This window comes from Somniosus microcephalus, chromosome 27, assembly GCF_052327205.1.
Source record: "Somniosus microcephalus isolate GS21.2 chromosome 27, FLI_Smic_1.0, whole genome shotgun sequence".
Classification (NCBI taxonomy): Eukaryota; Metazoa; Chordata; class Chondrichthyes; order Squaliformes; family Somniosidae; genus Somniosus; species Somniosus microcephalus.
This window is the reverse complement of record NC_141013.1, coordinates 6411087-6483175: the sequence shown is the minus strand read 5'-3', so window position 1 is coordinate 6483175 and position 72089 is coordinate 6411087.

Below are 72089 nucleotides of genomic sequence, written 5' to 3'. Positions count from 1 at the left end.
GCACGATGGTGACTGTGCTGCAGTGCCCACAGGAGGGGAGGGAGGGAGGGAGGGGGGTGCCAGACGCTTCAGCCCAAATGGGGCAGGCGTGAGCAGGCTATTTAGCCAAGGAGAGCATCACATTTGAGTCGGAGATGATCTTAGGCAGTCCCTCGGAACCGAACACTAGTTCGGGTTTTGACCCGAAACGTTGATTCTAATTTCTCTCCACGGATGTTGCCTGGCCTGCTGAGTTTTTCCAGCATTTTCTGTTGTTCCCTCGGAACCGAGGATGACTTGCTTCCACATTAAAAATGAGTTCTCAGGTGACTGATGAGTCCAATGTGAGACCTACAGTCTCTGTCACAGGTGGGGCAGACGGCGGGTGGGTGGGATGCTCGGGTTGACGTGCACTCCTTGCGCTTGGCTTCCTCTTGCTTCCGGCGAAGAGACTCGAGGTGTTCGGCGCCTTCCCGGATGCTTCGTCTCCACTTTGTGCGGTCTTGGGCCAGGGATTCCAGGTGTCGGTGGAGATGTTGCACTTTTTCAAGGAGGCTTTGAGGGTGTCCTTGAAGCGTTTCCTCTGCCCACCTGGGGCTCTCTTGCCATGTTGGAGCTCCGAGTAGAGCGCTTGTTTTGGGAGTCTCGTATCGGGCATGCGGACAATGTGACCTGTCCATCTGAGCTGATCGAGCGTGGTCAAAGCTTCGATGCTGGGGATGTTGGCCTGAGCAAGAACACTGACGCCTATCCTGCCAATGGATTTGCAGGATCTTGCGGAAGCAGCATTGGTGGTACCGCTCCAGTGCTTTGAGTGAGGTACCTGCTGTACATGGTTCATGTCTCTGAGGCATATAGCAGGGCGGGTATCACTGCTGCTCTGTAGACCATGAGCTTAGTGCCGGGTTTGATGTCTGCACGCACACACTTCATAACATCGTAGAACGATACAGCGCAGAAGGAGGCCATTCGGCCCATCGTGCCTGTGCCGGCTCTTTGAAAGACCTCTCCAATTGGTCCCACTCCCTCGCTCTATCCCCATAGCTGTGTAAATTTTTCCTTTTCAAGTATTTATCCAATTCCCTTTTGAAAGTTACTATTGAATCTGCTTCCACCGCCCTTTCAGGCAGCGAGTTCCAGATCGCAACAACTCACTGCGTAAAAACATTCTCCTCATCTCCCCCTCTGGTTCTTTTGCCAATTACTTTAACTCTGTGTCCTCTGGTTACCGACCCTCCTGTCAGTGGAAACAGTTTCCCCTTATTTCCTCTATCAAAACCCCTCATGATTTTGAACCCCTCTATCAAATCTCCCCTTAACCTTCTCTGCTCTAAGGAGAACAACCCCAGCTTCTGCAGTCTCTCCACGCAACTGAAGTCCCTCATCTCTGGTATCGTTCTAGTAAATCTCTTCTGCACCCTATCCGAGGCCTCGACAACACTTTACTGCAGTGATCACTCGGGAGCAGACATGCTGGCTGACTGTTTTTCCCACCCTATCTCAGAGGCACCGAGTACCCCGACCGAGACCAGCTGCAGCCCAGGAATTGACCCTGACATCTCCTGGCTGAATAGCTCAGTAGTCGGCAAGGCGGTGCCGGCAAACACTAGTCCACTAAAAGGCACTTACTAATGTTACAATTTATAAAATCCATCAAAACGTCTGGTCCCAAGTCAATTAAACATGGGAAACAGTAACAGATCTGACATGTGGCAAATATTTGTCTATTACTTGCCCAGAACACGAGGGAGGAACAAGAGATTAAAAGAGCTTAATTTGAAGCCTCATATCAACAGCTTATGAAAGGCTGACAGAGATTTTAATTTTGCATTTTCCATTCACCATTTCGAAAGATTGATTCAACCTACGACTCCTGCCTCCCATTGACTAACATACTTTTACCCACATGCCATAGAAAAAAAAGACTAAAGCAAATATTCCTTGACTCACTTTAGTCGAACTTTCAACATCTGTTCAGAGTGTCAGCCGTGGCTCGGTGAGCAGCACTCTCACCCTCTGAATCAGAAGGTTGTGGGTTCAAGTCCCACTCCAGACATGTGAGCACAAAAATCTAGGCTGACTCTCCCACTGCCGATACTGAACTGCACTGTCGGAGGAGGCGTTAAACTGAGGCCCCGTCTGTCCGCTCCGGTGGACATAAAAGATCCCGCGGCACTATTTCGAAGAAGAGCAAGGGAGTTCTCCCCGGTGTCCTGGGCCAATGTTTATCCCTTAACCAACATCACTAAAAACAGATTATCTGGTCATTGTCACATTGCTGTTTGTGGGATCTTGCTGTGCGCAAATTGGCTGGTTGTGAAGTGTAGTCACTGTTGTAATGTAGGAGAGCAAACTCCCACAAACAGCAATGTGATAATGACCACATCATCTGTTTTAGTGATGGTTGGTTGAGGGATAAATATTGTCCAGGACATTGGGGAGAACCTCCCCTCTTCTTCTTTGAAATAGTGATCATGGGATCTATTACATCCACCTGAGAGAGCAGACGGGGCCTCGTAATCTTTTTTAAAAAAGCTCAACTTTTTTCACAAAGATTCTATCAATAGGACAACTGGTTTAACGTCTCATCTGAAAGACGGCACCTCTGACAGTGCAGCACTCCCTCAGCACTGCACTGGGAGCGTCAGCCTGGATTTTGTGCTCAAGTCTCTGGAGTGGGGCTTGAACCCATGACCTGACTGAGAGGCGGGAGAGAGCCAAAGGTCACACAGCCTAAAATAGTGTGACTCTAGTCCAGGGGGCGCTGACGTCAACTGCAGGAGCTCAAATGCTGTCCTGGTGAGCTCAGTGCAGACCAAGAACTGAACCGGCGATGTTCTAGGCTCTCATAGACAGGCATCGCCTTTATCCACCAGGCCATCAGGGCAAGCTATTCATTCAAATGCAAAGTTAGATAGATTTCTTTCAGAAAATAATGGCCCAGAAATTCGGGTCTCCACGGGTGAGTACGCACGGGGTACTCACGCGTGGACCCGATGGAAGCGCCAGTTTCTTGCATGCACTGCGCGTGCGTGGGAAACCGGCACTTCCGTTCCTCTGAACGAAGGGGTTCAGAGGTCGAACGCGTGCGCGCGGGAGTCTGCGCGTGCTCTTTGAACTTACCTTTTTTTTTACAGGTTTTTCCGTGAGGGTAAGTCTTTAGATTTTAGAAATGTAAAAACCAGGCGTAAGGCCTGCATTTTAAAAGGTAAGTGGTCAATTAATTAAAATTAAAAAAAAATTTCCACAGGTTTATTATTTTTAAATACTTTAAAGCAAGGTAAGTTTATTTTTAGCCCCGTTTTTTTATAAAATTATTTTTTTCAAAAATTTAAATTATTGTTTAAAATAGTTATTTAATGTAATTTATAGTTTATTTAAAAAGTGTGATTTAAAAAAAAAATGTATTTGAAGGTTTACTGTTATTTTGGGGCCCGTATATTCATAAGTTTAGACAGGTCTTCCTGTCAATCTTATGAATGGGCTTTTCCCTCCTCTGATTGGCTGCCCATGGCTCACGTGATCCCAGGGGACGCATCGCACTAACTACGCCCCTGGGACACGCAAGCACAGCGCGCCGGGAGTTGGAGCAGGCCCCGGAGCGGAATTCCACGGGAGCCCAGAGCTCAACTGCCGGCGCGCAAGGTAAGTGCAGGTCGGGGGCTTGCACCCGCGGGAAGCCCCCGACCCGAATTTCTGGGCCAATATTTTGGGATTCAGTCTACGAGTAATTTGAGACGTGACGTGTGGGGAGTGTAGCGTGCTCGGGAGGAACAGGTGACTCTGGACCTCTGGTTCCCAAAGCTCTCCACCACTGGGGGTTTTCCTCACCTCATGTCTGGGTCTGTTGTCGACTCATTGATCGAGATTGATCGCTGTGATTGGTCAACAACTCCATTATCGTATCATGGGACTCCCAGGAGGGTAGAAGGCGAACTCGATGGACTTCTTTCGTCCAGCAATTTGAATGTTCTTTTTGTTCCTAAGGCAATGAATCATGCTGGGGGTGAGGGGGTGGATTTGTACGGTGCTAGCCCACCCTCCGAAACCTTAACCATTCTTTGAGCTGCCATATCTGTGGGACCATGAGAAAGAGGGAGAATATTGAGCGTGACACAATTCCTTCAGGATTAGGGGACAAAATCTTGACAATCTGTCAGAAGTAAGTTTTCTGGCCCCTCAGACTCCTCCTGAAAGGGGATTTCCACACTGGATTTCCTGTTGCCCATCCCTATAGCATATAATTCATTCAATTCACATCAAAGATTCGGCAAACAATAACATTTCATTTCTGCCGTGCAATGCAGTCGCTATAGCTGATTGACCAGCACAGATTGTGAAGTCTAGATAACCCTAACTAAAGGCTGAGAGAAAAAGAGCAGAACTTGGTGAAAATACTGTAAAGCAAACCATAAAAATAAAACCTCCGGCCTCTTCCTGGCCCATTGTAACCAATTGCGTAGAGGAAAGGAATTTCTAAACGTCTTTATCTCACTCAGACTACAGGCTGAAACTTGTCAGGGAGGGGAATAAAATACCGAGATGAATAAAACAAACACAATGTCCTTGGCTGACAGACAAACATTAGTGAGCGAGGTGAGGAGCGAGCAGGCTGCAGGGAGCTTTACTGGGCCCGGTAGTGATTGCCGCAGCAGCATTAATCTGGCCGAGGGGGGGTTACGGAAGTGAGAGTGTCAGATTTTCTTTCCTCACGGTCAACGTTTGTACAGGTGAGTGAAGGGGGTCCGCCGAGCGAGTAATCACACATTGGCCAATAGCTGTGTTTGTTAAGCGACAATCGAGCTACATCTCTCGGGGAAAACAAACAAGAAGAAGAAACGCCTCAAAGTTTAAAAATTCTCATCTTCGTGTTCAAATCCCTCCATGGCCTCGCCCCCTCCCTATCTCTGTGACCTCCTTCAGCCCTACAAGCCCTCCGTGATCTCTGCATTCCTCCAATTCTGCCCTCTTGTGCATCCCCGATTTTATTCGCTCCACCAAGGCGCTTCACAGGAGCGATTATCAAACAAAATTTTGACATGAGATATTAGGGCAGATGAACGAGGTAGGTTTTAAGGAGCATCTTAAAGGAGGAAAGAGAGGTAAAGAGGCGGAGAGGTTTAGGGAGGGAATTCCAGAGCTTAGGGCCGAGGCAGCTGAAAGCACGGCCGCCAATGGTGGAGTGATGAAAATAGGGGATGCGCAAGAGGCCAGAATTGGAAGAACACAGAGATCTTGGAGGGTTGTGGGGCTGGAGGAGGTTACAGAGATAGGGAGGGAGAGAGGCCATGGAGGGATTTGAAAACAAGGATGAGAATTTAAAAATCGATGCGTTTCCAGAGCAGGAGCCAGTGTAGGTCAGCGAGCACAGGGGGTGAGGGGTGAACGGGATGCAGTGTGAGTTAGGACACGGGTCAGCGAGCAGTGGGGGTGAGGGGTGAACGGGACTGGGTGTGAGTTAGGACACGGGGCAGTGAGCATAGGGGGCGATGGGTGAACGGGACTCGGTGAGAGTTAGGACACGGGGCAGTGAGCACAGGGGGTGAGGGGTGAACGGGACGCGGTGTGAGTTAGGACACGGGGGCAGCGAGCACGGGGTGAGGGATGAACGGGATGCGGTGTGAGTTAGGACACGGGTCAGCGAGCAGTGGGGGTGAGGGGTGAACGGGACGCGGTGTGAGTTAGGACACGGGGGCAGCGAGCAGTGGGGGTGAGGGGTGAACGGGACTCGGTGTGAGTTAGGACACGGCAGTGGGGGTGAGGGGTGAACGGGACTCGGTGAGAGTTAGGACACGGGGCAGTGAGCACAGGGGGTGAGGGGTGAACGGGACGCGGTGTGAGTTAGGACACGGGTCAGCGAGCACAGGGGGTGAGGGGTGAACGGGACGCGGTGTGAGTTAGGACACGGGGGCAGCGAGCACGGGGTGAGGGATGAACGGGATGCGGTGTGAGTTAGGACACGGGGGCAGCGAGCAGTGGGGGTGAGGGGTGAACGGGACTCGGTGTGAGTTAGGACACGGCAGCGAGCAGTGGGGGTGAGGGGTGAATGGGACGCGGTGTGAGTTAGGACACGGGGGCAGCGAGCAGTGGGGGTGAGGGGTGAACGGGACTCGGTGTGAGTTAGGACACGGGGGCAGTAGAGTTTTGGATGAGCTCAAGTTTACGGAGGACTGACCAGGAATCGAACCTATCACCTCAGGGAGCCACGTGGCTGAGCTGCATACTACAACCATGGTTGCTACCATTTCGCAACCCCCCCCCCCCCCACTCTCAAACCTTTCTGCGAGATCAGCTACTGCACCGAGCAAACAGCACAACATTTTCATTCAGAGATCGCAGCCAGATAAAGTAAGCTGCTTCAATAGAAACTTTCAATAACAAAAGCCAAGCAAACAATTTTCATTCTGAGTGCTGTGTCCATCAGTAGAGCACATAGACACTTAGCTACACAAATAGCAACCCTCTCGCCCCGCCCCCCACCCCACCACCCCCCTCCTCCCCTCTCTCCTGTGCTGTTTGCAGGGCTAATATTGACATGTTCTCTTACTGCACAATCATGGTTTGGTTATTCACAATGTTGTTTAACCAGCATTAGAACAACATTTGGAGATATCAGGCCGTGTAACAGCAGCCATTCAGCTTTAGTGTTTTTTATGACCATCACTCCATCTCTGCATTTACTCTGTTCCGCACAGTGCTTCTAAAGGACACTCCCGCCCAAATTAAATAGTAATCTATCACTGTGTGATTACAAGCCGGTATATTGCCTCTGTATCTTACGTACACACTCATTACCCTTTACAAAAGCTAGTTACCTAAACACAGGAAATCTTCTGATAAACATTGCCTTGCAAATAATGCTAAGCAACTAGGAGTGAAAATCTCCTGTACATAAATCTTTGGTCATTAGTCTGGGCCCTGCCGGACTGAGTGTCTCCAAGCAGGCAACAGGTGCTCTCAATGCCTTTGTGTGCTGCGGTGGTTGGGGAAACCGACAGGCCCACCGGGCAGGAGACCATCCGAAGCTTGGATTTGACTTGCCAACCCTCCAGGATTGGCCCTGGAGTCTCCAGGAATTGAAGATTAATCTCCAGGGCACTGCCGGGAGCGAAAACCCAGGAGAAAAATCACAGGGGGCATTAAATAAATGGTAAGAAAGACTTGCATTTTTATAGCGTCTTTCACGACCACTAGATGTCTCAAAGCGCTTTACAGCCAATTAAGTACTTTTTTTGAAGTGCAGTCACTGTTGTAATGCAGGAAACGCAGCAGCCAATTTGCACACAGCAAGCTCCCACAAGCAGCAATGTGACAATGACCAGATAATCTGTTTTTGTTATGTTGGTTGAGGGATAAATATTGGCCCCAGGACACCGGGGAGAACTCCCCTGCTCTTCGAAATAGTGCCATGGGATCTTTTACATCCACCTGAGAGAGCAGACGGGGCCTCAGTTTAACGTCTCATCCGAAAGACGGCACCTCCGACAGTGCGGCACTCCCTCAGCACTGCGCTGTGAGTGTCAGCCTAGATTTTGTGCTGAAGTCTGGAGTGGGACTTGAACCCACAACCTTCTGACGCAGAGACAAGTGTGCTACCCACTGAGCCACAGCTGACACTTTTTTCATTTTCGATGAACACTTTTTTGTTTATTAGTTGTAGAAATATTGAGGTTGCCGGGGGTCGGGGTCGCGGGGAAGGCCAGCTAAGAATCATCCAATCAGGTAATGAAGAGCAAGGCCTTCCGATTGGCCACGGGAAGGCAGGGCGCAGCGACGATGGACGAGTCGGGTGACCAATGGTGGGAGCGGGGCTGGTTGGAGGTCACGTGATAAAATCTTCCGGGATACGTCCAACCAGAGTTGGCGACCTGAACCGAAGCGCATCGTGGTCCCGCGGCTATTACTGGTCGGCCAGTGGACGGTGCGTAGACCAGCCGCGGGCGTGACCCTGCGCGCTCACAACCGCCCGCGGCTGTTTGGCCCGCGCACGCCCCGGAGAAACGGACAATGTGACGGGACTTCAGACAGTTGTGACGCCACGGGCTGAATCCGAACGCCATTTTTATTGGAGCTCCACACAGCCCAGGTGTAACCGGCCGGCAGCCTTAGTCAGCCCGGTAAATTTATTTTGCCTTTGACACTGGGTGAGTCTCACACAAACTGGCCAACAAACGCAGATCATCTGGTCATTAACATAGAAACATAGAAGATAGGAGCAGGAGTAGGCCATTCGGCCCCTCGAGCCTGCTCCGCCACTTAATGAGATCATGGCTGATCATCCAAATTCAGTACCCTGTCCCTGCCTTCTCCCCATATCCCTTGATCCCTTTAGCCTTAAGAAATATATCTAACTCCTTCTTGAATATATTTGATGAATATACCACAGAAGGCAGTGAAGGCCAGTTCATTAAATATATTCAAGAAGGAGTTGGATATATTTCTTAAGGCTAAAGGGATCAAGGGGTCTGGGGAGAAAGCAGGGACCGGGTACTGAATTTGGATGATCAGCCATGATCTCATTGAATGGCGGAGCAGGCTCGAGGGGCCGAATGGCCTACTCCTGCTCCTATCTTCTATGTTTCTATGTTAATTGGCCTCAACTGCCTTCTGTGGTAGAGAATTCCACAGGTTCACCACTCTCTGGGTGAAGAAATTCCTCCTCATCTCTGTCCTAAATGGCTTACCCCTTATCCTTAGACTATGACCCCTGGTTCTGGACTCCCCCGCCATCGGGAACATGCTTCCTGCATCTAGTCTGTCTAGTCCTGTTAGAATTTTATAAGCTTCAATGAGATCCCCTCTCATTCTTCTAAACTCCAGCGAGTATAAGCCCAATCGACCCAATCATACGTCATTCCTGCCATCCCAGGTATCAGTCTGGTGAATCTTCGCTGCACTCCCTCCATGGCAAGAACATCCTTCCTCAGATAAGGCGACCAAAACTGCACACAATACTCAAGATGTGGTCTCACCAAGGCCCTGTACAACTGCAGCAAGACATCCTTGTTCCTGTACTCGAATCCTCTTGCTACGAAGGCCAACATACCATTTGCCTTAACCGCCTGCTGCACCTGCATGCTTACCTTCAGCGACTGGTGCACAAGGACACCCAGGTCTCGTTGCACTTCCCCTTCTCCCAATCTATTGCCGTTCAGATAATCTGCCTTCCTGTTTTTGCCACCAAAGTGGATAACCTCGCATTTATCCACATTATAATACATCTGCCCAATCACCCAACCTGTCCAAATCATATTGGAGTTTCTCTGCATCCTCCTCACAGCACACACGCCCACCCAGCTTTGTGTCATCTGCAAACTTGGAGATATTACATATAGTTCCCTCGTCTAGATCATTAATATATATTGTGAATAGCTGGGGTCCTAGCACCGATCCCTGCGGTACCCCACTAGTCACTGCCTGCCACTCAGAAAAAGAGGCGTTTATTCCAACTCTTTGCTTCCTGTCTGCCAGCCAGTTCTCTATCCAAGTCAATACCTGTCCCCAATCCCATGTGCTGTTTGTGGGAGCTTGCTGTGTGTGAATTGGCTGCCGTGTTTCCCACATTACAGCAGCGATTACACTTCAAAAGTACTTCATGGGCTGTAAGGCGCTTTTGGGACATCCTGATGTCGTGAAAGGCGCTATCGAAATGGAAGTTGTTCTTGTGGGAGCTCTGCGAGTCCGAACAAAGAGGCATTTTGGATGGAACGTTCCAGAAAGCATGGACTAAACTCGATCGCATATTCAATAGTATTCCCAAGGCCTTTCTTTCTCGAATGTGTCTGGAATGTAAAATGGAATCCCGTGGAGCCTGTCAGAAAATGATATTTTCAAATGTTGAGCACAGGGGAAATCTTTAAAAAAAATTTTGCTGGAAATTGAAAACCCAGCCATGAAATTACCTCTCAGCAATCATCTGCATCACTGTGAAGTTATCACATCAATTTTAATTGCACTTAGAAAAGCCTCTAGCATTTGGTTGCACACGAGTGTTATTCTTCAATATATTTTTTTTAACTTTTCATTCCCAATATTTACTGGTGTCGATCCCTCCTCCTGCATGAAGTTCATCCAGCCAGCTGCTTCCTTTGTGGGAGAGATCAAGTTGAGTCAGTATCGCAGAATCTTACAGCACAGAAGGAGACCATTCAGACCACCGTGCCTGTGCCGGCTCTTTGAAAGAGCTCTCCAATTACAGGAAACTCTTTTTTATCCGGGACCGGCGTGGTGCCGGTTTATCAAAAAGTCCGGATTACCGAGAGCTATAGTTAAAAGGTACGAGAGCTGAGAGCTCCGTATACAGCAACAAACCCAGGCTTCCCTGTTGCTTAGCAACAGGTACAGGAACAATGGCCACAAGATCCAAGCATCCCTGTTGCTTAGCACCAGCTGCAGCCACACCCGATTGCACAGCCACAGATCGAGGAACGGCCAGTAATATGAAGTAAAACTTACCTGAAACATTAACCGGTTTATTTCCTCTTTAGATACCGTGCACTTCAAACAAGTTTCTGTTTTCACAACCGTAAAACCATCAACATCCTGGTGGTCACCATTGACCAGAACCTGAACTCAAACAGCGACATAAATGCCATGGCTACAAGAGCAGGTGATGGGCTGTGTATTCTGCGGCGAGTGTCTCACCTTCCGACTCCCCAAACCCTTTCCACCATCTACAAGGCACAAGTCAGAAGTTTGATGGAATACTCTCCACTTGCCTGGATGAGTGCAGCTCCAACAACACTCAAGAAGCTCGACACCATCCAGGACAAAGCAGCCCGCTTTATCGGCACCCCATCCACCACCTTAAACATTCACTCCCTCTACCACCGGCGCAACGTGGCTGCAGTGTGTACCATCTACAAGATGCACCGCAGCAACTCACCAAGGTTTCTTCAGCAGCACCTCCCAAACCTGCGACCTCCACCATGGGAACACCACCACCTCCAAGTTCCCCTCCAAGTCACACACCATCCTGACTTGGAAATATATCGCCGTTCCTTCATGGTCGCTGGGTCAAAATCCAGGAACACCCTCCCTAACAGCACTGTGGGAGCTCCTTCACCACACGGACTGCAGCGGTTCAAGAAGATGGCTCACCACCACCACCTTCTCGGAGGCAATTAGGGATGGGCAATAAATGATCTTCACCGCACGTCAATTACAAGAGAAATGCAGGGAACAGCACCAACCACTGTACATGGCCTTTGATCTCACAAAGGCCTTCGACACTGTCAACCGTGAGGGATTATGGAGTGTCCTCCTCAAATTCGGCTGCCCTCAAAAGTTTGTCACCATCCCCCGCCTGCTTCACGATGACATGCAAGCCGTGATCCTGACCAACGGTTCCACCACAGACCCAATTCAATACAAACCGGGGTCAAGCAAGGTTGTGTCATCGCACCAACGCTCTTCTCGATCTTCCTTGCTGCAATGCTCCATCTCGCCCTCAGTAAGCTCCCCGCTGGAGTGGAGCTAATTTACAGAACAAACGGGAAACTGTTCAACCTCCGTCGCCTCCAGTCCTGATCCAAGGTCGTTCCATCCTCTGTCGTCGAATTACAGTATGCAGACGACGCTTGCGCCTGCGCTCACTCGGAGGTGGAACTCCAAACCATCGTCAACACCTTCACCAAAGCGTACGAGAGCATGGGCCTTACACTAAACATCCGTAAAACAAAGGTCCTCTACCAACCTGCCCCCGCCACACAGTACTGCCCCCCCGATTATCAAAATCCACGACAAGGCCTTGGACAACGTGGACCACTTTCCATACCTCGGGAGCCTACTGTCAACAAGGGCAGACGTCGACGACGAGGTCCAACACCGCCTTCAGTGTGCCAGTGCAGACTTCGGTCGCCTGAGGAAGAGAGTGTTTGAAGACCAGGACCTCAAACCCGGCACTAAGCTCGTGGTCTACAGGGCAGCAGTGATACCTGCCCTGCTGTATGCCTCAGAGACATGGACCATGTACAGCAGGCACCTCAAAGCACTGGAGAGGTACCACCAACGCTGCCTCCGCAAGATCCTGCAAATCCATTGGCAGGATAGGCGCACCAACGTCAGTGTTCTTGCTCAGGCCAACATCCCCAGCATCGAAGCTTTGACCACGCTCGATCAGCTCCGATGGGCGGGTCACATTGTCTGCATGCCTGATACGAGACTCCCAAAACAAGCGCTCTACTCGGAGCTCCGGCACGGCAAGAGAGCCCCAGGTGGGCAGAGGAAACGCTTCAAGGACACCCTCAAAGCCTTGAAAAAGTGTAACATCCCCACCGACACCTGGGAATCCCTGGCCCAAGACCGCACAAAGTGGAGGAGAAGCATCCGGGAAGGCGCCGAACACCTCGAGTCTCTTCGCCAGGAGCAAGCGGAAGCCAAGCGCAAACAGCGGAAGGAGCGCACGTCAACCCAAGCACCCCACCCACCCGCCCCTTCAACCACTGTCTGCCCCACCTGTGACAGAGACTGTAGGTCCCGCATTGGACTCATCAGTCACCTGCGAACTCATTTTTAATGTGGAAGCAAGTCATCCTTGGTTCCGAGGGACTGCCTAAGAAGGAGAAGAGGCAATTAGGGATGGGCGATAAATGCCGGCCTTGCCAGCGATGCCCACATCCTGAGAATTAATTAAAAAGCACATTATGCTCAAAATGTCTGATGGAAATGAAAGCTTAAATTTTACACATGAGATTCCTCTTTCCACTATTTAATATTTAAAATTAATGAATTAATGCCTCTGTTAAAGGACCAATGCCATTAAATGTTCATTATTATTGTCAGTAATTTCTTGCCTACATCGCTCTTCTGATCCTGCTAAATGCGTTTAAAATCATTACGCTGTAATCATTATAAAGATCTAGAGTGCGCGGAAATATGGTTTGTAGGACAGGCACAGGGGGAGCTGCACTTTGTGCTGCCTGATGGTTTATAATCTGTTATATACTTACTGATTAATAACGTTACTCCACGCATTTCCCCACGGTAGTATAGGCGAGCTCCCTGGGTACTGCATGGTCATGAAGGAACCTTTATCGTGAACGTCCAAACGAACTCAAAACAGCTTTCAAGATTACAAAGCGGAACTGTGGGCTGAATCTAACTGCCTCTTGAACGGTTGGTGGGTTCCAGTACAACATTCCCCAGCCCTGCCACCTCTACTATCCACAGGATGCACTGCGGCAACTCGCCAAGGCTTCTTCGGCCCCAGCTCCCAAACCCGCGACCTCTACCACCTAGAAGGACAAGGGCAGCTGGAGCAATGGGAACACCACCACCTCCAAGTTCCCCTTTCAAGGCACATGTGCCATCCCGATTGGACGTATATCACTCGCCGTTCCTTCGCCACCCCTGACTCAATATCCGGGAATTCTCTCTCTGCCAGGAAAGTGCTCGAGCACCCTTTTCACCCAGTGGGGAGTTTGCCACCAACTGATTCAAGAAGATGCAGGTGAAGCCTCTGGCTGTAACCAGGAAGAAGACCCCACCCTATAGAGAGAAACTTTTTCCGCTTGCTGGGGGAGTCTAGGAAAAGGGGGACGTAACCTTAAAATCAGAGCCAGGTCATTCAGGAGAGAAGTTAGGAAACACCTCTTCACACAAAGTGTGGAACTCTCTTCCACAAACAGTAGATGCCGGCTCAATGAATAATTTTAAATCTGAGATCGATTGATTTTTGCTAGACAAGGGTATGAAAGGTTATGGAACCATGGCCAGTGGATGGAGTTAAGATGCAGATCAGCCATGATCTCATTGAAGGATGGAACAGGCTCGAGGGGCTGAATGGCCTCCTCCTGTTCCTATGTTCCTCCCCATGCAGCTTAGCTCCAGGTTTGCTTTCGCTTTCCAATGAAATTTGGTTGTTCCAAAGACAGAATTGCACGTGGCAGTGCTGAAACAGCAAGGGCAATGGGAACACCATCGGAACAAATTCTTAGTGCTGATCCCTTAGCCACCACACGGGCTGGGATCGATGGGAAAGCGAGGAAACTGATGTGATAGTGCTGACTCGCGCCAATCATAGTCAAGGCTGCTTGCTAATTAGACATCTCGGCTTGCAAGTCGGAAAAGAGATGAGACAGGTCTTTAAGTGCTGTCGAGCAGAGTACACAGGGGGTTTGTTTAATTGTAAGAATGATTTACCTTCAAGAACTACCTACAACCTGCACTATTATATTGATAATATGTACAAGCTTTGAGGAGTAATTGGTCTAGTGGGTATATTTAGCTGGCTTTGAGCTAATTGGCGTAAATTGTTAATGCTTTTTGTGCTGTCGGTGTTGTTTGGATAGACTGTATTTGCATTTTCCTCACAACTATTACCTCAGACTTGCTTAGTTGAGATTTTAAACTTATTTACATAAAATGTACGGCCCAGAAACAGGTCACTCGGTCGCATATTTCATGTTTTTGATCTGTGGCTTCTGCTCACAGGACGATGTAAACTGGGCAGCTTCGCTAGACTAGAGGAGCCAATGAAGAAAAAGAGGAAAGACTTTCATTTCTATAGTGCCTTTCACTGCCTCAGGACGTCCCAAAGCGCTTCACAGCCGATGAAGCACTTTTTGAAGTGTAGTCACTGTTGTAATGTAGGAAACGCAGCAGCAAATTTGCGCACAGCAAGCTCCCACAAACAGCAATCAGATCTTCTGTTTTAGTGATGTTGATTGAGGGATAAATATTGACCCCGGGCATCAGGGAGAACTCCCCCCTCCCCCCCCCGCAACCCCCACTCTTCTTCGAACTAGTGCCGTGGGATCTTTTTGAAGCTCAAAATCTTTTCAGGAAGCCAAACAGATCTTAATACAAGAAATCACATGAAAACACAGCACAAGCTGTGTTTTTCAATTTGGTAATGGTTGAGGCAATCACCGCGGAAGTTGCACCTACAGAGTTTGACGTAAGAAAACTACTAGACACTTGGTCTGAGTATTAAACAAGGCTTTAATCAACTGTTTTTCAACATGGAGATCTAGTTGTGTCCTTCACTAGTTCCTGTTAAAGAATGTCCTGAGCAAGCTGGGCCCATGCCCAAGTATTTATACTCTCCCTGGACAGTGCCACCAGCAGGCCGCCCAGTATTATTTCATAAGTCATTTCCACATGAATGGCAAGATTCATGTCAGAGTGGTTTTCTCAACCGCTGCCAAGTAAACATGGGTGTATCCAGGCTGCCGGATCTGATTAACCCCCTGCCCCACCCCCCCCCCACACCCCTCTCCAACTTTTCTTTTGGCGCCAATGAGTTTGTTGAGGCCTTGGGCACCATGGCAACCTCCCCAGAATTGCGTTTACCCCCGCTCCTCTGTGCGCAAGCAACAACAACGAAAAAAAACACATTCTCTAATTTTTTGTTTGTCGTGTTGCCTGCTGTAGTTGGCCAAAAAAGAAGAGAAATTGAGCAATTAAAGACATTAGGTTATAAATTACCTAAAGCTGGCAAGCCTTGAAAGGGTTGCAGAGACTACGATAATAGTGGGATGAAAGACTGTGATTAGGATTAGTTCAATCATACCATCGCTCATGCCATACATTTAATGATGGAAAACACTGATTGAGTTGGCTCAGTGGCATATTATGTCCTTATCTGTCTTGCATTCCACTTTCAGCCCGAAGGCATTTTTTACCTTTCTCTGGGCTTATCTAGGAAGGATCTAGCAATGCTACAGTGAATATATATTGACCTTATTATAGCAACTGACTGTCTCTGCTGAAGGCACTCGGGCATATTTTGGTACAAATTAAAGTCGTTGCCATGAAGTTTAAGGTTCGTTGGCAATCGGGAGCAGCATCTTCAACAGAACTGCCCGGGTTTGGGAAGAAGGAGGAGGAGGCAGACAAGATACATTCACAGATAAAATACCACGCCAATGATGTGTTCAAAAAGGAAAGAAAATTGTGGAGAATTAGCTTCAGGCACAGCTCCATGAGCCGTACTTGAACATAAAACAGAACAAAGTGAGCACTGCTCATTTCACTTTGGTGAATACTTGAGAGGTCGCGCTAGGGTTTTCAGATGCTTTGATAATGAGCGAAACAAGCAGAATATTTTGAGAGCTCTCGGGAGAGGCTGATATCTGTACAGATGTAATAGTTGATGTCAGCCGTCGCTCCATGGTTAGCACTCTCGCCTCTGAGTCAGAAGGTCAGAAGGCCACTCCAGAGACTTGAGCACATCATCTAGGCTGACACGCTCAGTGCCAGTACTGAGGGAGCGCTTCAACTGTCAGAGGTGGCGTCTTTCGGATGAGACGTTAAACCGAGGCCCCGTCTGCCCTCTCGGGTGGACGTAAAAGGTCCCATGGCCACTATTTCGAAGAAGAGCAGGGGAGTTCTGACCAATATTTATCTCTCAACCAACAGTACTAAAAACAGATTATCTTCTAGAATCATTAAATCATAGAAGTTTGCGGCACAGAAGGAGGCCATTATCTGGTCATTATCACATTGCTGTGTGTGGGAGCTTGCTGTGCGCAATTTGGTTGCTGCATTTCCTACATTACAACAGCGACAACACTTCATAAGAAATAGGAGCAGGAGTCGGCCATTTGGCCGTTCGAGCCTGCTCCACCATTCAATAAGATCATGGCTGATCTTCTACCTCATCAAAAGTACTTCTTTGGAGGTAAAGCACTTTGGGACGTCCTGAGGTTGTGAAAGGAGCTATAGAAATACAAGTCTCTCTTTATAAGGTTGTGAAGTCAAGCCACACTAAACGGACACGACAGCGCCGTACCAAGGGGCATTGTGTTGTCAGCAATGTCGTCCTTTGGATGAGATATTTAGACCGAGGGTTCAGTCTGTCTGTTTAGGGAAGATGTTAAAGATCCCATGATACTATTTGAAGAAGAGCAGGGGGTTCTCCTGCACAATGCTCCTCCCGCTACCAAAAGACAGATTGGCTGAACGATTCTCTCATTGCTGTTTGCGGAATGCCCCATGTACAAAATGGCTGCTGTGTTGCTTACATTAACACTAGTCACTGCCCTTCAAAGCCATTCATTGTGTTTAAATAATTTCTGAGACGTAACAAGATGACTACATAAATACATGTTCTTGGTTATTGGATAGCAGTGACATAAATAACAATAACAACTTGCATTTCTATAGCGCCTTCAACATAGTAAAATGTCCAGAAACGTCAGAAAAATTAACACTGAGACAAAGGAGATATTAGGACAGGTGACCAAAAGCTTTTTTCTTATTCATTCACAGGATGTGGGCATCACTGACAAGGCCGGCATTTATTGCCCATCCCTAATGGCCCGTGAGAATGCGGCGGTGAGCCTTCTTGAACCACTGCAGTCCGTGTGGTGAAGGTGCATCCACAGTGACTTTGTCATAGCGGTTTGGTACAACTGAGTGTCTCGCTAGGCCATTTCAGAGGGTAGTTAAGAGTCAACCACATTGCTGTGAGTCACATGTAGGGTAAGGACGGCAGATTTTGGTAGTTTCATGGGCACCATTACTGACAGTAGCTTTTATATTCCAGACTTCCTTAATTAACTGAATTTAAATTATCCAGCTGCTAGTGGTGGGATTATGAACTCATGTCTCCGGATCATTAGTCCAGGCATCTGGATTACTAGTCCAGTAACATAACAACTATGCTACCGTTCCCATATGTTTGGTTAAAGAGTTAGGGGGAAAAATTTGGTTGCTTTGCGCTAACGGGGTGCAATAGCAGCTAGCACTCGGGCGAGGCGCCAGCAACACCTCACGTGAAATTCAGCGGGAGGTTAGCGGCGGTGGTAACCGGTAGCGCCCCGCGGAGCTGCGCCGCCAGCGATGACATCATCGCCGTGCACAGTACCCCGCTCGTGCCCCAGCCACGATTTTCAGGAGTGCCCCCGACTTACCGCCGGACACTATGTCCGACGGGGTCAGGGGGGCCTACCTGCGGCCGGGGAGGCGCTATATAAAGGCGAGGTGCAGGGCGGCCATTTTCGTTGCTGGCTGCCTGCCAGCACCTGCCTCTGCTCCTGCCCCCCGCGGAGTGCCGGCTGCGCTCCATGAGCCTGGCACTTCTCTTGAGTGCCGGGCTCTTTTGCCGGCACTCCTGATCCCTGGGGGCCCAGCTGGGCCCTGGGTCGTGCTGCACAAGGCCCCTCCCCTTTAAGAAGGGGAGGAAGGCCTGCAATACCGTATGGCACTGCGATATTCCCTCGCAGCACCCCAAGAGGGAGGCGGGGTGCTTCTAGTAGCTACCACTCAATTTCCGTCGCGGGGGCGCTAATTTTTCCAGGGCGCTAAAAGTAGCGCCTCGGTGAAGTTAGCGCCCCAAAGGGGGCGCAACTCAATTTTTAGCCCTTAGTTTTAAGGAGCGTTTTAAAGGAAGGGCGAACAGTAGCGAGGTCTAGGGAGGAAATTCCAGAGCTTAGGGCCTAGATAGCTGAAGGCACGGCCACCAAGGGTGGGGCTAAGGAAGTTGGGAATGCGCAAGAGGCCAGAGTCGGAGGAGTGCAGAGATCTCGGAGGGTTGCAGGGCTAGAGGAGATTACAGAGATGGGGAGGATTTTCCTGTAGTGGCCAGACTCATTCGCATGATAGTGGTAAGCTCGCTGCAGTATTGGTGCCGTTGCCAAGTGACCATCTCAGGTGGGAGGGGGAGACAGAATTCATTTATTTAAAAGGTTTAATTTCATTTGAAACCTCCTGCCTTGCCTGTCACTCTGTGCTTGATGGCGTGAGGCAAGGTGGTGGCTTAACTTTTCAACATGCCTTGTGTGTTGTTCCTGATGCCCGGCGCTAAATTGTTAATGTCGGACAATCCATCAGAGGGCATTTTCCCATCGTTGGCCTCTAGATCGGATACCCCTGCCCAAATAAGGACGGACATATTCAACAGTAGTCACTGTCATTTCTGGCGGGGAATGCCGGAAGTGATGCCAGGCAGCCAGTGTAGCAACTCTTGTGATAGCGAGAGTTTGTGTCCAGTCCAAAGCTTTCCTATAAGGTTTGAGCTTGTACGCAGTATTGGCCGTAATCACAGCCATTAGTTAATGGTGACTGAATGAGTCGAATTCTGTTTTTTATTCCATGAAATATTGGGATTTCTACGTAATCTCCTTAGTTATAATGGCCATTCTTGACTCCTGACTGCTCGCTCTTTGGCTGTTGCTGCTTTCACTATATTCTCTCCCTCTCTTTTTTGGGGTCACCATCTCTGGTTAGACGTATTCCTGGAGGTTGCATCATGTGACCTCCCATCGCAAACCGCCCCGCCCCCACACTCCCGCCATTGGTCCATCCTCTGGGCGCCCCGCCCCCCCACACTCCCGCCATTGGTCCATCCTCTGGGCGCCCCGCCCCCTCCCCCACCCTCCCGCCATTGGTCCATCCTCTGGGCGCCCCGCCCCCACCCTCCCGCCATTGGTCCATCCTCTGGGCGCCCCCCCCCCCACACTCCCGCCATTGGTCCATCCTCTGGGCGCCCCGCCCCCCCACACTCCCGCCATTGGTCCATCCTCTGGGCGCCCCACCCTCCCGCCATTGGTCCATCCTCTGGGCGCCCCGCCCCCACACTCCCGCCATTGGTCCATCCTCTGGGCGCCCCGTCCCCCACCCTCCCGCCATTGGTCCATCCTCTGGGCGCCCCGTCCCCCACCCTCCCGCCATTGGTCCATCCTCTGGGCGCCCCGCCCCCCCACACTCCCGCCATTGGTCCATCCTCTGGGCGCCCCGTCCCCCACACTCCCGCCATTGGTCCATCCTCTGGGCGCCCCGCCCCCCCACACTCCCGCCATTGGTCCATCCTCTGGGCGCCCCGTCCCCCACCCTCCCACCATTGGTCCATCCTCTGGGCCCCCCCCCCCCACACTCCCGCCATTGGTCCATCCTCTGGGCGCCCCGCCCCCCCCCCCACACTCCCGCCATTGGTCCATCCTCTGGGCGTCCCGCCTTCCTGTGGCCAATTGGAAAGTGAACAGACTCTTTGATACCCAATTGGATTCAACTTGACTGTTTGTGAAACAGCCTTTTTTTGCCCAATTTCCAATATTTTCATCATTAATAAATGTTCCATGAAAATGAAAAAAAAATCCACAATTTTTGTTGAATGCTCCTGTGATTTTTCTCCTGGGTTTTTGCTGCCAGCAGTGTCCTGGAGATTAATCTTCAATTCATGGAGACTCCCGGGCAATCCTGAAGGGTTGGCGAACGTACTCTTTTTCCTGAATAACAACAGAAAACGCTGGAAAAACTCAGCAGGCCAGGGCAGCATCTGTGGAGAGAGAAATAGAGTCAACGTTTCAGGTCGATGACCTTTCGTCAGAACTGGAAAAAAGCAGGAAATGGGAAGCAGGTTTAGGAGCTGGGAAAAGGGGGAGGGGAATGAAAGAACAAAAGGGAAGGTCAGTGATAGGATAGAAAGCAGGAGAGATTAAGAGACATTGAGAGATATTCAAGACGAGAGGAGGTGGTAATGGGACAGGTTAAGGAACAAAGGGTGGCTCTAGATGGGGTGGGAATTGCGCTGGGAGAATGAAGGACAGCTGCCACGTGGGGGGTAGAAAAAAAAAGAAAATATATATATGTGATAGGGGCCGAGGTTATGATCTGAAATTGTTGAAATCTATGTTGAGTCCAGAGGGCTGTACTCTTTTTCCTTCCCATCTCCTGCCAGCTCTCGTCCAATCTTCCTTCTCGCTCGCTCTCTCCCAGCTCTTCTCCTTTGCTGTCTGCGTTTCCTTCCCTTGCTCTGCTGCCTCTTTTGGCCTTCTTCCCCAGGCTCAGTAATCGATCAGTTCTGCACTGTCTCACATCCTTCCTCCCCGGCTGTGGATCAATCAGCCGACACGTTCTTCTGCACAGTCAACACAGCGTTTCCAGACAATCACTGGGGCTGTCTCTGGAACACACGCCTCATTAGAGCACACTGCACGGCTCCTCGGCAGTGTATCGAAGGCCTGTTATGTTGGGATGTGGTTAGCTGCCTTATTCCTCATTGCTACTGTACGATAAACAACAGGATTGTGCGGCAAATATAATTTGCTGGCTGCAGGACCCTTGAAGTATTTAACTTTATGAGATTCAAATTTTCTTTTGTCTTGAAGGTAGGGTTGCCAACCCTGCAGGATTGGCCTGGAGTCTCCAGAAATTGGAAATTAATCTCCTGAACATTGCTGGGAGCAAAATCCCGGGAGAAAAATTCATGGGGCGATAAGAATAATTATGTGTTTTTTTTTCCTTTTATTTGATCACTTTTGTTTATTAGTTAGAGAAATATTGGAAATGGGGGGGAAGAGGTTGTATCTCTGTAACCTCCTCCAGCCCCACAACCCTCTGAGATCTCTGCACTGCTCCAATTCTGGCCTCTTGCACCTCCCTGATTTCTCTCACTCCATCATTGTGCCTTCAGCTGCCTGGGCCCTAAGCTCTGGAATTCCCTCCCTGAACCTCTCCGCCTCCCTCTCCCCCTTTAAGGCGCTCCTTAAAACCTACCTCTTTGACCAAGCTTTTGGTCACCTGTCCTCATATCTCCTTATGTGGCTCGGTGTCAAATTCTGTTTGATAATCGCTCCTGTGAAGCGCCTTGGGACGTTTAACTACGTTATAGGCACTGTATAAATACAAGTTGTTGTTTGACTGTGCAGAGCTGTTGGAGGTGGGAGGTCATGTGACGAAACCCCCAGGAAATGCCCAATTGGAGTTGGCAGCCCCTACATGAAGGGATGGGGTAGTGCACAAGCCCAGTGTATGCCTCAGGCTTTAGTGATAGAGACCCAAACTGACGTGCTGCCTCCAGCCAATATTCACCATGTGGACTGACTCTGTTTAGCACATTTACATTTAATAATGAGATAATCAGTGGTAGCATTTCATGTTTTGAGCCACAGTTTCTGTGCCTTCAATGGACAGAATGTCTGCTGACACCACTGTGTCAGCCAGTTAGTTGGAGGCAGGGATGGGACTTAGGGCAGGACTCACAGCAATCAGTCTATTTTACAACAGAGTCTGTTTAAACAGTGCCCTACAGCAAACAGTCTACAGAGTCTATTTAAAAAGAGTCTCTACGAAGTACAACAAACAAAACTCTTGACCGAAACTACAGCAACTTCTCCCGATAAAAGCAGGATTATTTCTCCAGCAAAATGCAATGAGTGGAGGATAGTTACATAATACAAATGATGTGTTTAAAATCAATCCCAGCCACTCACAGCGGGTGGGGGAATTACCCAATCATCTCCATTCTGGCCGGGAATAGTGGCGTTACTGCACGCTGCCTTTGATGCATTAAAACCTCTTGAGGTATTTTGTAGAGGTCGTCGTCGTACGTGTCTTCATACTGTTCCCTTTGGGGAACTGTATGAAGTGGTGGAAGGATTTCTGGCCGCGATTAACGCTCCTTCCGTGACCGTAACCATCTTTGTACCAGCCATTAGGGTGGTTAGTCCTATGGCGGGAGGGTTTTACGGGCTCCCACAACCCATACTAGGGGGGGGGTGCCCACCCACACACGCAAGTATCCCGCTGGATGTCAACCCAGAATTTAGAGCCGGAGCTCCGACTCCACTTGCTGGGACTGTCTGGAGCGGGGTTCGAAACCCTACGCCTTCTGGCCCAGCGGCGGGGATGCTACCGCTACGCCAAAGGCCCACTCCTTTGTAGAGGTGATAATGCCACAGTGTGGGGGAAAGCTCTGGAATTCCCTCCCTAAACCTCTCCGCCTCTCCACCTCTCTCTCCTCCTTTAAGACACTCCTTAAAACCTACCTCTTTGACCTGTCCTAATATCTCCTTATGTGGCTCAGTGTCAAATTTTGTTTGCTAACACACCTGTGACGCAGTCGTGGGGTATTTTACTGCGTTACAAGCACTATATAAATGCAAGTTGTCGTTGTGCCCCTGCCAAGGTTGAATTTCACTCCTAAAGATTGGACAACCTGTCCTAGACTTTTCTTAGGTTCTTATGTTTGGATGAGGGATTCTCCGAGGTCTGTACAATTTTCTCAGACTTCTGAAGACAGGTTTCAAGACACAAAACCAAACTGGTTATTTCTCAATAGTCAAGGGATGAGGAAAATTATTTCTACTATTGGTGTAGATGCGAACAGTCATCTTTTCCAGCCAGCTGGTGGCAGAGACGACATGAGGAACTATTTCTTTACGCAGCGAGTTGTGATCTGGAACGCACTGCCTGAAAGGGCGGTGGAAGCAGGTTCATTAATAACTTCCAAAAGGGAATTGAAAGAAAGAAAGACTTGCATTTCTATAGCGCCTTTCACGACCACCGGACATCCCAAAGCGCTTCACAGCCAATGAAGCACTTTTTGAAGTGTAGTCACTGTTGTAATGTAGGGAATTGGATAAATATTTGGAAGGGAAATAATTTGCAGGGCTCTGGGGAAAGGGCAGGGGGGAGTGGGACTAATCGGAGAGCTCTGCCACAGAACCAGCACGGGCATGATGGGCCGAATGGCCTCCTAATCGGTGTCATTCGATGATTCACACAATGGGAGCGAACGGAAGGTGGAGTGTTTGGGTGGAATTTTATACTCAGCAGCCACTCTGGTGTCAGGAGTGTGCTTGTCTGGACTCAGTTATACTCAGCTTTAGTGCGTTTGGACAATTGAAAACGAATAAAGTGTCAGCTGCCACATTTCAGACGGACAGTGTAATGGGAAACAGTGAAGTTCGGTTAATGGTCTAATTGCAAATGGAAAGGAAATATAATCCCATGTCACTTCAAGTAACCTCATCTTGTTCAATTATTAAACTCCCTCATAGGTCACAGCTCAAATAGAAGGGATCGGGGTTACACGTCACTCCAAAAGAACTGCTAAATGAAAACGAAATCCCCATCTTTAACCCTTAATGGAGATGCTAGCTTTTTTTGTTTTGCGAATTTCGTGCCAGATGTTTTCTGTTCCTACTAGTGGCTCGCCCCCCAGGGATTGCTCACATTTGGGGGTCTGGGTCACAGCTTTGATATTTAACTCCCTCCCTAACAGCACTGTGGGAGGACCTTCACCACACGGACTGCAGTGCTTCAAGAAGGCGGCCCACCACCTTCTCAAGGGAAACTAGGGATGGACAATCAATGTCGGCCTTGCCAGCGACACCCACATCATAGGAACATTAGGAGGAGGCCATGCAGCCCCTCAAGCCTGCTCCACCTTTCAGTTAGACGATGGCTGATCTGCACCTCAACTCCATTTACCCGCCTTTGCTCCGTATCCCTTGCCTTATGAAAATCTATTGACCTCAGTCTTGAAAGCTTGACCTCCAGCATTCCACAGCCTTTTGGGGAGGAGAGTTCCAGATTTCCACTAGCCTTTGTGTGAAAAAGTGCTTCCTGATTTCGCTCCTGATCGACCTGGCTTTAATTTTAAGATTGTGTCCCCTTGTTCTTGATTCCCCCACCAGAGGAAATAGTTTCTGCATATCTATCCTTTTAACATCCCAAGACTGAATCCTTTTCACATCCTAAGAATGAATTAAGATGAACTTGGCCTGACCCTTTAAGGCCACTGTTCAGGGACCTCCCATGGACTAGTGGGGGTTGAATTCCCATGCATGTTGTCCTGATCTCCTGCCGTAACTTTGGCGGATGATCAGAGGAAGCCTCTGGAGAAAACATAAAGGACAACATCACTAAAACAGATTGTCTGGTCACTATCACATGTGGGAGCTTGCTGTGCGCAATTTGGCGGCCGCGTTTCCTACACTACAAGAGTGACGGCACTTCAAAGGTACTTCATTGGCTGTAAAGCGTTTTGGGAAGTCCTGAGAGCATGAAAGACGGGATAGAAAGGCAAGCTCTTTCAATCCCAGAGGGATAGCACACGGCACAAGATACGAACAAGACGTAAAGGAAAGGAAAATAAAAATGTCACAAAAGCCACATCATTTGCCGGCTGCCTCTTAGTCAGGCCAGGTAACGTTAAGGGCATTCAGATTACGTTTCGGTCGCGATCCAAGAGCACAATTTATTTTTGTCCTGTTCTATTTCACCTCTTCAGCATTGAAATCGAATCCCCGCAGGTCAAGGGAGTTGAGGACAATGTTTTCACCCGCAGAGAGCAGGAAGATGGATGAAGTGCAAAACTACCCGTAGTGCAATACCTGGAGTAACACTCACCTCGAGCTGAGCGCAGCAAACCTCTGAGTGTTTTACGTCATGTTTAGCTCTTCACAGAATAGTACTTTAGGTTAAACGTAAGCTACTCATTGACGCTTTAGACATTTTACTACCTTTAAAGGTGCTATATAAATGCAAGTTGTTGCTGTTGTCCGTCCTCCATTGTTGATGAGACTGCCATGGTTTGGAGAGATGAGGAGAGGACAAAAAAGGAAGTTAGGGGAGCACAGAGTAATTGAAAAAGTCAATTGGACACAATTGGGTCATCGTGTTATTTGAATCTGCTCCCCTGATAAGACTGACCCAGCAGTAAGGTCAGATTGAGTGGGAGAGCCAGACCTTAATACTGCTACTGCGTGGTGAATTCTAAACACCCGGGAGCGATTAGAAGGCGAGCCATAAAGGGGGGGGGGGGGGGGGGGGGGCAGCCAATAATCCTGCGGTTGCCACAGAAACCTTTCCTTAGTAACGATGGCCTCTTTAAACAGGCCCCGTGACATCTGCTTCAGGCCCTGTTTATCCGAATGGAAAACACAGCCAGGCCAAGCGTACTGCTGGTCTCGGACTTGGCTTAGCAACCGTGCTGCCGTTTTGATGCCACTGTAATTATGCAAGAAATATAATTTCACTGAAACACAGCAGTGAGCTCTTTATTGGAGTCCATTCAAAATGATATTTTACCGTGAAATTCCAGAGGGCTCAATCTACCTGTCATCTATGCTAGGTATAATTAAACGTGCTGCTATTAGAGCTGTTAGGGCATGACATGTGGCCACACTCATCTGTTTTCCTACTCGCACATTTCTGACACTTGGTATAAGTGCCCAGTTTGGGAGACGGTGACGGGGGGTTTGGGGGCGAGCGGGGCTGGGGGCAGGGTAAGGAGAGAGACTCTATAACCCCTCCCCCCAATCCCTCTCCTCTGTGTCTTTATTACACTCTGATAACACCCTGTAATCTGTCTGCCAACTTGTGTTCTTGCTTTATACAAAATTATTCCAACTCCCAGCACTTCGAAATAAATTTGAGTGATCTAAATAAAGGCGATCAAAGTGGAAGTTTAGAGCTTAAAGAAATTGGAATTATCAGACCATTGGAGTGAAGCGACTTTAAATGACTGTATGGGGTATTATATAATATTATGCTATAATATTGTAACTTTTGCCAATGGCCACCAGAGAAGGGGAAATTAGGTGGGCTGTATAATGGACAGGGTACTGAATTTGGATGATCAGCCATGATCTCGTTGAATGGCGGAGCAGGCTCGAGGGGCCGAATGGCCTACTCCTATCTTCTATGTATCTATGATCCAATATTGCCCGTTTTACATTAACGGCAAAAGTTAAAATGACCCACCCCATTTGTGAATCTATTGTTATAGGGCCCTGGTAAGATCACACCTGGAGTACTGTGTAGAGTTTTGGTCTCCTTACCTAAGGAAGGATATACTTGCCATAGAGGGAGTGCAACAAAGGTTCACCAGACTGGTTCCTGGGATGGGGGGATTGTCCTATGAGGACAGATTGAGTAGACTAGGCCTATATTCTCTGGAGTTTAGAAGAGTGAGAGGTGATCTCATTGAAACATACAAAATTCTTACAGGGCTTGACAGGGTAGATGCAGGGAGGATGTTTCCCCTGGCTGGGGAGTCTAGAACCAGGGGTCACAGTCTCAGAATAAGGGGGTTGGCCATTTAGGACTGAGATGAGGAGAAATTTCTTCACTCAGAGGGTGGTGAATCTTTGGAATTCTCTACCCCAGAGGGCTGTGGAGGCTCAGTCGTTGAGTATATTCAAGACAGAGATCGATAGATTTTTGAATATTAAGGGAATCAAGGGATATGGGGATAGTGCAGGAAAGTCGAGATGAGGTAGAAGATCAGCCATGATCTTATTAAATGGCGGAGCAGGCTCGAGGGGCTGAATGGCCTCCTTTTGTTCCAAATGTTCGTAATATTATCGGGTCATTACTAAAAGAGTAGAGCATCATTCTTTCTGTTGGAATTTCTTCCCTCTGGTCTCTTCATCTCTGAGCCCCGACACTGTGTGTTGGCCATTCAACTGTTGGGGCTTTAACAGCTAAAACAGCAAGAAAAGGAAAGAAAGAACTTGCATTTCTATAGCGCCTTTCACAACCTTAGGACTTCCTAAAGTGCTTTACAGTTAATGAAGTACTTTTGAAGTGCAGTTACTATTCTATTGTAGGCAATGCGGCAGCTAATTTGCGTACAGCAAGCTCCCACAAACAGCAATGTGATAATGACCAGATGATCTGTTTTAGTGATGTTGATTGAGGGATAAATATTGGCCCAGGACACCAGGGAGAACTCCCCCGCTCTTCTCCGAAATAGTGCCATTTACATCCACCCGAGAGGGCAGACAGGGCCTCGGTTTAACGTCTCATCCAAAAGATGGCAGCTCCGACAGTGTGGCACTCCCTCAGCACTGCACTGGAAGTGTCGGCCTGGATTTATGTGCTCAAGTTTCATGGAGTGGGGACTTGAACCCACAACCTTCTGACTCCGAGGCGAGAGCACTAGGTGACAGTGTCAGTTGGTAGCACACTTGATGATGTCCCTACAAATACATTTAGGGACATTTGGCAACACACAGAGGATATTGGTGTACATATTTAAACCTTGACATTAGATCTTGCTGTGTTAATGTCAGGCTAAGCAGAGCCGTGTGTTTACCCATGCAAATTTATTTTCCAATTTCACGTCAGCTTGGCTCAGTTGGTATTACTCTCACCCCATGAGTCTGTAATTTGTAGCTTTTAGGCTCACTTCAGAACTTGAGCACATGTCTGAACTGACTCTCCCAGTGTGGTATTGGGGGAATGCTGCACTGTCGGAGGTGCCAGTCTTTGGATGAGATGTTAAACCCAGGCCAAGTCTGCTCTCTCGTGGATGCTAAAGATCCCATGGCATTATTTTGAAGAAGAGCAGGGGGAGCTTTCCCCAGTGTCCTGGGGCCAATATTTATCCCTCAGCCAAACATTACTAAAACAGATTGGGGCAGAAGTTCCTCCCCAAACGCGTGAGTACGGAAGGGGGACTCACACGTCTGGCCGGAGGAAATGCCGGTTTTCAGCATGCACAGCGCATGCGCTGAAAACCGTCATTTCCTCTTCTCTAACCCAAGAGTTGAAGAGGCTAGCGCGTGCGTCTTGGATTTCCTCTGTTTTGGGGGATTTGCGCATGTCTAAAGGCCTCCGGTCTTTACGCTTGTAAAAAGCACACTTAAGTATTTATTTTTACAGGTAAGTGGTGTTTTAGTGCAATTTAGAAAAAAAATTTCCACAGGTTTATTATTTTAAAGAATCTACAATAAGGTAAGTTTAGTTTTAGACCCTTTTTATTAAAAATTTATTTTTTTCAACAAAAAAAAATTGTTTAAATTATTTTTTTAAACTTATTTATACTTAATTTAATGATTGGGATGTTTTTTTAAATTTTATTTAAAGTTTAAGTAGTGTTTTGGGGTGCAGTACTTCTCATGAGTTTGACAGTTCTTACTCTCAAACTTATGAATGAAGTTTCCCCTCCTCTGATTGGCTGAACAGTGCTCACCTGATCCCAGCCGGCACATCGCACTAACTACGCCGCTGGGTCAGGTTAGCACAGCGCGCCGACATCAGAACCTGGCCACTGAAAGGAAATCCACTGCGGGCCAGGTTTCAGATGTCGGCGCACAGGGTGAGCGCATATCGGGGGCTTGCACGCGCGGCAAGCCCCCGACACCAAGTTCTGGGCCATTATCTGGCCACTGTCACATTGCTGTTTGTGGGAACTTGCTGTGCACAAATTGGTTGACTCGTTTCCTACATTACAACAGTGACGACATTTCAAAAAGTGCTTCATTGGCTGTAAAGCGCTTTGGGACGACTTGCGGTTGTGAAAGGCGCTATAGAAATGCAGGTCTTTCTTTTCTTTGCAAACTCAAATCCCTCTGCTCTTCCACATCACCCAATCTTCCTCCATTCAAAGCAATACTTTTATCCTTTCATTACCAAAATTTATCACCTCACACTTCCTTGCACATTTGGATTCATCCAATCTTCTCAGCCATGATGATGTCATCAAAAATGGATGGATACAGTGCAAATCCTAAAAACCCCAATCAAGCTGACGGCAAAAAGTTGAGCGGAAACCAGAGCCCAACACCCAGCTGACACGGACCATACTCACAGCACATATTCCAACACAGACAGATCATTTAACCAGTACAGAGGAACAGGAGGAGGCCATGCAGCCTCTCCAGCCTGTCCCGCCATTCCATTAGATTATGGCTGATCTATATGTTAACTCCATCTACCCGCCTTGGTTCCGTAACCTTTAGTACCCTCGCCTAACAAAAATCTATCAATCTCACTTTTGAAATTTTCAATTGACCCCCAGCCTTGACAGCTTTTTGGGGGGGAGAGTTCCAGATTTCCACCACCCTTTGTGTGAAGAAGTGCTTCCTGACATCACCCCTGAACGGCCTGGCTCTAAGTTTAAGGTTATGCCCCCTTGTTATGGACTCCCCCCACCAGAGGAAATAGCCTCTCTCTCTCTATCCGACCATAACCATCGCACTACTGTACTCTGTATAGTAAATGTGTCATCTGATTCAGTGTGAACTAATTGACACTCCCAACAAGATGGCTGTACAGTGGAGGTGTCACGCCATGAGCTGGGAGCGGCTATGGTATTGTTACTGATTGATGAATGCCTGGGACTGGTTACGAGGGAGCGATCGAATTAAAAGCTTCAGATAACATGGAGTCGATGGAAGGGATACCGTTGGCCTCAGTGCCGCTGGTTGAGCCGGGACTCCCACCACTGAGCATGACTCAGTTGCCCTTACTGGAAAGCGCTGGGGAGGGGGGGGGGGTCGACATTTGGCATGAACGGGATCGAGCTTGATGGTAGTGCCCCGTTGAGTTGAATAGCCTGCCAATGCTTAGCGCCAAGACTCATGGGTTAAAAATGGCTGCTTGAGTGGAAAGAAACACACACCGGCCTCAATGCCACCCATGGAACCCAGGGAGAAGGAAAAAGTACAAAGACATTTCCAACGGTTTATTTATAGAACAGCAGATATCCAAGAGCAAGCACACTGCGGTATTCTGATCGAGGGCTCAACTGACGGTATAAACTAGGATATCTTCACAGTTTGAAACTAACAGCTGAAGCTGAGTTGCCATTACAGCTTTGAAAAGAATTCTGTGACATCTCTTCAATGATATTTATACATTTATTTACCAAAGGAGAGTTTTACACAGACACCTATGGCTGGAGTTCTTGGCATCATGCATTATTTTTTAATTCATGTGGGCGTCGCTGTCAAGGCCAGCATTTATTGCCCATCCCTAATTGCCCTTGAGAAGGTGGTGGTGAGCCGCCACCTTGAACCGCTGCAGTCCGTGTGGTGAAGGTGCTCCCACTGTGCTGGTAGGGAGGGAGTTCCAGGATTTTGACCCAGTGACGATGAAGGAACGGCCGATATATCTCCAAGTCAGGATGGTGTGTGACTTGGAGGGGAGCTTGGAGGTGGTGGTGTTCCCATGCGCCTGCTGTCCTTGTCCTTCTAGGTGGAAGTGGCCATGGGTTTGGGAGGTACTGCCGAAGAAGCCTTGGCGAGTTGCTGCAGTCCATCTTGTAGATGGTACACACTGCAGCCACGGTACGCCGGTGGTGGAGGGAGTGAATGTTTAAGGTGGTGGATGGGGTGCCAATCAAACGGGCTGCTTTGTCCTGGATGGTGTCGAGCTTCTTGAGTGTTGTTGGAGCTGCACTCATCCAGGCAAGTGGAGAGTGTTCCATCACACTCCTGACTTGTGCCTTGTAGATGGTGGGAAAGCTTTGGGGAGCCAGGAGGTGAGCCACTCCTAACCCAGCGACGAGGAAGGAATGGCTCCTCCAATTTCAGGATGTTGTGTGTGACTTCGAAGGGAACTTGGAGGTGATCAGCCATGACCTCATTGAATGGCGGAGCAGGCTCGAGGGGCCGAATGGCCGACTCCTGCTCCTGTCTTCTATGTTTCTATGTGATGGTGTTACCATGCACCTGCTGCCCTTGACCTGCTAGGTGCTGGGGATTGTGGGTTTGGGAGGTGCTGCCAAAGAAGCCTTGGCTTCATCATTTCCCCCCAGCTTTCTCTTCTCTTTTGAAGGTGCTGACTCATAGAATCTTGCAGAAGAGAAGGCCATTCGGCCCATCGTGTCTGTGCCAGCTCTTTGAAAGAGCTATCCAATTAATCCCACTCCCCCGCTCTTTCCCTATAGCCCTGCAAACATTTCCTTTTCAAGTATATCTGCAGTTCCCCTTATGACTCATAAAGGGGAACATATCACAACTCTCAGAATTCCTTTATCATCTCCGATAAGTAGCCATTTTTCAAGTGTGAACCTAGACTTTGAGGGTCGGCAAGCTATTGGACTGTGGCAGGCATCATAGCTAGGTCGGATCTTGTCCTTGCCTGATGTCCACATGGGCAGCACGGGATCCTAAGCAGCAGAAGGAACGCAAGCTGACAGCTGAGGTCCTCCTCTATTAGATCAGCTAACTCGAGCTAAGCGGAGGCATCAAACCTGGGATGCACCGGGCCTGGATGGCTCGGTACCAAGTCAAAGCAATAAGCCACTGGAGGAGATCAGTTCCACATTTTTAACGTAAAATTGATGCTACTCCATTCCTTGTAATTAGTAAAGGAAAAGGAAAGGACTTGCATTTCTATAGCGCCTTTCACAACCTCAGGACGTCCCAAAGCGCTTTACAGCCAATTAAGCACTTTTTGAAGTGTAGTCGCTGTTGTAATGTAGGAAACGCGGCCGCCAATTTGCGCACAGCAAGCTCCCACAAACAGCAATGTGATAATGATCAGATCATCTGTTTTTAGTGAAGTTGGTTGAGGGATAAATATTGGCCCCAGGACACCAGGGATAACTCCCCTGTTCCTCTTCAAAATAGTGGCCATGGGACCTTTTACGTCTACCCGAGAGCAGACGGGGCCACGGTTTAATGTCTCATCTGAAAGACGGCACCCCCAGCAGTGCAGCACTCCCGCAGTACTGACACTGGGAGTGTCAGCTGTGATTACGTGCTCAAGTCTCTGGAGTGGGGCTTGAATCCACGACCTTTGACTCAGAGGTGAGAGTGCTCCCACTGAACCAAGGCTGACACACTTAGACTGTATCACCTTAAAATCGACACGAAACTATACTATAGTAGAAAACTAACACATTTTGTTTCAATGTTCTGGAAACTTATAAAGCAGTGCATCCTCTAATTTGCTGTGAACAGTGCAACATCAATAACAACTTGCATTTATATAGCGCCTTTATTGTAGTAAAATATCCCAAGGGGCTTCACAGGAAAGTTATCAAACAAAATTTAACACTTAGCCATATAAGGAGATATTAGTGACGGGTGACCAAATTCTTGGTCAAAGAGGAAGGTTTTAAGGAGCGTCTTAAAGGAGGAGAGAGAGGCGGAGAGGTTTAGGGAGGAAATTCCAGAGCTTAGGGCCCAGGCAGCTGAAGGCACAGCCACCAATGGTGGAGCGATTAAAATCGGGGATGCGCAAGAAGCCAGAATTGGAGGAGCGCAGAGATCTCGGAAGGTTGTGGGGCTGGAGGGGATTACAGAGATAGGGAGGGGCAAGGCCAGCAAGGGATTTGAAAACAAGGATGAGAATTTTAAAATCGAGGCGTTGCCGGACCGGGAGCCAATGTAGGTCAGCGAGCACAGGGGTGATGGGTGAACGGGACTTGGTGCGAGTTAGGATACGCATATTTCTATCAACGTTGATCTGCAGGGAGTAGAGCAGGTTACAGGGATAGAAAGCAGGCGAGGCTGTGGAGGGATTGAAAACCAGGATGAGAAGTTTAAAACCACAGGAGGTTTGCCAGTATGTGTAGTATTGAGTGCGTAAACTTGAGGTAATTCAAAACGCGGTTTCCAGTGTCTTAACTCGCACCAAGTCACCTACCACCCCTGTGCTCGCTGACCTACATTGGCTCCCGGTTAAGCAGCACCTCGATTTCAAGATTCTTATCCTTCTTTTCAAATCCCTCCATGGCCTCGCCCCTCCCTATCTCTGTAATCTCCTCCAGCCCCACAACCCCCCGAGATATCTGCGCTCCTCTAATTCTGCCCTCTTGAGCATCCCTGATTAGAATTGCTCAACCATTGGTGGCCGTGTTTTCTGTTGCCTGGGCCCTAAGCTCTGGAATTCCCTCCCTAAACCTCTCCGCCTCTCTCCTCCTTTAAGACGCTCCCCTCCTTTAAGACGCTCCTTAAAACCTATCTCTTTGATCAAGCTTTTGGTCACCTGTCCTAATTTCTCCATATGTGGCTCAGTGTCAAATCTTTTGTCTTATAATACTCCTGTGAAGCGCCATGGGACATTTTACTATGTTAAAGGCGCTATATAAATACCAGTGGTTGTTATTATTTGGCGATTATATATACACATTATGTCATGTTTTCTGAATTAATAAATATGCATACAGAAATAAATTGCCAATGTACCAAACCCTTTCCTTATTGATTCATGGTTAGTAATCATTTAATTACACAGGAACACATATTGATGTGTAGTAAGGAAAGAAAAAACACATATTTAGTGTCTATAAAAATCTACGCCTTTTTCCACAAGCATTCAATTTGCTTCTCAGTTTACTAACGACCACACTGTGAAACGTTAGATTGCCGGCGACAGCTGCATAGCCCATCTTACCACTCAGGACATAGTTCAGTGTACTTTTCCATCTTAAACACATGCCCCGTTCAGTAATGGTCTCCTGTTAATTCTCTTGCCGGCCCCTCGGCTATATTTAACCTCAATCAAAACCTCACTCGACAGCAGCAGGCTCACGGCTGGTTACTGTGGTAACCGGTGGGGAGGGGGAGGTTGGGGGTGGGGAGAAGGGTGAAGTTTTAATGTCAGTGTGAAGGTGGCCACAGGTTCAAAGGTGCTAACAGACGGGTCTCTGCGCAGTAAGAAAGAATGGCACTTTGTGAGGAGTTAGACTATCTCCACTGCTTAGCGGCGCCGTTAACCAGTTTATCTTAACTGGGTTGACACCTCTGCTAAAATAGCGGGGAGGCGAATTTGACATGAGTGTGTTCTGCGTTCACATAGCGAATCGCCGACGGTCACTGCCAGCTTCTCATTGCTTCATAACGGCCCGCCTGTCAGTTGGGGTAGGGTTAAAATCACCCCCAGCAGGAGCCTGAGGAGGAAGCAAACCCGGAGGAGGAAGAAAAGTACATTTTATAATGTTTAATGTTCTTGCAGGCTCTCATCCAATGTCAGGGGAAAGCAATGATATATATCCGAGCAACAACAGCAGTAACTTGCATTTATATAGCACAATTAACGCCCCTCAACCAACACCTAACAGCAGATGATCCGGTCATTCTCACATTGCTGTTTATGGGAGCTGCTGTGCACAAATTGGCCGCTGCATTTCCTACATTACAACAGTGACTACACTTCAAAATTACTTCATTGGCTGTCAAACGCCCTGAGGTCATGAAAGGCGCTATAGAAATGCAAGTTCTTTCTTTCTTAGTTCTTTACTATACTAGGAGTAGAGGCTCCTCCAATTCTGGCCTCTCGGCAGCCGTGCCTTCAGTTGCTGAGGCCCTAAGCTCTGGAATTCCCTCCCTAAACCTCTCTCCTCCTTTAAGATGCTCCTTAATACCCACCTCTTAGACCAAGCTTTTGGTCACCTGTCCTAAGATCTCCTTATGTGGCTCGGTGTCAATTTTTGTTTGATAATCGCTCCTGCGAAGTGCCTTGGGACGTTTTACTAGATGAAAGTTGCTACATAGATCTCATTGAAACATATAAGATTCTGAGGGGGATTGACAGGGTAGATGCTGAGAGGTTGTTTCCCCATTGGCTGGACAGTCTAGAAATAGGGGGGTCACAGTCTCAGGATAAGGGTTCGGCCATTTAGGGCTGAGATGAGGAAGAATTTCTTCACTCAGAGGGTGGTAAATCTTTGGAATTCTCTGCCCCAGAGGGCTGTGGATGCTCAGTCGTTGAGTGTATTCAAGGCTGAGATCGATAGATTTTTGGACTCTAGGGGAATCGAGGGATACGGGGATCGGGCGGGAAAGTGGAGTTGAGGTCGAAGATCAGCCATGATCTTATTGAATGGCGGAGCAGGTTCGAGGGGCCGCATGGCCAACTCCTGCTCCTAATTCTTATGTTCTAAATGCAAGTTCTTTTTACTTTACCATACCTAAGATGTAAGCAAGTAACTGGGGGAGCAGACACCAGAGCAGCAAAGCGCCAGTTACCATAAATAAGCATCATTCCTTAACTCCCTTCAGTAGCTTGGCACCTTGCAGTTTTTACTTTAAACATGGCTCCATTTCAGAGGTCGGATCATTTGCACCTCTGCTCACTTTTCCTGGGATAGGCTGTGCCGACACAGATGCCAGCATCAACCAGCAGGGGGGGATACATTGCTTCCGAGGCAGACCTGAGGGAGATCGAAACTCTATCCTTGGCAACCAACCCAGGCTTTGTCAGCTTCACACCAGTTACATTCACCATCCCCCCCCCCCCCCCCCCGCCCCCACCCTCCAGCAATGAGCTGGCTAGGAATCCTGACAAACTCATCACATCTAAAGCGTGTCAAATTTTGCCCTCCCCGAATTTATTCCTATGACGGCATGAAAGCGTGTCTCATTTCCAAACCCAGTGGTTCTAACTTTGCAGCACCAGCAAACATTTTATTCAAGTTGAAATAATAAGGGACGTGAAGTATCCCGACTTGGACATATGTCGGCCGTTCCTTCAACATCGCGGGGTCAAAATCCTGGCGCTCCTTGCCTAACTCGGGTTAGCAACCCTCCAGGATTAAACTGGAAACTCTCCAGGATAAAACCCAGGAGAGCAATCATAGGGGCAATAAAAACAATTTTTTTTTTTAAACGTTTTCTTTGAACACTTTTGTTATAAAAATATCGGACATGGGAATAAAGCCCGTTCGACTGATGGTGAAGAATCAACCAATCGGAGTAATGAAGAGCCTGTTCGTTTTCCAATTGGCCGTGGAAAGGTTGGACGGGGCGGCGCGAGGATGGACGCGTCGAGCGACCAATGGCGGGAGTGCGAGGGGGGGGCGGGGCGGTTGGCGGCAGGAAGTCATGTGATGACACCTCCAGGAATGCGCCCGACCAGAGTTGCCGACTCCGACCAGCACTGTGAGAGGACCCTCACCACACAGACTGCAAATTTTTCCATTAATGGCCACCAGCGCTTCCTGGAAAACTAGGCTACATTTCAACTTCTCTGTTTTTATTACGTGTCATTTGCAGCAATTTGGAGATTGCGTTCCCCAATTCCCATCCATTTTGCTGTGAAAACCCCAAACCCTTGGTGATGACACCTGTTGGCCCAGAATGATCTGATATAAAATGAAGTTTAATGTTTTTTTCTTTAAATCCATTTTTTTTCCTAACTATCCTGGGATGAGAGGGCTGTCCTATGAGGAGAGATTGAGTAGATTGGGCTTATATTCTCTGGCGTTTAGAAGGATGAGAGGTGATCTCATTAAAACCGTATAAAATTCTTAGAATGCTTGACAAGGTAGATGCCAAGAGGCTGTTTCCCCTGGCTGGAGAGTCTAGAACCAGGGGTCACAGTCTCAGGATAAGGGGTCAGCCATTTAGGACTGAGATGAGGAGGAATTTCTTCACTCAGAGGGTTACGAATCTTTGGAATTCTCTACCCCAGAGGGCTGTGGATGCTCAGTCGTTGAGTATATTCAAACATAAGAACATAAGAGGTAGGAGCAGGAGTCGGTCATTTGGCCCCTCGAGCCTGCTCCGCCATTCAATAAGATCATGGCTGATCTGATCTTGGCCTCAACTCCACTTCCCTGCCCGCTCCCCATAACCCTCGACTCCCTTATCGTTCAAAAATCTGTCTATCTCCGCCTTGAATATATTCAATGACCCAGCCACCACAGCTCTCTGGGGAAGAGAATTCCAAAGATTCATTTCCAATTTAAAAGGGTTTCCCCTTATTCTGAAACTATGCCCCCTAGTTCTAAATTCCCCTACGGGGGGAAACACCCTCTCTGCATCTACCCTGTCGAGCCCCTTCAGTATCTTATATGTTTCAATAAGATCCCCTCTCATTCTTCTAAACTCCAATGAGTGTAGGCCCAACCTGCTCAACCTTTCCTCATAAGACAACCCCTTCATCTCCGGAATCAACCTCGTGAACCTTCTCTGAACTGCCTCCAATGCAAGTATATCCTTCCTTAAATAAGGAGACCAAAACTGTACGCAGTACTCCAGGTGTGGTCTCACCAACACCCTGTACAGTTGTAGCAACACTTCCCTACTCTTATACTCCATTCCCTTTGCAATAAAGGCCAACATTCCATTTGCCTTCCTAATTACTTGCTGTACCTGCATGCTAACTTTTTGTGATTCATGTACAAGGACTCCCAGATCCCTCTGTACCACAGCATTTTGTAATTTCTCCCCATTTAAATAATATTTTGCTTTTTGATTTTTCCTACCAATGTGGATAACCTCGAGTTTTCCCACATTAAACTCCATCTGGCAGATTTTTGCCCACTCATCTATATCCCTTTGGAGATCCTTTACATCCTCCACACAATTTGCTTTCCCACCTATCTTTGTAAGACTGAGGTCGATAGATTTCTGGACACTAAGGCCCCGATTTTCGGCTTGTGTGGGAAATGGTCGGGTTTCCCTGAATGTGGGGTTTCTGACACACATAAAAAAGTGTCAGCCAGCTCCACGCAATTTTCCCTCAAGTGGCCAATTAATTCCCAGCATGTGGGAAGCCTTGCTAATTGTCCAATTCGAGTCAGAAATCCCCATACTATGATGTCATCATTCGTGGTGCTTTCAAAGTGTCCAGCAAGCTTCTCCACCTCTGCAGGCTTCTCAACCACTCTTACACAATGGCAGAGGAGCCTGCACCAGCTGCTGCCAGCGGCAGAGGTCGAGCTGCCTTCAAATTCGACGAGGCTTCACTGCAGGCATTATTGGATGGGGTTAGGGCCCACAGGGAGGTCCTCTTCCCTAGGTCAGCGAGGAAGAGGCCTCCCACTGAGACCAATGCTGCATGGATGTAGGTGTCAGCAGATGCCAACTCGCTGGGAGTCACCAGAAGAACCTTGGCATTACATCTCTAACTCCTTCCTTAACTCCCCCACAGTACCATCCAGAGCCCCCGTCCTCACTGTGGAGGAGGAAGAGGCTGTGCAGCCAGACTCCTCAGAGGAAGCTCCAACCTCTGAGGGCGCAGCGTCAGCAGAAGTAAGCGCACCCAGCACCAGCGCAGACACTCACACCTCGGGGGGACCTTCGGGACATAGAGTAGTGTTGTCACCTGGTGTTTCACAGCTCACAAGTGAGCCTCAGCAGATTCTGGAGACAGGGACAGCCGTGGAGAGTCCTCGTCGGAGGGTGCAGTACTCTGCCAGCTCAGCTCAGCTGCGCTGCATGTCGACCCTCTGCCTCTGGGTCCATCCGCAAGAGAAGAGGTGATGGATCTCCGTGCACAGATGCAGGAGTCTCTGGCAGGTTTTGTCTCCAGGGTCGCTGCGAGTGTGGAGCGATTGGAGGAGTCCATAGCGACCATGAGCAGAGCCTTTGTGGAGTCATTGGCGCATGAACGCATCACCATGGAAAGGTTGGCAACCTCCATGGAGGAGATAACTCGCCAGGGTACGGAAAACATGGTGAGTGCTCATAAGAGAATGACATCTCTTGAGGAACGTTGGCCATCTGTTGAACAGAGAAACCAGATCTTCATGGAAGTCCTTCTGAGTAGGACTGCCAGTGCAGAAACGGGTCCCCATGGCCCCCTAAAGCGCAGCAAGGTGCTCTCAAGCCACTTCCAAGCGCTGGCTCCTTCTGGCCTGTGCAGCTGCAGGTGAGTGAGCAGCAGCCTGGTGCTCCTGGTGCTCATCCTGCTGTTCCTGGTTCTGCGGCTGCCGCCTCTGCTGCTGGAGATCCTCTAATGGCAAGAAGGGAAGGAAAAAAAGGCGTCCCATGCTTCTCGTAGATGCCTCCGCTGAGGAAGCGCTCAGTGAGGGTGGCGAGAGGGGCTTCCCAGGAGATCGCATTGGAGAAGTGTGTGAGGCTCCAACCTTCCACAGCTGTGCCTAAGCCTTGAAGAAGTAGCCCCAAACCTGCAACAACAAGGTCCTTCAACATACAAGTACTGTCCCTTTAAATCGCAGCTTCTCCGATTGACCTGCAGCTGACAGCTAGCAAGCCGGCAAGCCTCACGCCAGGTTTCATCAGCGGGGTTCCCCGCAGGTGTGTTTTGCGTGGGGAACCCCTGAAAGTCGCAAGGGCAGCCTAAAATCGGCTTAAACAAGGTGATAATTGATGATTAGGGTCCCGACAACCAGTCCCACCAGCGGCGGCCGGGACTGAAGCGGGTGGCGGAGAAACAGCGATCCGAAAGTCGGACGGGGCGGGGAATCAGGCGGGGGGGTGGTCCTGACCCGCTTTTTTGCCGATTTTCGGCCCCCAGCCGCCTGGAAAGCCGCCTGACGGCTGCCAGAAAATTGACCCCTAAGGGAATCAAGGGACATGGGGATAGTGCGGGAAAGTGGAGTTGAGGTAGAAGATCAGCCATGATCTTATTGAATGGTGGAGCAGGCTCGAGTGGCCTTGTGGCCGACTCCTGCTCCTATTTCTTATGTTTTTATATTATTCACCCACTGAAATAGTTAAACGTGTTGTTTATGAATCTGGTTGTTCTTAGTAGACAAGCTAAGTTGCTGCTTAATGTGTGGGGGTTATTCACCGAGCATGTTGTTCTGTGGAAAAGCTTAGCTCTCTAAAGGTTGGATGAACATTAACTGAACCATTACTTTAATGTCTACTAGAGTTCCAGTGGTTTTCCGCTGAGTGACATGAGTTCCAGCATCTACTCGGCCAAGCCCAGTTTCCCCCATCTGTGCTTATTTAAAATCTCCAGCTCTCAGTTGAAACAGGAGAGACTGTAAAACGGCTGCAGTGTGGGACTGGGAGGAAACCAGCACGAAGCTGCTTCCACTCATGGGCTGTTACCACGGGATGCCTTTCCTGAGCTGCTGAAGAGAGGGCCGAGGATATACTCCAGTGTGTGTCCCATTCCCGATTTGTCATCCCCCACCCACCACCCTCTTCAAAAGGCCCCGACTCCTTGCTGGGGCACGGTGTCACGGGCTCTGACAGAGCACCCCCCCCACTACCCCCATCACACCACACCCCATCCCTCCCTCCACATCTCGCCCAGGCGGCCATAATAAGAACATAAGAAATAGGAGCAGGAGTCGGCCACACGGCCCCTCGAGCCTGCTCCGCCATTCAGTAAGATCGCGGCTGATCTTCTACCTCAACTCCACTTTCCCGCCCGATCCCCAAATCCCTCAATACCCTTATTGTCCAAAAATCTATTGATTTCTGTCTTGAATCTACTCAACGACTGAGCACCCACAGCCCACTGGGGTAGAGAATTCCAAAGTTTCACAACCCTCTGAGTGAAGAAATTCCTCCTCATCTCAGTCCTAAATGGCCGACCCCTTATCCTGAGACTATGCCCCCTAGTTCTAGGCTCTCCAGCCAGGGGAAACAGCCTCTCAGCATCTACCCTGTCAATCCCTCTAACAATGTTATATGTTTCAATGAGATCACCTCACATTTTTCTAAACTCCAGAGAATATGGGCCCATTCTACTCAACCGCTCCTCATGAGGACAACCCTTTCACCCCAGGCTGTCGGTGCGTGCTGGCACGGAGGATGGCGCAGGCTGTGCCGATTCCGTTCTCGCACGTGCACAGGCGCGCGCTTTCCAGCAGGGGTCACAGCTTAGCGGCCATAGTGGGGAGCGAAAGCCAAATTGGAAAAAAATCTGCCTCTTCCTGTGTTGATTCTCTCCAGGTCGACTCTGCAATGCCATCGCATTCAGCTTGCTTTGAGTTCCTGTGGGAGCTGGCTCCTCGCAATATGTCACAGATGTCCCGTATTGCAAGCGTACACCAAGAGGTCCATAACCCCAATCAGAGTTGATTAAGCTTCTAAAGGCAGGGAGGGGGAAGTGGCAGAAACCCAAACCGAGCGAGTTCATTTGGATCCAGTTCAAATCGATTGTTTTAATTATCTCCAGTGTCTGATGTTTCTGCCTCGGTCCTTTCCTCATATTCTCCTTTCCATCATCAATAAAGAGCGGGGATAGAATTTCACTTCAATCTCAGGCCGTTAAACGTTCCCTCATGTCAAAGTCTGAATATCTTCAAGTTAAACCAACACAGCAGGGCACAAGACGCAAAGACCAAATTTAGACCTGACGTCAGAAAGTTCTTCACACGAAGAGTGATCGACACATGGAATGGGGACACAGATCGGGCAATCCAGGCTAAAACCCTGGAATTATTTAAGCAACAGTTGGATGCCGTGATGGAGGAACTAAAGAAACCTCCTGGATAGATGGGCCGAATGGTCATTCTCATCCACATCCGTGTTGCGTTTGTGGGATAACTGATGACCTCCCAAACCCACAACCTCCACCACCTAGAAGGACAAGGGCAGCAGGCGCATGGGAACACCACCACCTCCAAGTTCCACTCCAAGCCACACACACCATCCTGACTTGGAAATATATCGGCCCTCCCTTCATGGTGGCTGGGTCAAAATCCTGGGACTCCCTCCCCTAGGGTAGATGCAGGGAGGATGTTTCCCCTGGCTGGGGAGTCTGGAACCAGGGGTCACAGTCTCAGAATAAGGGGTCGGCCATTTAGGACTGAGATGAGGAGAAATTTCTCCACTCAGAGGGTGGTGAATCTTTGGAATTCTCTACCCCAGCGGGCTGTGGAGGCTCAGTCGTTGAGTATATTCAAGACTGAGATTGATAGATTTTTGAATATTAAGGGAATCAAGGGATATGGGGAAAGTGCAGGAAAGTGGAGATGAGGTAGAAGATCAGCCATGATCTTACTGAATGGCGGAGCAGGCTCGAGGGGCCAAATGGCTGACTCCTGCTCCTATTTCTTATATGCTTATGCTCTAACGGCACTGTGGGAATACCTTCACCACACAGACTGCAGCGGTTCAAGAAGGTGGCTCACCGCCACCTTCTCAAGGGCAATTAGGGATGGGCAATAAATGCCGGCCTTGCCAGCGACGCCCACATCCCGAGTATGAATTACCAAAATTCAGCCACACTGGATATATGTACAACACCATCTATTGTTCCTTGTGAATTTATTTTACAATGTTTATTGCTGCTATCCTTTTATCAAATTAAAGTTTCATTTGTCTACGCTGTTTGTTCAGGTGGTTTATTTATTCATGTTCTTGTTCTTTCAAAGTGACATACTGGATTACGGGGCTATCCTGTGTCACTTAAGCGATTGTTTGTTCTGAAGAGCCTGAATAAATAAGTAAAAGGCCGATCTGACTGGAGTGGGTGGGGGGGGTGCTGATGGGAGAGGACGGGGGGGGGGGGGAGACAATACCTGTTTGAACAGGGATAGGCGCATCTGAACTTCATTCATTCGCAACAATGGCATGAAGTGGAAATCCAGAGCAGTGGGAGAAGTGAGACTGGAAAGGAGTGTCACAGTCTGTTCAAACCTCAACGTACTGCGGGATGATGCAGTGGGTGGTTAGCAATGTTCCCTGTAATTTTGTTTGGTGCTGCGCAGCCCCTTCAACATACCACTCATTGAAAAGCCGGCTGCGCGAGGTCCATGGAGCGCTGGTGCGGCCGCACAGCTTACAGGGAACATTGCCGGTTAGTTTAGCTTTACCGATCAGTACTGTACTACGTTAATGCCGACACTAACCCATTTGGGACACTGAAATCCAGGCCTTTGTGTCCACATTGTTGTGTCCACAACAGCAGGTTGTGGGTTCAAGTCCCCACTCCCGAGACTTGAGCACATAATCTCGGCCGACGCTTCCAGCGCAATGCTGAGGGAGCGCTGCACTGTCGGAGGTGCCGTCTTTCGGATGAGACGTTAAACCGAGGCCCCGTCTGCTCTTTCAGGTGGACGGAAAAGATCCCACGACACTATTTCGAAGAAGAGCAGGGGAGTTATCCCCGGTGTCCTGGGCCAATATTTATCCCTCAACCAACATCACTAAAACAGATTATTTTGTCATTTACCTCATTGCTGTTTGTGGGAGCTTGCTGTGCACAAATTAGCTGCTGTTCTTCCTACATTACAACAGTGACTACACTTCAAAATGTACTGTGGGAGTAACTTGGCCACACAGACTACAGCGCTTCAAGAAAAAGGCCCAGCACCACCTTCTCAAGGGCAACGAGGGGATGGGCAATAAATGCTGGCCTTGCCAGCGACGTCCACATCCTGTGAATTCATGAATGAATATAAAAGTCTGATCAGTTAAAATGTTCGTCTTAGAGCCATGCTTTGTATCTGGAAACCCCTCTCCAAAATGAAGAACACATCTCAAAATAGCAACATTTCAAGCCCCCCCACCCCACCACCCCCCCAAAAAAAAAATCAGCCACTTTGAAATTGTTCCATTGCAAACATATTCCACAGGCAGACCATAATATAAGCAACCTTTGCGTGGCACTGGGACATGACTGTGCTGTGGCCCAACGTGTGCACAGGCTGACAGCTACTGTTTGGAGGCCAGCTGTGCAGGCAGGACTTAATAGCGGTGCTCTTTTTAATAAACGCCACATGTGACACCATTCATTGGCTCCTTAGATCATTTGATTCCCTTGGATTAACTTTCCAAGAGATATTGCTTCGTTTTTTTAAGCATTTCATTGACGACAGGAAATCTGCAGGAGAAGTCAAGTTGACATCACACATCAATCCTGGGAAATTGATTAAGTTTGGTTTGTAGAAATTATTCGAGCTGGTGTTGGTTAAGAACATAAGAAATAGGAGCAGGAGTAGGCCATTTGGCCCCTTGAGCCTGCTCCGCCATTTAACGCGATCATAGCTGGTCTGATCTTGGGCTCAGGTCCATTTCCCTGCCCGCTCCCCATAACCCATCACTCCCTTATTGTTCAGGGAGTTAAGATTGGCAGGCGCACAATACTGGGAGCTGGGGGCTGAGGAGCCAATCGGAAACCATAGGGTAGGATTGTTTCTTAAAGGTGCAGTGTCCTTATATTTGGTCGGTCTTCGTAGAGATTTGAGGATTCCTGGTTTGTTTGTTTTTCGTATCTTCGTACTCGTCCCTTGGAGAACAGCGTGAAGTAGTGGAAGGATTTGTGGGCTGATTAACAGCCTGACATGGTGGCGGTGTTATTGTTTTCGTATCTTCGCACTCTTCCATTGGAGAATATCGTGAAGCGACGTAAACATTCCTTCCACAGCCGTAACCAACTTCCTATCAGCCGATGGGGGGGGGTTGCGGGGGGGGGGTTAGTCTGATGCAGTGGGAACGTTTCATGGGCTCCCACATGGTGAGTATTTTGAGAACCGGGAACTACTTCCGCTGAAGCAGAGAAGGCTAAGAGAAGATTTAATGAAAGTTAAAAAAATTATGAATAGTTTTGAAGCGGGCGAATGAGGACGGACTATATCCTCTGGTTTGGGAGTCTCTGATGAGGGGGTCATCAATTTAAAATTGCAACTAGAAAGCATTTATATAGCAGCTTCCACAATGCAACAACGTGCTTCACAGCCAATTAAGTACTTTTTTTGAAGTGTAGTCACTGTTGTAATGTAGGAAACATGGCAGCCAATTTGCACACAGCAAGCTCCCACAAACAGCAATATGATAATGGCCAGATCATCTGTTTTAGTGATGTTGGTTGAGGGATAAATATTGGTGAGGGGAGAGATCAGGAGATATTTCTTTATGCAGATAATTGCTGGAGCATGGAATCATTTACCACAGGGAGTGGTTGAGGCAGAGACCAGGACATCTTTTAAGGGGAAAAGTAGATGAAACATTTGATGCAGAGGAAGGAGCAGGGCAGTGGGGAAGGAGCAGGGCAGTGGGGAAGGAGCAGGGCAGTAGGGAAGAGGCAGTGGGGAAGGGGCAGTGGGGAAGGAGCAGGGCAGTGGGGAAGGGGCAGTGGGGAAGGAGCAGGGCAGTGGGGAAGGGGCAGGGCAGTGGGGAAGGGGCAGGGCAGTGGGGAAGGGGCAGTGGGGAAGGAGCAGGGCAGTGGGGAAGGGGCAGTGGGGAAGGGGCAGGGCAGTGGGGAAGGAGCAGGGCAGTGGGGAAGGAGCAGGGCAGTGGGGAAGGAGCAGTGGGGAAGGGGCAGTGGGGAAGGAGCAGGGCAGTGGGGAAGGGGCAGTGGGGAAGGGGCAGTGGGGAAGGAGCAGGGCAGTGGGGAAGGGGCAGTGGGGAAGGGGCAGTGGGGAAGGAGCAGGGCAGTGGGGAAGGGGCAGTGGGGAAGGAGCAGGGCAGTGGGGAAGGGGCAGTGGGGAAGGAGCGGCAGTGGGGAAGGGGCAGTGGGGAAGGAGCAGTGGGGAAGGGGCAGTGGGGAAGGAGCAGGGCAGTGGGGAAGAGGCAGTGGGGAAGGGGCAGGGCTGTGGGGAAGGAGCAGGGCTGTGGGGAAGGGGCAGGGCAGTAGGGAAGAGGCAGTGGGGAAGGAGCAGGGCAGTGGGGAAGAGGCAGTGGGGAAGGAGCAGTGGGGAAGGGGCAGGGCAGTGGGGAAGGAGCAGTGGGGAAGGGGCAGGGCAGTGGGGAAGGGGCAGTGGGGAAGGGGCAGGGCAGTGGGGAAGGGGCAGTGGGGAAGGAGCAGGGCAGTGGGGAAGGGGCAGTGGGGAAGGGGCAGGGCAGTGGGGAAGGGGCAGTGGGGAAGGAGCAGGGCAGTGGGGAAGGAGCAGGGCTGTGGGGAAGGGGCAGGGCAGTAGGGAAGAGGCAGTGGGGAAGGAGCAGGGCAGTGGGGAAGAGGCAGTGGGGAAGGAGCAGTGGGGAAGGGGCAGTGGGGAAGGGGCAGGGCAGTGGGGAAGGGGCAGGGCAGTGGGGAAGGGGCAGTGGGGAAGGGGCAGGGCAGTGGGGAAGGGCAGTGGGGAAGGGGCAGTGGGGAAGGGGCAGTGGGGAAGGGGCAGGGCAGTGGGGAAGGGGCAGTGGGGAAGGAGCAGTGGGGAAGGAGCAGTGGGGAAGGGGCAGGGCAGTGGGGAAGGGCAGTGGGGAAGGGGCAGTGGGGAAGGGGCAGGGCAGTGGGGAAGAGGCAGTGGGGAAGGGGCAGTGGGGAAGGGGCAGGGCTGTGGGGAAGGAGCAGGGCTGTGGGGAAGGGGCAGGGCAGTAGGGAAGAGGCAGTGGGGAAGGAGCAGGGCAGTGGGGAAGAGGCAGTGGGGAAGGAGCAGGGCAGTGGGGAAGAGGCAGTGGGGAAGGGGCAGTGGGGAAGGAGCAGGGCAGTGGGGAAGGGGCAGTGGGGAAGGGGCAGTGGGGAAGGGGCAGGGCAGTGGGGAAGGAGCAGGGCAGTGGGGAAGAGGCAGTGGGGAAGGAGCAGGGCAGTGGGGAAGAGGCAGTGGGGAAGGGGCAGTGGGGAAGGAGCAGGGCAGTGGGGAAGGGGCAGTGGGGAAGAGGCAGTGGGGAAGGGGCAGTGGGGAAGGGGCAGGGCAGTGGGGAAGGGGCAGTGGGGAAGGAGCAGGGCAGTGGGGAAGGGGCAGTGGGGAAGGGGCAGGGCAGTGGGGAAGGGGCAGTGGGGAAGGGGCAGGGCAGTGGGGAAGGGCAGTGGGGAAGGGGCAGTGGGGAAAGAGCAGGGCAGTGGGGAAGGAGCAGTGGGGAAGGGGCAGTGGGGAAGGGGCAGTGGGGAAGGGGCAGTGGGGAAGGGGCAGGGCTGTGGGATTAGTTTTGGATTGTTCGAGCAAACAGATGGCACGGAATGGCCTCCTTCTGTGCTGAAAATCTACAGGGTTAGAAGCCTGAGTTGATTTTGAGCCTCGCGATGAACCTAACTCCCTGAACCACCTAGACAAATGTAAACGGAAAAACTTCCTTTATCATCCAAACACAGACATAAAAGGCTAACGAAGCTCTTATTGGGGAGTTTGAATGTTAATTTTAATTTTAAATTATGAAGTGGTTTGATAGAGTAAATAAGAAACTGTTTCCACTGGCAGGAGGGTCGGTAACCAGAGGACACAGATTTAAAGTAATTAGCAAAAGAACCAGAGGGGGAGATGAGGAGAATTTTTTTAATGCAGCGAGTTGTGATCTGCAATACATCTGAAAGGGCGGTGGAAGCAGATTCAATAGTATCCTTTCAAAGGGAATAGGATAAATCCAGAGGAGTGGGAGAAGCTGGATTGCTCTTTGAAAGAGCTGACGCAGACTCGATGGGCTGAATGGCCTCCTTCTGTGCTGTACTATTCTATGATTCTACGATTAGTTCTAAAAATATTAGAAAGGGAGAAAAAAAACGAGCGGGGCAGTTGGAGGCGAGAGGTCATGTGATGGAGGTGAGAGATCATGTAATGGAGGCGAGCGGTCATGTGATGGAGGCGAGAGGTCATGTGATGGAGGCGAGAGGTCATGTGATGAAACCTCCAGGCATATGTCCAACCCGAGTTGGTAACCCTGTTTTCAACGTTGAAGAGCCTTAGCCTATCGAGCTGTTCCCCACAGCTTTTTCCTCTGACGAGGAGACCAGCTCTGTTAGTCTCCTTTGCATTGCCTCTGGATCCTGGGTGGTCTCTTAAGTTGAGCTGACCAAAACTACACAGAACACCAGATGTTATTTTAATCTGTAGTTACCAGTGCAGCTGTGGCTCAGTTGGTAGCACCCTTGCCTCTGAGTCAGAAGGTTGTGGGTTGTGAGCACAGAAATCTAGGCTGACACTCCCAGTGCAGTACTGAGGGAGCGCTGCACTGTCGGAGGTGCAGTCTTTTGGATGAGACGTTAAACCGAGGCCCCGTCTGCTCTCTCAGGTAGATGCAATGAATCTCATTGTTGTTTGTGGGAGCTTGCTGTGCACAAATTGGCTGCCGCGTTTCCTACATTACGACAGTGATTACCAAAAGTACTTCATACTTTGGGACATCTGATGGTTGTGAAAGGTGCTATAGAAATGCAAGTCTTTCTTTTTATTTTACCAACCAGTGTCCCCTTCCCTTTTAGGCATATCATTCCTTTTAATTGCTGGCAATTATTTAAGAATTTCAATAAATTCATGTAAGATTATTTTACATATTGGCCCAGAAATTCGGGTCCCCACGGGTGAGTTCGCGCTGGGTACTCACGCGTAGGCCCAACAAAAGTGCCGGTTTCGTGCATGCACTGCGCATGCGCGGGAAACCGGAACATCCGTTCCCTTGAAGGAAGGGGTTCACAGGTGGAACGCGTGCGCCGGAGGGGCAGCGCGTGCGCCTGGAACTTACGTTTTTTTTGCAGGTTTCTCCGGGAGGGTAAGTCTCCAGGAGTTACACTTTTAAAAAGCAGTCGCAAGGCCTGCTTTTAACAAGGTAAGTGGTGAATTAAGTAAAATTAAAACATTTTTTCCACAGGTTTATTATTTTTAAATACTTTAAAGAAAGGTAAGTTTATTTTTAGCCCCATTAGAAAATTGATATACCTATCAATTCATCCAATGAAAAGCGACGAGTTAAGAAAGTAACTATAGGTTTTTATTGGCTAAATAACAGAGCCCACCCTCGTGGGTGATCGGATACAACAAGGAGGAATGCCAGCCAGTCGACTACCTTTATACCTGGGCAGGTAGGTGGAGTCATGGGCGGAGTCAGCAGTGGTCAGCCCAGGTATAGCAGCGTGACAAGAGGCGACCTCGTATAGTGATACAACAGTGTGAACAGTGATAACCATAGAGTAACGATATAACAGTGATAACTATAGTGTAACGATAAAAGTGGTTTACCACATTCACCCCTTGTTTAGATTTGAGTCCGGCGGGGTGAAGTGTACTACCAGTTCTGGTATGTCAGTCTGTCCGGAGGCCTCGTAAGCCTTTCTGATCGTCGCAGCGGCGGTGTTGCATTATCCGGTGTTAATGCTGGTGTCTGCGTGGTCGGCGAAGGCTCGTGGGGTTCCGGCATGCCGTCTACCTGGTCTGGAATTGGGGGGGGGGTGAAGGTGGTGTCTCCGGAGTGCCCGAGGGTGCGAGGTCTCGTAAGGAGACTGTGTCCTCCCGCCCGTCTGGGTATGCCACATAGGCGTACTGGGGGTTGGCGTGCAGGAGGTCCACCCTCTCGACCAGGGGGTCCGTTTTATGGGCCCTCACGTGCTTTCGCAGCAAGACGGGCCCCGGAGAGGTCAGCCAGGTTGGTAGCGTGGTTCCCGTAGTCGACTTCCTGGGGAAAGCAAACATTCGTTCATGGGGGGTGGCGTTGATGGCAGTGCAAAGTAGTGACCGGGTGGAATGCAGCGCTGCCGGGAGGACTTCCTGTCAGCGGGAGGTTGGGAGGCCCTTAGACTTTAAGGCTAAGAGGACGGCCTTCCATACCGTCGCGTTCTCTCTTTCCACCTGGCCGTTCCCTCGGGGGTTGTAGCTGGTGGTCCTGCTTGCAGCAATACCTCTCGCTAGTAGGAACTGACGGAGTTCCTCGCTCATGAAGGAGGAGCCCCGGTCACTATGTATATAGTTTGGGAACCCGAACAAGGCGAAGAGGTCGTTCAGGCATTTAATGACCGTGGTACTGGTCATGTCTGGGCAGGGGAAGGCAAAGGGGAAACGGGAGTACTCATCAACAATGTTGAGGAAGTACACATTACGGTCAGAGGACGGGAGGGGCCCCTTAAAGTCGATGCTCAGGCGCTCGAAGGGGCGGGTGGCCTTGATCAGGCTTGCTCTGTCCGGCCTAAAGAAGTGCGGTTTGCACTCGGCACAGGTCTGGCAGTTCCTGGTCATGGTCCTGACCTCCTCGATGGAGTAGGGCAGGTTGCGGGCCTTAATGAAGTGGTAAAGTCTGGTGACCCCGGGGTGGCAGAGGTCGTTGTGGAGGGTCTGAAGTCTATCACTTTGCGCGCTGGCGCATGTAATTCGTGACAGAGCATCGGGGGGTTCGTTCAGCTTACCTGGCCGGTACAAGATATCATAATCATAGGTGGAGAGCTCGATTCTCCACCTCAAGACCTTGTCATTCTTGATTTTGCCCCTCAGCTTGTTATTAAACATAAAAGCGACCGAACGTTGGTCGGTAAGGAGGGTAAATCGTTTGCCTGCCAGGTAGTGCCTTCAGCGTCGTACCGCCTCCACAATCGCCTGGGCCTCCTTCTCGACCGACGAGTGTCGGATCTCAGGGCCCTGTAGGGTCCTTGAGAAGAAGGCCACCGGTCTCCCCTCCTGGTTAAGGGTGGCGGCTAGGGTGAAGTCGGATGCATCGCTCTCGACCTGGAAGGGGATGGACTCATCCACTGCGTGCATTGTGGCCTTGGCAATGTCTCCCTTAATGAGGGAGAAGGCTGCGCACGCTTCCTCCGTTAGGGGGAAGGATGTGGACTTCATGAGGGGTCTGGCTTTGTCCGCATAATTGGGCACCTATTGGGCATAGTAGGCGAAGAGCCCCAGGGTTCTCTTCAGTGCCTTTGGACAGTGGGGGAGGGGTAGCTCCATGAGGGGGCGCATTCTTTCGGGGTCGGGGCCGATGACTCCGTTCTCTACTACACAGCCGAGGATGGCAAGGCGCGAGGTGTTAAACACACATTTATCCTTATTGTAGGTGAGGTTCAGCCGTTGGGCCGTACGGAGGAATCTCTCCAGATTAACATCGTGGTCCTGCCGGTCGCGGCCGCAGATGGTGACGTTATCTAGATAGGGGAACGTGGCGTGCAGCCCGTTCTGGTCAACCATCCGGTCCATCTCCCTTTGGAAGACCGAAACCCCGTTGGTGACGCCGAAGGGAACCCTAAGGAAGTGGTAGAGGCGGCCGTTCGCCTCGAAGGCTGTATACTGGCGGTCCTCAGGGTGGATAGGGAGTTGATGATAGGCCGACTTAAGGTCGATGGTGGAGAATACCCGGTACTGCGCAATCTGATTGACCATATCAGATATGCGGGGAAGGGGGTATGCGTCCAGCTGGGTGTACCTGTTTATGGTCTGGCTGTAGTCGATGACCAGGCGGTTTTTATTGCCGGTCTTAACGACCACGACCTGGGCACGCCAGGGGCTGGTGCTCCCCTCGATGATGCCCTCCTTCAGGAGACGCTGCACCTCAGAGCTAATGAAATCTCTGTCCCCGGCGCTGTACCGCCTGCTCTTGGTAGCGACGGGTTTGCAGTCGGGGGTGAGGTTTGCGAACAGGGAAGGTGGCGGGACCTTGAGGGTGGATAGGCCGCAGGTGTTACGCGGTGGGCGGTTTAAAATCTGCTGATTGTCGACTGTGAGTGGGGGGAGGGGTCCGCCGTATGCTAGCGTGACGCTTTGGAGGTGGGATTGGAAGTCTAGGCCTAGTAGGACGGCAGCGCATAGCTGGGGCAGGACGAGGAGTTTAAAATTTTTATACTCCGTACCCTTAACCGACAGGGTCACAACACAGTAGCCGCTGATGTCTGTGGCGTGTGACCTCGATGCCATCGAGATCCGGTTGCGCGTTGGCAGGACAGGGAGGGAGTAGTGGCTCACCGTGTCTGGGTGGATGAAGCTCTCCGTGCTTCCGCTGTCGAACAGGCAGGTCGTGGCGTGGCCGTTTACTTTGATGTCCATCATCGACTTGGACAGGTGATGCGGGCGGGCCTGGTCCAGTGTGACGGAGGCTAGTGTATAGCTGAGCGAGTTGTTGTAGTCTGCGGTTGAGGCGGTAGTCGGGTCTAGAGGCACGGTGGCGGTCGGGCGTGGTGGGTAAAATGGCGTCTCCCACGAGGTTGGACAAAATGGCGGAGAAGATGGCTGCCCCCATAACTCACATGAGGCACTGCTGGTGTCGGTTGCCTGTATCAAAGATGGCCGCCCCATGACTCACATGTGGGGATGCTGGCCTCTGTTGCCTTGAAGGAAGATGGCCGCCCCCACAGCTCGCATGAGGCACTGCTGGCCTCTGGTGATCCACCTCTGCAGGCCTTAGCGAAGTGGCCTTTCTTCATGCAGTTTGAGCAGGTAGAGTTCCTGGCTGGGCAGCGCGACCTCGGGTGTTTCGCCTGGCTGCAGAAGAAGCAGCCGGCGGCCCGATCGCGGGGGTCCGATGTCGGAGCCGGTACCGGGGGTGGCGGTCTCGATCGGGTCCGGGACGCCGACGCTGAGGTAGGTCCCAGGGGGGTTGCTGCGGGGGGTATCGCGGTCGGGGTCGGTCCCAAGTCCCAGGGTCGCGAGTTACAGTACCTTGAGTATGCCTCGAGGTCCCAATGGGCCACCTCTAGAGAGAGAGCGAGGGCTGCAGCTTTGTCCAGGTCGAGGTCCCTTGCTTCCAGTAGTCTTTGCCGTGAGTAGTCGGACCGCAGGCCTTTCACGAAGGCATCGCGGACATTGTCTTCAGTATTTTCTGCCGCCGTTACCGCTTTAAAGTTACAGTCTCTGCCGAGTGCTTGTAGCACCCGTAAAAATTCCTCCACGGGCTCTCCTGGCTGTTGCGGGCGGGATCTTAGGAGGTGTCTGGCATACATGGAATTTACCGGGGTTTGGTACTGTCTTTTCAGCCGGTTGATGGCGTCCTCGTATGTTTTAAGGTCCCGGATGAGTGCGAATACTTTAGGGCTCACTTGGGCGTTCAGAACTCTTAGCATGGATTTCTGAGGCACGCCGGATTCTCCCAGGTAGGCTTCGAAGCAGCTCAGCCAGTGTTCGAAGTCGAGGGCTGAGTTTGCTGCCTGTGGGTTTAGGTCCAGGTACGGTGATCTGAGGGCTCGCAGCCAGGCCGGCTGCTGTGGCTGTCGTAGCTGGGCGTCTGGCTGGTCGCTTGGCTGGTCGTTTGGCTGGTCGTTTGACTGCTCAAGTGTCGACATTTTAAAATTTAGCCAATAAAATTGATATACCTATCAATTCATCCAATGAAAAGCGACGAGTTAAGAAAGTAACTATAGGTTTTTATTGGCTAAATAACAGAGCCCACCCTCGTGGGTGATCGGATACAACAAGGAGGAATGCCAGCCAGTCGACTACCTTTATACCTGGGCAGGTAGGTGGAGTCATGGGCGGAGTCAGCAGTGGTCAGCCCAGGTATAGCAGCGTGACAAGAGGCGACCTCGTATAGTGATACAACAGTGTGAACAGTGATAACCATAGAGTAACGATATAACAGTGATAACTATAGTGTAACGATAGTGAATGATAAAAGTGGTTTACCACAAAAATGTAATTAATTTTTTCAAAAATTTAAAATATTGTTTAAAAGTTATTTTATGTAATTTATAGTTATTTTAAAAATGTGATTTAAAAAAAATTTATTTGAAGTTTTAGTGATGTTTTGGGGCTGATTTGTATTTACAGTTTGACAGCTCTTCCTGTCAAATTTATGAATGGGCATTCCCTGCTACCATTGGCTCTCCATGGCCCACGTGATCCCAGGGGACGCTTCGAACCAACTGTGCCCCTGGGATACGCAAGCACTGCGCGCCGGCAGCTGGACCAGGCCCAGGATCAGAATCCCACGCGGGCCCACAGCTCAACGGCCGGCGCGCTAGGTAAGTGCAGGTCGGGGGCTTGCACCCGCGGGAAGCCTCCGACCCGAATTTCTGGGTCATTATTCATAGAATTCAGCTGCCCGTGTCCTAACTCGCACCAATCCCGTTCACCCATCACCTCTTTGCTCGCTGACCTACATTGGTTCCCGGTTAAGCAGCGCCTCGATTTCAAAATTCTCATCCTTGTTTTCAGATGACTCCATGGCCTCACCCCTCCCTATCTCTAATCCCCTCCAGCCCCACAACCTGCTGAGATATCTGCGCTCCTCTAATTCTGCCCTCTTGAGCATCCCTGAATATAATCGCTCAACCATTGGTGGCTGTGCCTTCTGTTGCCTAGGCCCTAAGCTCTGGAATTCCCTGCCTAAACCTCTCTGCCTCTCGACCTCTCTTTCCTCCTTTAAGACGCTCCTTAAAACCTACCTCTTTGACCAAGCTTTTGGTCATCTGCCCTAATTTCTCCTTATGTCAAATTTTGTTTGATAATCGCTCCAGTGAAGCGCCTTGGGACGTTTTACTACATTAATGGCACTATATAAATACAAGTTGTTGTTGTTGAATACCACACGACTGATTCTGCTGCCCGTATCCTAACTCGCACCAAGTCCCGTTCTTCCCTCACCCCTTGTGCTTGTTGACCGACACTGGCTCTCAGTCCAGCAGTGGCTCGCTTTTAAAATTCTCATCCTCATGTTCAAATCCCTACATGGCCTTGCCCCTCCCTAGCTCTGTAACCTCCTCCAGCCTGACCACCCTCCAAGAACTCTGCGTTCCTCCAATTCTGGCCTCTTGGGCATCCCCACTTCCTTCTTCCCACCATTGGCGGCCGTACCTTCTGCCGTCTAGGCCATAAGCCCTGGAATTCCCTCCTTAAACCTTTCTACCTCTTTCCTCCTTTAAGACGCTCCTTAAAACCTACCTCTTTGACCCAGCTTTTTGCTCAGCTGCCCCAATATCTCCTCCTTTGGCTCGGTGTCAAATTTTGTCTGATTTACGCTCCCGTGAGTGCGCCTAAGGATGTTTTTACCACGTTCAAGGCGTTATATAAATGCTGTTTAAAGTAAAAATGCAGAGAATTTAGGCTTACATCAGTGAAGCGTGCTTTGTGCCGTGAATGAGTTAAGGGGGGGGAAATGGAATTAAAAAATCTTAGATGATGAAAAGCAGATTTGCGCTGAGAGAGTTGGAGCTGAAGCCATGGTACGTGGTGATGGTTCCGACAGCTCGCAATGCCTGCGGAGTGTAGTGAAGCAGAACTGAACCTACTGACCAGAACAAGCTCCAGGCGGAAAGGTTAAATAGACAGCAGTGGAGGATGACAGGATAGAAATGAAACCATAAATGATGGGAAAGGAAGGGAAAATAAAAACGGAGCAAAATTGAAATGGTTGGGGAAAAAAAAAACGAGAGAATGAAATTGAGGCAAGAGAATGCGAAACCTTTTCTTCAATAAATTTTCCTCATTTGGTTGCATAACCTTGGCTTGTATTCCCTTGAGGATAGGAGACCGAGGGGTGATCTGATCGAGGTGTTTAAAATGTTCAAAGGATTCGATAGGATAGACACAGAGAAACTATTTCCTCTGGTGGGGGGAAGCCCAGGACAAGGGGGCAGAACCTTAAAATTAGAGCCAGGCCGTTCGGGGGTGATGTCAGGAAGCACTTCTTCACACAAAGGGTGGTGGAAATCTGGAACTCTCTCCCCTGCAAAAGGCTGTGGATGCTGGGAGTCAATTGGAGCTTTCAAGACTGAGATTGATGGATTTTTGTTGGGTAAGGGTATTGAGGGATATGGAGCAAAGGCGGGTAAGTAGGGTTGAGGTGCAGACCAGCCGTGATCTCATTGAATGACGGAACAGGTTTAACTGATGGTATGAAAATACTCCTTTGTGAGCTGTAAAGATCCTCCGTGAAATAGGTTTGGCATTTGTAATGCAATTCTTAGAGGGTTTCGAACCCAGAGTAGAAAACTCCCCCAGCTTCAGGGATGTTATGTTAAACTTGTATAGAAACGTGCTCAGACCACACTTGGAGCACCGTGCACCGTGCTGGTCTCCATATTACAAAAAGATGCAAAAATGATTTACAAGGATGATACCACAACTAAGAGGTTATAACTATCAGGAAAGGCTAAACAGGCTGGGGCGCTTTACTCTAGAAAAGAGAAGGCTGAGGGGTGACCTAAAATTATGAAGGGATTGATAGAGAATATGTTTCCACGTGGAGGATTCGAAAACTAGGGGCCGTAAATATGATAGACATAAATAAATCCAATAAGGAATTCAGGAGAAACTTCTTTATCAGAGCGTGGTGAGAATGTGGAACTCGCTACCACAGGGAGTGGTTGAGGCGAATAGTATAGATGCCTTTAAGAGGAAGCTGGATAAACACATGCGGGAGACAGGAATAGAAGAGTATGTTGATAGGATTCGATGAAGTAGGGTAGAAGGAGACTCGTGTGGAGCATAAACATGGACCAGTAGGGCCGAATGGCCTGTTTCTTGCTGTACATTCTATGTTATTCTAGCTTAGCACTAATTGACAGTAAATCTCACCGTGTGTTCACAGGTTGGTTGGCCAATGGAAAAAGGCTGAGTAGAGTCACTTCTCTGAGCTCGGAGCTGATTTGTAATATTGGAGGAGAGCCAGGGTTTGTTTAACCTGTGCTGTACCTGGTCTAAGAGTGCTTGAGTCTGAGACTGGCTGCCCAAAGTGCAAAAATGTCCCATTGACCAGGCTCACTCAAAAAATAAGCAAAATTAAATAATTTTAGTGAAAATCTTTCAGAGCTTGAGAATAAGAGACTTTAACCTTAAGTAACGTACAGTTTTATTCTAATGATGATCCCTTGGTTCCCTTGTCCTGTGTGTGTACTTTGCATGGCAGGAGCCTGTTATAACAATGTGTTTATTTGAACTGGGGCCTAGACAAGCAGTTTTACAGTTGGACAAAGAGAAAGAGTTGTTTGTGTTGCTATGTGTCCTGCCAATGTACTTTGCTTGGTGTGTTTGAACAAGACGAAGCTTCTGACCATCTGGTTACCATCAATACATGTTTATTTGGATTGCATGCCATCTATCACTCTTTATTTGTCTTGAATAGTCTCATTCTTGCACTGGCAGTTTATTAACCAAATAGGTAAGTGTCATCTCGGCACATTTATCAAAGTTCCCCAGTTAGAATACTTGGACTATCCTTGCCTTTTTAAAAAAGTAAGTCCTAAAAAGGTGAAAGCGTTTATATTTTTGGGAGGGAAGTGCTGGGTGGGGGGTGGGAGTGGGGGGTGGTGAGGTCAGAGAACAAGATCTGATAAATGATGATGTCCAATAAAAGATAGATAGCCCCTGTGCTTCAGCTCCGAGCTTCGCTTAGTGATAAAGGCATGAATGTAGAAGGTAAACTATTGTAGCTATTTATCTTTCTGTGAAGGTTGCTGCTTTTAATTTATCTTTCCTCCCTTGTGTATGCCTCATACTGTCACAATGCCCTTTAAGAAAGCAGAGGTCTGATACTGGGAACAAAAAATGTAGATGAAATTGGAGTTCTGGATCGGTGCAGCATCATCCGAGAAAATAAAGTTTTTACAACTAACTGTGCGTTAAGGAGGTGCTAACTGAGATGATCCAATACTCTTATAATACACGGTAGTCATAATGTCTGGAGGCTAACAGGCCAGTACTGAAGATGTGTCCATGGAAGAATAATCTGAAGTTCTTCTTGATCATCTTTGGCGAACTCCACCTCAGGAGATGAAATCTTCAGTGGGTAGCACTCTTGCCCCCTGGGTCAGAAGGTTGTGGGTTCAGTCCCACTCCAGAGACTTGAGTTCATTGTCTAAGCTGACACTCCAGTGTGGTACAGAGGGAGTGCCGCATTTTTGGAGTTACCATCCTTCATGTGAGACGTTAAACCGAGGCCCCGTCTGCCTGTACCAATAGTTTGGGTGGATGATAAAGCTCCTGTGGCATTATACGAAGAAGAGCAGGGGAGTTCTCCCTGGTGTCCTGGCCGATATTCCTGTCTCAACCAACATCACTAAAAACAGATTAACTGCTCATTCATTTCATTGCTGTTGACGGACCTTGCTGTGTGTGCAAAATGCGATAGCATTTGACTACACAAACAGCCACTGCACTTCAGAGTTAATCCATTGCATAGAGAATACTTTGAGATCTTCCTGAGAGGTACGATAAGACTTTATATAAATAATAAGTCTTTTTTTCTTAATGGTTGTGGTAGAATCCATGATTGGCTAGATTGCACATGGTCTGTGGATGGAAGGAAGTTGATTGGTTGAGTGGCCCATTCTCCTATTCTTTCTCATATTCTCAAGTAGTTCTGACGGTTGGCCTTTGAGTTCCATTCAGTTTAATTTTGGTGCTGTCATAGCTTACCAACATTTGACATTTGCAACTGCCTGCAACAGCATGAAGCTTTGATCAGATGCTGGTCTTGTCAAGTACGTCATAGAGTCATAGAGTTATACAGCACAGAAAGAGGCCCTTCAGCCCATCGTGTCTGCGCCGGCCATCAAGCCCTGTCTATTCTAATCCCATTTTCCAGCACTTGTTCCGTAGCCTTGTATGCTATGGTGTTTCAAGTGCTCATCTAAATGCTTCTTGAATGTTGTGAGGGTTCCTGCCTCTACCACCCTTTCAGGCAGTGAGTTCCAGATTCCAACCACCCTCTGGGTGAAAAAGTTTTTCCTCAAATCCTCTCTAAACCTCCTGCCCCTTACCTTGAAATTATGCCCCCTGGTTATTGACCCCTCTACTAAGGGGTCAGTTTGAACAGAACTAAACTATTGACCGCACAAAATAGACAAAAGTAGGCCGGTCCATCCATGTCGACTGGCCCAGTTTTCTCCCCCTCTCAACCCCCTGCCCCTGTGGCAAGTGTGGACTCTGACTGAAGTACCGCTCCAAGGGCTTCTCTGGCATGTCACCTGTGAGCCCATGGAGTGAGTGTTGACTGGGTTTCTGACCGTGTAAGACATGACAGCCAAAAAAGAAAAGAAAGACTTGCATTTCTACAGCGCCTTCCATGACCGCCGGACGCCCCAAAGCGTTTTTTAGCCAATGAAGTACTTTTGGATGTGTAGTCACTGTTGTAATGTAGGAAACATGGTAACTAATATGTGCACAGCAAGATCCCACAAACAGCAACGTGAAAATGACCAGGTAATCTGTTTTAGTGATGGTGGTTGAGGGATAAATATTGACCAGGACACCGGGGAGAACTCACCTGCTCTTCTGCGAAATAGTGTCATGGGATCTTTTACGCCCACCTGAGAGAGCAGACGGGGCCTTGGTTTAACGTCTCATCCAAAAGACGGCACCTCCGACAGTGCAGCACTCCTTCAGTACTGCACTGGGAGTGTCAGCCTAGATTTTGTGCTCAAGTCTCTCAAGGCCGATCTTATTCTCACCCAATGTCCACACAGGCGCACTCAGATGGCGATCAGGATCGGGAACCTTGGCTGAGTTTTCGTCTCCCCAGCTCAGGCATATTGAGGCCAATTGTAGTGCCCCAGCTTCTCCATTTGTTTTATACTCCGACCACTCCATATGTCTTCATTTTATTATTATATCGCTATTAGAGCTGGGCCATCAGGAAGCACCTTTTCACACAAAGGGTAGTGGAAATCTGGAACTCTCCCAAAAAGCTGTTGAGGCTGGGGGTCAACTGAACATTTCAAAACTGAGATTGATACGATTTTTATTCGGCAATGGCATTAAAGGTTACCGACCCAAGGTGGGCAGATGGAGTTAAGATACAGATCAGCCATGATCCAACTGAATGGAGGAATAAGCTCGAGGGGCTGAATGGCCTCCTCCTCTTCCTATTGGATTTAAATGCAGCTATGACATAATTATCACAGTAAAGCATTTTTCAAATTATTTAAAGTGTGAGATTGTCCTGCCAACAGTTATGTTGTATTACAAAGTATTTACAGCATAGGAACAGGCCCAACTGGTCCGTGCCGGTGTTTATGCTCCACACGAGCCTCCTCCCACCCCTCTTCATCTCACCCTATCCTTCTATTCCTTTCTCCCTCACATGTTTATCCAGCTTCCCCTTAATTACATCTATGTTATTCACCTCAACCACTCCCTGTGGTAGTGAGTTCCACATTCTCACCACTCTGGATAAAGAATTCCCTGTTGGATTTATTAGTGACTATCGTATATTTATGGCCCCTAGTTCTGGTCTCCCCCACAAGTGGAAACATCTTCTCTACGTCTACCCTATCAAACCCTTTCACAATCTTAAAGACTTCTATCAGATCACCACTCAGCCTTCTCCTTTCCAGAGAAAAGAGCCCCGGCCTTTTCAATCTTTCCTGGTAGGTATAACCTCTCAGTTCTGGTATCATTCTAGTAAATCTTTTTTGCACCTTCTCCAGTGCCTCTACATCGTTTCTATAATATGGAGACCAGAACTGTTCACAGTACTCCAAGTCAGCGTTCAGTCTAAGCTGTGCGGCCGCACGGCGGTCTGGAGGTCCCACGCAGGCCACTCACCGGTTTTTACATGGAATAAACCGCGCATGCGTGAAAATTTGAATGGGCCGCGCAGCCAGTTAAAGGGACCGCGCACCGGAAAAAAAATTGAGGGAACATTGCCCCAAATGTGGTCTAACCAAGGTTCTATGCAAGTTTAACATAACTTCTCCGCTTTTCAATTCTATCCCTCTGGAAATGAACCCCAGTGCTTTGTCCCCGCCACCCCGTTCTTTTTATTATTCGATAGGCATTGAGGATAATTTCACAGCCCAGTGGAGTGATGATTCACACCAGCACAAAGTAAAAGCTGTATTACTCAAAGGTCCGAGCTACCATCTGACAGGTGGCGTATCACTCCAGAAATCATTGAAAGGGTGACTAAGATTGCAGGGATTATGGCCATAGAATCATAGACATTTACGGCACAGAAGGAGGCCATTCGGCCCATCGTGTCTGATCCGGCCGGAAAAGAGCTATCCAGCCTAATCCCACTTTCCAGCTCTTGGCCTGTAGCCTTCTAGGTTGCAGCACTTCAACTCCATATCCAAGTAGTTTTTAAATGTGATGAGGGTTTCTGCCTCTACTACTCTTTCAGGCAGTGAGTTCCAGACCCCCACCTCCCTCCTGTGGAACATACTGAATATCTAACTAGAGTGGAGCAGTCCCATGTGTTCTCACTTTTGGATTTGGAGGGTCCCAATTTCAGAGCACATGAGCACAGCAGATAGGGTCAAAGACCTATGCCTATTCTAAGAGGTAATATTGTACAACTTGAGCTCTAAGGGGGAGAAATGGAGAAATTCATTATAGCCCAGGAATGGGCGGTAATTTTTGAAAAGTTTGCGAATTAGCGCCAGGTGCTAATGCTTCAGATTGCACGCAAAATTCAGTCTCATTGCACAAAGAAAGGATTGGAGCGCTAAATCAAGCGCTAATGGCCTAGCTCAGTGGCGTTAAACTCGAAGCGCTGACCAATATCAGGTGCAGTCTAATCAGAAGTCATCATTGCCACAGGCTCTTTCCAGTTCTTAAAGGGGAGGTTCATTGATGCTGCAGAACCTCATTCTCATCATTGCTGACTGTGCAGCCATCTCAGCCAACAGCAGCAGGTCAAGGAGAAGGAGCCGGACAACTCAAGCAGCCCTCATGACCCTTCTCCCTCTGGTCACATCTTGCTCGCTGCCTGCGCTCCCTCCACCATAGATCCTGGAGGGCGAGAGCGACTGCCAGTACAGCCTCCATTAATGTAACCAAGTGTAGCACTTTGATATGCTGTGAGAATAAATGTAATTAATTGTTAGTAGCCACAACACTCCTGATACTAAACAACCTTTAAATGACTGGATTGAACTGTTGCACAATGTCAAACTGACAAGGAAGCAGTGAAACAGCACTAACCTGAGAGCTGCGACTCATTACTCATTATCCCTTTAAGTAACGCCCCTGGAGCCGGCATCCGCCTCCTCTCCCTGTCGCTGTCGGGGCGAGGCACTAAGGCAGGGGGGCGACAATGAATTTTGCAGATCAGGCGCTCAGGATGCCACGATCTGCCTGGCGCTGAGGTCCCCGGCGGTAACTGTGAGCGGCGGCTCTACAGAGCGGGGGGGGCCGGATTTGGCGTGCGGCGCTGGACTCGCCTCGCCCCGGCGCTACAGCATCAGCGCCCCACTAGTGCCCCCGCCAGGTGCTAATAGGAGGTGCTAACCAACTGAATTTCCCCCCCCAAGTCTCTAAAAGTAAACTATTTAAAAAAAAACGTAGAACTGATTTAATTAAACACTAAACCTTGTCACATCTACTGCTGTTCTAAAGACGATCATTTTGGGACTGGGCACATTTGGAGTAGACTATTGTGTAATTAGCTGCAGTGCATCAACAACACGTTCAATAGTTTAGTTTCTCGGTTTAATTATTCAATAGGGTATTGCTCTGGTTGTAACCCCAATTAATTTGGCTTTCATGAACCCATATCAGTTCTGCCAAGCAATGCAAATCATTTGTACTGGGGCTTCTCGCCAAGCAGATTAGCATTAACCCTTTCACTCAGAACATTATAGCAACAACTTGCGTTTCGCTAACTCGCCTTTATATACCGCCTTTAATGAGGTAAAACGTCCCAAGGCGCTACACAGGAGAATTATCAAACAAAAATTTGACTATGTGGGAGAATCGAGTGCCGACTCTGACAAGACTGATGCCCCACTGCCTCCCTGTACCTCAGCAAGTTGATGTCAGAATTCTCACCCTCACTTTCAAATCCCTTTACGGCCTCGCCCCAGCCCTCCCCACCCTAGCGGTCTCCTCCTGCCTCACATCTCCGCGTGCACTCTTCTAACCCTGCTCCATCACCGCTCGCCAGTCCTCCAGTCCCCTTCCGCCTCACCACCTCCTGCCCCGCTTTTAAAAATCTCTTGCCTTTGATTGCGCCATTGGCTCTCCTCACCACCGCCCCCCTCCACAACCCTCTCTCCTTTCTCTTTTCCCCTTGTCCATTGGTTTGTTTCCACCCCCAACCTTCAGCCCTTCTCCACATGGAGGCCTTTCGAGATGTGGGTTGTAGTTGTTGTAATGCAGCTCCCCCTAGAGCACCTTTCTAAGAACATTTGCTGTTTATATTTCCAATTGGGTTGATATGTTGACTGCAGCTAGTCCCTTTCAGCAATAAGCTTCACAACTTGTGTGCCTTGTTCAATAGTGCCAAGTCATTTTGAACAGTACAATTCTGGAAACGTTTACTGATGAGCGTCGAGTCCTTTCGGGAAGGCCTGTGTGACGTGGATTTCATTTTAAAGAAGCTTAAGTTGTACAGGATAGAGGGAGGGTTAAAGGGAGGACCTTGTTGTGGGGCAATTTCATGATCCGGGTCTCCCAGTGGTGGAGCCGGGGAGAATCCTTGGGGCCTGTGACACAAAGAACAGTCGGGGCCCCTGCAGTGTTCCCTGTAAAATACTCCTGTGCAGCGCCTTGGGACGTTTTACTACGCTAAAGGTGCTATATAAACACGAGTTGTTGTTGTTGTTGTAGGCTGCGCTTTGTTCTGCGCGGCCTGTTTCTTTCAATGCTCGGACCCTGTAAATTTCTGCGCCTGCGCAGTCTTCCCAATATAAAAGCGTGTGAGCGGCCTGGGCGGGGCCGTTCAGATTACTGCATGGCCGTGCATGCAGGCAGCTTAGGTGGAACATTAGGCTGCTCCATACAGCACCCCTCACCCCCACCAAGCCCCCCCCCCAATCCCCAACGATCAATTTAAACACAGCCGTGTAGTAAAATGAATGAATGTTTACCCGCTGCATTAACAACAACTTGCAGTTATGCAGCACCTTTAACGTAGTAAAACTTCCCTTTAGCGTTAGCAAACAAAATTTGACAGCGAGCCACATAAGGAGATATCGGGACAGGTGACCAAAGGCTTGGTCAAAGAGGTAGGATTTAAGAAGCGTTTTAAAGGAGGAGAGAGAAGTAGAGAGGGGCGGAGAGGTTTAGGGAGGGAATTCCAGAGCTTAGGGCCCAGGCAGCTGAAGGCACGGCCGCCAATGGTGGAGCGATGAAAATCAGGAATACGCAAGAGGCCATTAATGATAATATATCACAATATACCATGAACCAGGCTAGGGACCCCCTGAAAGCAAGCCCTGTAGGATTCTGCTCCGCCCAGTGACCAGTGTCCAGAGGGACGGAGTGTGCAGGTGGACATCAGATGAGGTCTCAGCTGTGTTTGTTCAGCCAGGCTGACTATCGAGGATCATGAATGAGGGATAGCCTATCGGGTGAGCTACCAGGGGGCAGCCGGTCCCGCAACATGAGAGAACAACTTCGGGTTTTATTGGGGAAGAAAAGAATTGCAAGTAAAAAAAAGTGCAAATGAGAGGATCAGGCGGAGTTTACTTGTTTAAACAGTCAGCCATGATAACAGGGTCAGGGCACTACATGGCAGAGTAAGAGGAGCCTGGCAATGTGAGTCAACCTCATGACCATCATTGCAGGAGGACCCAGATAGCCAGCCCGATACATTCCATCCATTCCGGACGGAAAATCACAGGTTCCCCTTGGAGCGCCAGGTCACAGAAACCACACCCCAATGTATTGAAGTAAATGGGTTAAGGTGCCATTCAAAATTGCAGAGAGCAGAAATCAATGAAAACGGACCCTGAATCCAATAGCGTGGCAGTCAGTCATTTCCACCCATCGGTGTTAGGGTTAACTGCACCGATCCTACAGTGAGCCTCTGATATCTTCCTTCTGTCCGCTGTGAGTGTCAGCCGTGGCTCAGTGGGCAGCACACTCGCCGCTGAGTCAGAAGGTCGTGGGTTCAAGTCCCCACTCCAGAGACTTGAGCACATAATCTAGGCTGACACTCGATTGCAGTACTGAGAGGGTGCTGCACTGTCGGAGGTGCCATCTTTCAGATGAGATGTTAAACCGAGGCCCCGTTTGCCCCCTAGGTTGGACGTAAAATTATCCCTGGTGTCCTGGGGCCAATATTTATCCCTCAATCAACATAACTCAAACAGATTATCTGGTCATTATCACATTGCTGTTTGTGGGAGCTTGCTGTGCGCAAATTGGTTGCTGCGTTTCCCACATTACAACAGTGACTACACTTCAAAAAGTGCTTCATTGGCTGTAAAGCGCTTTGTGAAAGGCACTATAGTAATGCAAGTCCTTTCTTTCTCCTTTTTCTTGGGAGGATTAGACCCGAGCCTGTAAATATATTAATCAAACTGATGAGACTCGGGTGGTGCTCCATGGTAATGGGATCTCCTGGGATGCTTAAAGAGTGATTTTCGCTATCAATGTCTCTTTAAAAGTCGCTATGTTGTAAAGATTCCTGATCTACTTCAACATTTTCCTTTCCGTCACTGACTTTTAAAACATATTTTTCTTTAACTTCGCGTGCTGCTGACTTTGCTGGCTCGAATTGGCGGGGAGGATAGTTACTGAGCCTGGCGGAATTAATGTTCCTAGTTACAAGGAAATCTCTGAGATAACTGTAATGTGTTAGTAACCAGGTAATGTTTTTCAGAGATATTGGTTGAAGGATACATATTGGCCCAGGACATCAGGGAGAACTCCCCTGCTCTTCTTCGAAATAGTGGCCATGGGATCTTTTACGTCCATCTGAGAGAGCAGACAGGGCCTCGGTTTAATGTCTCATCTGAAAGACGGCACCTCCGACAGTGCGGCACTCCCTCAGTACTGCACTGGGAGTGTCAGCCTACATTTTTGTGCTCAGTCTCTGGAGTGGGGATTTGAACCCACAACTTTCTGACTCCGAGGCGAGAGTGCTGCCCACTGAGCCAAGGCTGACACCTTAATCTACTTTGGAATGATGAGATCACATGACCCAAAGCACTGTCGTTATTCCAAATGCTCATGTGATCTAGTGAAATCTTTTACCGTTCAGTCAGACTCTATAGAATTCCAGTGGGGAAGGTCTTGCTCCCATTTGCTCCCAGTGTTTTACAAATACTGATCCAAGTACAATACTAACATTTTACGCCTAGCATGAAATGTTCCCCAATTATCTGGATTTTAACACTCAGTACACGCGATGTAGTCAATCCACAGCCAAATGTCCCTTAGAGACAGCAGTACATTTTCTCGCATTGCTGTAGAATATGTTCTTTGTTCAGTGATTTCTGTTTTTATTCAGATTAAATTGCTCAGTGGGTAATGAAATGGCTCGCGATACAAAGACCTGCAAATTGACTGTTCCTATCTGGAGTTGATAAAGAGCCTGACTTGAGAACGATCGCGATTCAAGCCTGACATTTCTTGGCAAACACCTCATTTATTTATCGGGATCTGACAGTATCTGTACTTGTGGCATTGGGTTGGGTGTTTGGGGGATTGAGGAGGGTGGTGGGGTTAGTTCAGAGTTTGGCTCAGTGTAAAGCGGGGGCAAACCCAGGGGATTCACTGCTCGGACCAAAGGGAAAACACAAAACTGGTGTCATTGTACAAGTGACCTAGTGATCTCACACTCCATAACATCTCCCCCCACACCCTGCCAACCCCCCCGCCCCACCGCTCCCCAACACATGATCTGTTTCCGATCACAAGGGAGTCACTGATGGAGAATTTGCTGGTCTCGTTCTCTCCTCAACTTGAAATAAGTTTTTTTTTGGAAGCCAGGAGCCAACTGCAAGGGGCCTGATCGTGCAATCAAATGAGGCAAATTTGGATTGACTCATTCCTTGTGTGGTGTGCCCCATTAGGAAATGAGAAGTGTCTGGTGTTATTAACAGTCCATCAATACTTCAGTGGGTCATGGGCAGTGAGCTGTTAGCTTGTTAGAAATGAGGATCTGGAGAGGGAAGAGGCGGGTACATTGAGGACTGAAGTGAGCCTGTCAACAGTGAGCCAACCACCATGTAGAAACAAGGTCATGTTGAAACGATGAATCATTCCCCTTCCTTCCAAAAAAACATTCATATGTGGCCTTGTTTGGTTCTACAAAGTATCTTGCCAAAATTCTATTCTAGATTCTCCGCAGCTTTCTAAAATATTTAGGTTTTTTTTTTGCTTATAGCTGATTGAATTTCTAAGATGTCGAATACCTGCCAAGTTTTTTATTTAAATGCTTCTTCAATTTGTTAATGTCTTAAATGAATCTCTTGCCTGCCAACAGTCCCGGGCTGTATTGATTTCCTGCTGTGGAGAGGTTGGGGTGAAGCGATAGTTACACTTTAAATTTTCCTTATTGATCTATTCATCTCTTCATTCTCCGGGATTAAATGGCACATTTCACAAACTCCTGAACAAGCACTCAGCTCTGGCCCACATTAAAGATCTTATTGATTCCCTTTTCCAAGAGTTTTCTGCTATTAACTCTCCTTCCATCTCCACAATGCAATGTGACTTGGCAGCCATAATTGTGCTGTAGTTCCAGTGTAGTACTGAGAGAGCACTGTGCTGCTAAAGGTGAGATATGTGCTGGTTCTGAGATCTCCGTGCTGCTCTAATTCTGGCCTCTTGCGCACCCCCGATTTTCATCGCTCCAACATTGGCGGCCGTGCCTTCAGCTGTCTAGGCCCTAAGCTCTGAAATTCCCTCCCTAATCGTTTCCGCCTCTCTCTCCTCCTTAAAACCTCCCTCTTTGACCAAGCTTTTGGTCACCTGTCCCAATATCTCCTTATGTGGCTCGGTGTCAAATTATGTTTGATTGTGGCGACACGCCACCACTGGACATAATCCGCTCACGACGGCACAGACAGTCTAAGCAGAAGCCCCCAGCCGGGGGCCCTTTCCTCCAGCAACTTGTTTCCCGCAGGGACAGGCTGCCGGGAGCACTTCCTGTCTGGGAAGTATTTAAGTGGATGCGCGGGCTTTTCTAGTTCCTGTTTTGTCATGTGGTTGGAATAAAGCAGTTGTGTTTTCAATAGCTCTGGTCTCGACTCCCACGTTTGCCGCGGTATCTCAACATTGGTGACCCCGACGCTCAGGACGAATCCTAAGCTAGCATGGCGGATACAAACGCAGTCACGGTTAAATTACCAGACTTTTGGGAGAACCTCGCTGAAGCCTGGTTCGTTCAAGCTGAGTCCAGATTCTGGCTGAAAGGCATTACAGTCGACGCCACGAAGTATGACTACCTCGTCGCCTCGCTCACCTACGCTACAGTCCCCAAGGTTTGGGCAGCGCTGCAGAATCCACCAACGGAGGGCAAGTACGAACATCTGAAGGCTGCGCTACTTAAAAAATTTCAAACGTCCTCTTACCAGCGCCACTGCCAACTCCTGGACCTCCCCGGCCTTGGTGACGCTTCACCATCAGACCTGCTTTCCCACATGCTGTCCCTCTCAGACGACAAAAATCCCGGCGCCCTTTTTCGCACGCTTTTCATTCGGCAGCTCCCCGCCAGCATCCGCCCGCTCATTGTGGAGTCTGACTCCACGGACCTGAATGATATAGCCGAAAAGGCCGACCGGCTGCTCTCTGCACAGGCCGCTCGCGACGTCGCGCCCGACCTCACGGCAACGACCACGCGGTCTTCCCGGGCCGCTCGGCCCGACCGCCCTACCACGCCGGGTCACTGCTACTACCACACCCGTTTTGGCGCTAGGGCTCAACGCTGCACGCCACCGTGTTCCTTCAAACCCCCCCCTGCACCAGCCCCCGCGATGGCTGCGGGGCAGAAGGAGCCCCTACTGTACGTCACTGACGACACAACCAACCGCCGATTTCTGTGCGACACAGGGGCCCAGCACAGCATCACCCCCGCCTCCGCCCTCGAGATCCAACGCGGCACACGGGGTATCACACTGGCTGCAGCCAACGGCTCTGAAATCCGCACATATGGCACCCGCATGGTCACGCTCGACCTCGCGGGCCGCCGCTACCGCTGGGAGTTCCTCACAGCCAAGGTCCTCTGCCCACTCATCGGCGCCGACTTCCTACGTGTCCACGGCCTCTTGGTCGACATTCCGAGGCACCGCCTCGTCGACATCAACACTATGGCCCCCATCCCCGGCGCCTTTACCCCGGCCCGTTCGGCCGGCCTGACGACCTACTGCCTCGCCAGAGCCACGGACGACTACTCGGCACTCCTAGCTGAGTTTCCCGCCCTCACTAACCCGACCTTTTCGGCCAAAGCCGCCAAGCACGGTGTGGAACACTATATCCCCACCACCGGCCCCCCAGTTTCTGCCCACGCCCGCAGACTCAACCCGGCCAAGCTGGAAATCGCGCGGGCCGAGTTCACCAACATGGAACAACTCGGCATCATCCGCCGCTCCAGCAGCCCTTGGGCCTCGCCCCTCCACATCGCCCCCAAGCCCAGCGGAGGCTGGCGCCCTTGCGGGGACTACCGCCGCCTCAACGACGTCACCACCCCCGATCGATACCCGGTGCCACACATCCAGGACTTCTCGGCCCGACTGGCCGGACGAACCGTCTTTTCCAAAGTCGACCTGGTGCGCGGTTACCACCAAGTCCCCGTACACCCCGCGGACATCCCCAAAACGGCCGTCATCACCCCATTCGGCCTGTTCGAGTTCCTGAGGATGCCCTTCGGCCTCAAGAATGCAGCACAGGCTTTCCAGCGCCTTATGGACTCAGTCCTCCGGGACCTGAACTTCCTATTCGTCTATCTAGACGACATTCTCGTGGCCAGCTCCTCCAAACAGGAACACCTCGAACACCTTCGCATCCTGTTCGGGCGCGTAGCCCAACACGGGCTCATCCTCAGCCCGGCGAAGTGCCAATTCGGCCTAACCGAGATCGATTTTCTCGGTCACCACATCACCCCTGCTGGGGCCGTCCCCCTGCCCAACAAGGTGCAGGCCGTCCAGCAATTCCCCCGCCCCACAACCATCAAGGGCCTCCAGGAGTTCCTCGGGATGGTGAACTTCTACAACAGGTTCATCCCCAGAGCCGCAGCCCTCATGAAGCCCCTATACGACTCCCTCCGAGGAAAATCCGGCAAGATGGACGTAGCCTGGACCACTGACACGGCAGCCGCCTTCGACGCCACCAAAAACGCGCTCGCCGACGCCACTCTGCTCGCGCACCCGAGGGCCGATGCCTGGGTCGCGCTCACCACCGACGCCTCCGACCACGCGGTCGGGGCCGTGTTCGAGCAGTGGGTCAATGGCGCGTGGCAGCCACTTGCCTTCTACAGCCGCCAACTGCGCCCCCCGGAGGTCAAATACTCCACTTTCGACCGCGAGCTTCTCGCACTCCACCTGTCGGTCCGCCATTTCAGGTTCCTCCTGGAAGGCCGCCCCTTCACCGCGTATGTGGACCACAAACCACTCACATACGCGATGGCCAAGCACACCGAACCCTGGTCCGCTAGGCAGCAACGCCAGCTCGCGGCCGTCTCCGAGTTTACTACGGACATTCAGCACGTCTCCGGTAGAGACAACGTGGTCGCCGACTGCCTTTCCCGTCCCGCCGTCTGTGCGAATCACCTCGCGGTCGACTATGCACAACTAGCAGCGGCCCAGCTCACGGACCCAGACCTCCTCTCGGCGGCTACCAGCCTGCCAGGGCTACGCCAAGCCAAGGTCGTGCACGGGCCCGAAGCCACGGCAGTCACGTGCGACGTCTCACTCGGCCAACCCAGGCCGGTCGTCCCTGAGACCTGGCGCCGCCGCGTCTTTGACGCGCTCCACGGGCTCTCTCACCCGGGTTCCCGCGCACCCGTCAAACTCCTCTCCAAGCGCTTCGTCTGGCGCGGCCTCAGCAGAGATGTTCGGACTTGGGCCACCTCCTGCCTCGCCTGCCAACGGGCTAAGGTACAGCTGCACACCAAAGCACCCCTGGGAGACTTCGAGGTACCCAGCCGCCGCTTCGACCACGTACACGTCGACATCGTCGGTCCCCTGCCGCCATCGCAAGGCCAAACTTATCTCCTCACGATGGTCGACCGCTATACACGCTGGCCTGAGGCAGTGCCGCTGACCTCCACCACCACAGCCGACATCGCCAGGGCGTTCGTTAACACCTGGGTTGCGAGGTTCGGCGTACCGGCCGACATAACCTCCGACAGAGGCGCCCAGTTCACCTCCGAACTCTGGACGGCCACAGCACGCAACCTCGGGGTGACGCTCCACCGCACCACGGCGTACCACCCGCAGGCCAACGGACTTTGTGAACGCTTCCACAGGTCACTCAAGGCCTCACTCCGCGCCGGCCTGCAGGACAGTACCTGGACCGACCGCCTACCGTGGGTGCTACTCGGCCTACGCACCGCGGTCAAGGAAGACCTCCAGTCCTCGGCAGCGGAGTTAGTCTACGGACAACCGCTGCGCGTCCCAGGCGAATTCCTTCCGGAGCCTACCAAGCCTTGGTCGGCCGAACAGCAGCGGCTCGACTCTTTCTCTTCCGCTCAGCAGTTCGCCCCACTTCCGGTCAACCGACACGGCGAACTCGCACCTCACGTCCCGCCAAATTTACAGCAGGCGCGCTTCGTCTTCGTGCGACACGACGCGCACCGCGGGCCCCTGCGACCCCCGTACGACGGTCCGTACGAGGTACTACAAACCGGGGACAAGGTCTTCAAGCTGCGACTCGGCGACAGGGTCGAGACAGTCTCCATCGACCGGCTCAAACCAGCACACACAGAACCAGGGGAACAGGTCCCCATGGCCCAGCCTCCAACTAGAGGCCGTCCCCCCGGCAAGCCAGCACAGCCGGCGGCGAACCGCCCGACCCAACCAACCAGACCGGCGACCACTCAGAGCCGCTGCGGCAGAACCATTAGACCACCGTCACGACTCGTCCACTCCTCCTAAGCGGATTCTGGGGGGAGCTGTGTGGCGACACGCCACCACTGGACATAATCCGCTCACGGCGGCACAGACAGTCTAAGCAGAAGCCCCCAGCCGGGGGCCCTTTCCTCCAGCAACTTGTTTCCCGCAGGGACAGGCTGCCGGGAGCACTTCCTGTCTGGGAAGTATTTAAGTGGATGCGCGGGCTTTTCTAGTTCCTGTTTTGTCATGTGGTTGGAATAAAGCAGTTGTGTTTTCAATAGCTCTGGTCTCGACTCCCACGTTTGCCGCGGTATCTCAACATGATAATCGCTCCTGTGATGCGCCTTGGGACGTTTTAACTATGTGAAAGGCCCAAATAAATACAAGTTGTTATTGTTCAGGTGGATATTAAAGATTGAAAGAAGAACAGGGACTTTCGCTGGTGTCTTGGCAAACTTTCCTCCATCAAAATAAATCAGATGAACCAGGTAGTTCTCTCATTGCTATTTGTGGGATTTTGCTGTGCGCAGAATGGCTGCCACACTTGCTGACATATCAAGTCACTACATTTGAAAGTGCAAGGTAAATTGAGACATTTCTGACAGATTATGTTGCTATCCAAACGCAAAGCTTCCCTTTTTTTCCATCCTCTTCTACCCCAAGTAGGCCCAAGGCTTCATCTACTTCTAATGAACAATTTTGAGGTTGGGGAAGCAATGCAAGCTAATGCCCCTGGCTGTGTGTGACAGGTTGGTGACGCCCAAATAAGGAGTGACACTGAGACTAATCATAGCACTCGACTAATGCCTTTACTAAAATCA